The 72,089-nt window shown below is 38.0% G+C and overlaps 1 protein-coding gene across 1 annotated transcript; it reads right to left on the bottom strand.

Annotated features, from left to right (window-relative positions):
- Positions 1-43,303: 43,303 nt before the first annotated feature.
- Positions 43,304-71,146, bottom strand: LOC149188300 (putative LRR receptor-like serine/threonine-protein kinase At5g48740). The gene is made up of 16 exons (XM_089409917.1): positions 70,625-71,146; positions 48,308-48,361; positions 47,594-48,168; positions 46,940-47,400; positions 46,710-46,836; positions 46,560-46,631; positions 46,280-46,348; positions 46,023-46,094; positions 45,736-45,807; positions 45,427-45,617; positions 45,113-45,321; positions 44,873-44,999; positions 44,712-44,780; positions 44,332-44,521; positions 44,080-44,212; positions 43,304-43,900 (listed from the first exon to the last, which is right to left on the bottom strand). Exons 1-16 carry the CDS (start codon positions 71,144-71,146, stop codon positions 43,565-43,567), a joined length of 3,279 nt encoding a protein of 1,092 aa, XP_089266043.1. The 3' UTR covers positions 43,304-43,564.
- Positions 71,147-72,089: the final 943 nt, after the last annotated feature.

Raw genomic sequence — 72,089 nt, 5'->3', positions numbered from 1 at the left:
TATCATGCATGTATTCTTAACTAGTTTTTCTGTGCAAAGGTGGATCAAAGAGGAGAAAGGCTTGAAAAAGGTTGGGAAAGTGCAGAGAGGGTCTAAGGGGTCCCTAACATCCTTCCAGAGAGTTTCACAAAGTTTGGCTACCAAGAGGCCGCGTTTATGAGCTTCTACAAGAAGTCTGCAGGGGTTCTACAGGATGTTTCAGAACTTCTACAGGATGTTCAGTAATTCCTACAGGATGTTCTACAATCGGATTTTAGGTGGTGGGTGAGTGGAAGAGGCTGCATGGATGGATAGGGAGGTAGGAGGGGAGTTTGTAATGACTCAGCGACAGAGAGATGAGATGAAGAGGGGGTGTACAAAGCTAGGTTGTCTTAAAGAGGGCCGAGGGAATGGAAGGCAGAAGAAGGTAGAATAACGAGGGTAATAGAATAGTTGAGAGACAAGGGGTCTAATTGGGAGATGAGTAGTTGGCCTGGGCATGACTTAGAAGGAAAAGAGAGTGAGGGAGTAGCGCTGCACAGTGTAAACAAAACAAATCATCCACATCCTGCACATAACCGAAATATTATTAACCTATTCTAACTGTTTAATAGAACCAATGAACAGCAACGTTATTTCTAAGGAGAATCATGCATGGTACTAAAACAAAGAAACATTCCAAGAGATCTGAACGCATGGACACTTCTACAAACGAAAATATTACACCACAGATTGCATGAACGTGTAAACCAATGGTTTTGGTGGGCAACACTGTCTGCAATTCCAGCCCCTAGAAAGAGGTGAAAATGAGTGTGCAAGCAACCCTTTTCTGGAACCTTTATCAACTCTAATCTCTTCAATTTATTCTAAACAGCTAGAGCAATTTTGTCTTATGAAAATGACCTACTTAACCACACCAAGAAATCTAACTCAGCAAACTGTGTTTCAATTGCATGTAAAGGAAAAAAACATAATGCTGAAAGAAAGATAACAATACAAAGGAAGGAGGCCTTAGGCTCTCAGGTTGGGCCCAACCCCGAGAGCTATGGCTCCTTTAAGAACTCAGAACTGAACTCAAATCTGCCTGCTTTCCATTAAAAGATAATAATCATAAGTCAAATAACATGCCAATAATGGCTACAAAAGAGCAAAACAGAGCTAGCAGCTCGTAGTCCAGAATGTGCAACAAGGTTTCAAAAGTCCTTTTCGAAGGCTAAAGCCTTAGCATTTATACATCACGAGGCCCCAAGCTGGCCTCCTAAATTAGTGGGACTCGACTGACCAAACTAGAAGTGAACTGTTGCTTCCTCAAAATCCGTTTGGCTGTCTTTAAATCCGGTTGTGGTGGCTGCTGGAGCTCGGAGTTGGGGGTGAAGATCCCGAGGAAGGCCTTTTAATGCTGGACAACCCTCCTACGAATCCTCAACCCCATCTTGGCTGTCTCCTTGTCCTTATCTGCTCAGTTTTGTTCCAATCATGTGTCAAAAAACCTGAAATGAGCACGTGTTAGCCACCTAGGAATAGTGACTGCCCTTATTCGTACAAATGACATAAACATACTAAAAAATGATGCATAAGTTATGAAAAATGAAGGATTGAGCAAAGGTAGTTATTCCAAATGAGCCCAAAATGTTACCAAATTTGGGGTTCATCATCACCCCCCAGCTAAAATGATTGCTCATCCCTGAGCAACTAATCCAGCTCCTCGTCCTTCATTGCTTTCACCGCCACCCTCACATCCCAGGCTTCTGAAGTGGTCTCTTCCTCACTGGCATGGAACCCAGCCTTCCTTTCCACCTCTTCCCACTGCTTATGCTCTTCTTTCTCTGTGCTGCCTTCCATCAATCCTAACAGCAGAGGTGGGCTTAGTTTGAGGCCAATCCAGCTGGCTTGCAGGTTCTGTATGGACTTTTTGTAGAGGGGCACCCGTGCTAGAGCTTCCCTCATTCGAGTTGGAGTATGGTATTCTCTAATTTTAAGGCCGTGGGACAATGTGTTCCATCAGCGGGTGCAAGCATGAACACAGTTGTCCCCTAACAGTTGCTCCATATCCTCGAAATGTGCTATGGCATGTGCCTGCTGATCCATGTATTTCAATAAAGTTTGAGGGTTGGTGGCTAAGTGTTGGTGGGCCGATATCAATGTAGTGGGATCCCCTGGCTCTGCTCTGATCAGCAGTGGCTCATGTAATTCTCGGTCCATGACCTCCTTGACTTCTGCTGTCCTCTTTTCTTCATGGTTCAACCATGAGGCAAATGCCATCAATTGCATATCCCCTACAACTGTGTTGGGATCCCATGTAGTCACGTTAGGAAGGGCCAAATTATGGAGATAGAACTCCGAGAGTTTAGCCTTATCCTCTGATGAGCTGCTATTACATAACGTTGTGAACTGCTGGGGGTCTTGGAGTTGGGAGATACCCCTCTGTGCCAATGCATTTATCTGAAATTGCAGCCACTGGTCTCGTAGGTATAGGCCATAGGATTTGGCCGGTTGTTTGCATTATAGAGCATCCGTGGCCCAGCTGGCCATGCAAGCTAGTTGTGCCTCTTTTTGCTACAACTGCTGTTTGAGAGCTTGTATCTCGATTTGTGCTTGCAATTCCCCTTCCTGTAGATGCGAGGTTGGCTCCCCAAGACCAACTTGCAGTCCTTCTCTGCCTTGATGTTCTGTTGTAGTATCCCCTGGGGATGTGCCCTTTTCCTTCTTCAGCTCCTGTAGCTGCAGTCTAAGTTTTTCGTTCTCTTCCTGTGGGAACACCCGATGGCAATTTGCCACGTGTTTAGCCATAGCTAATTCCTTTCTTGCCTCCTTGAGTTGTTGCTCCAAGGGGCCTATATCAGCCACTCCTTTTGATTTAGCTATTTTCATCCACGTGTGAGTTCTCACCCTTTCTTCCTCCAACGCGAAGAAAAGTGGCACAGTGAATTTCTGTGGTATAATTTTTCCAGCTTCTAAGAAGTTATAATATGAGCTCAAACTTGGCTAGGGACTTGGTTCCGGAATATGCTCCTTCTCTTCTTCCCTCGGTGGCTCTACTTCGTCTCCCCTAAGTGGTGATGAGGGTGCCTCTCCCTCCATCCTCTCTGTCTCCTTAAGTCGGGCCAACGTTTCCTGTAGAGTGGCCTCAGCATCCTGTAGCCGGGCTTTTGAAGCCAACCGGTCCATCCTCTCCTACCAAGTAGTTGTCTTCGGGCTCCCCCGCTCATAAGTGACCGATATTTTTGAGGGGGACCTCTCCCTTGGTGAGGTAGGGGTATCTTCTATAGTAATTGAGCTGCTGGATGGAGGTTGGGGCTTGCCCGTTTTGATTCTCACACTTCTCCTGGCTTTGAAGTACAGAGGGATATCCCTCTTTCGTTTTTCCTTTGGCTTAGGAGGTGTACTAAGGGTGGCCAGCATGGCTGCTGCCTCCCTTGCAAGAATGTCGGCTCTCTTTTCCTTTGGTTTTCCTTTCTCAGGGCTTCCTGTAGAAGGCCCTGTATCAGCTAATTTCTGGCTTCCTGTAGAAGCCATTTTTGGTTTTCCTGTAGAAACAGGTGGCACCGTTTTAGCTTGTTTGACTACGGGGGCTTTGCTTTTTGACTTGGTTGGGGTTGTTGTCGAGGTGCCTTTACTGACGTGGACCTACTCAGTCTTGTCCACCCTACTTTGTAACCTTTTCTCCCTGGGTGTCAATGTGGATTTGTCATCCTTCTCTTCGGCAACCTTTTTCTCTTGTTTCCCTTTTTGCTCTTTCTTCGGTGCTTTGGCTGTGGGTTCTTGGCCTTTCCCTTTCTTCTCTGTGTGTACTGACTCCTTTTCCTCGCTGCTGGAGGAGGTGAGCTCCTCGGTCAACATTCTGATATCGCCATCCTTAGTCAGATTCCGGAAGGCTTCCCACGAGAGAGGGACTTTGTATGTGTGGAGTGCATCCTCCACGAGGAGCTTAATGAGCCCATGATGAGCTACCTGGTCTGGCGTGCCCTCTCGTAATTTGGTGGTACATTCAGTCATAGACTGTAGGAGAAAGTAGGGAATACTTAGTTTTCTTTCTGCAGGTAGGTCCATCTGATGCCTCAATTCTGTGAGTAGCCGGAAATGGTACCCATAGACAATGCTGAACTGTCCTTCGCATGTAATGTATTTCATAATTTGGAGGTTGACCTTGCTCCAAAGTGGCTGTAAGCTAGCTCTGCGAACCCCGTTCTTATCCTCTGAGAATTTCTCCTCTGGTGGGAAGAACTTCTTTTTATCCTTTTGGCCTAATTTCCTCTCCTCCTTGTCCCACGGTACCCCCATTGGGAGCTCAGTGACTCTACTGATGAACTGTGGGGTGAGTCTGAGACTCAAACCCCTGAAATTGACAGTGGCCAGCGTTTTTGATTTTGGCTTCAGAGCTCGCAAGAACTCCTCTGCCACCTCATCATCATAACCTTGAAGTTTGTCGCAGAACGACATCCATCGCGCACGAGTGAACAGTTCCACCACCTCAGGGTTCTCCCTTAGTTTCTTTGAGTCTGTCGGTTCCTTTCTGATGAATCCACCCGGCATGGTGAAAACCTGCTATGTTAACCGGAGGTGGCGGGTGCGTATCAAAAGATGGCCTTTCAGATTTCTTTGGGACAGAGCGTAGAATTACGCCTCTGTCACGCACACAATTCGTGAAGATTATCTACAGATGATCCTCGACAGGGGCTCGATTACACACCACATCCTGTAGAAAACCCCACATATACTTTGACGACAATTCATGCAAAAGGAAGACGACGCTTGCAATTTTATGCTCAGACTGTAGTTTTACATTTTTGAAGACGTCGAGTTCGCCACCCTTTTAACCAATTGCATGGGAGGAACAGGTTCAGGCTTACCTTTTCCAATTCGCCACCTTTGATGTGAAGGGACCAATTTTCCTCATGGCAGTGAGCTTCCTGTAGCGTAGCTTTCCTGTAGAAGTAGCGCACGGGTTCTGGAGAGCACGGCAGTGGTTCTGCGTCTTCTGTGCTGCTACCAGACGTTTGAACAAGCTGAAGACTTGGAGTAACGAGCTTCAGAGAAATTCAGACGCTCACTCGACTTCAAAACGGCTGATGATAAATGAGTGGAGTGGCGATCTAGCCGTGGATTTGAATCCCTGCAGAATTCGTGGCACGGGGGTGAGCTGTCCCTACTAGACCTTTGGACGACGTCACCTACTCATTTCACTGCAAGTCTCCCTGACTGCCGCATCATTCCCTGCAGCTCTGCCGCCGCCATTTCCGTTAAATCGTCGCTTCTCCCCGACTGGACATTCTCCACGTGTCTATTACCCGTTTTGCTTGCCACGACCACCACTTTCCAAATCCGACTAGACCATCTGACTGGTCTTCGTGGCCAGTTGAATGGCCATTCGACTGCTCAACCCGTTCATTTCATACTTGCAAACATTCTAGAGTAGTATTCATGTAATTTGACGAAAGAAAGGGCGAGGCACTTACCTGTGCGGCCGCGACGTTGTTTCCAGGTTTCGGGACGAGGGTGATTGGATTTTCTTGCTGTTTCTTATTTGCACAGGCCCGGGGGTCTTTCCTTGCAGACTGCCACTGATGACGAAGCTTGTGACTCAGCTGCATGTGCCCGCTCTATGTGTTGCAGGCGATTTGATGGTGTACACTCTAGCTGGATGAACTGCTACGGGATTCCTGTAGGATGTCCTGTAGCAGTTTTTCCTCCTCGGGTGCATGCTGAGACAGTGGAGACGGTGGCATCACAGCCATGATCGCAGGGCCCTCAGATGGCTTTGATAAGTATTGCATGGTATCTCTGCATATTTTTTCCCATTTGAGAAGCGCTTCCTCTGATAATTCAATGTTCTGTTTTGAATGTGCAGGTATTTTCATTGCATGGCAACTGGGGTGGTAGAAGGAGGTGATAGCAGTGCGTGATGGAGAAAATATTAACTTGCATGCCTCCGTGTTGGACCTCGGGCATTAGATCTCCCCACACAATTAGTTCTGGGTTGTCCAAAACTTCTACAGGAAGTTTCCTATAGAAATACAGAACTTCCTGTAGAAAGTCCTGTAGCTTCCTGTAGGAGGCTAAACTGCGATCAAATCATGCCCAGATCTTGGAAGAGATGAGTGTTTCTGGAGGGAGTGCTGGTGAGGTCACCTGGTAACATAGTAGGGACCCTTGTCTTTGGGTTGAGGGCCTCTTTTCCTGCATAGAATACCTGCAACCTGCATGCATTGCCACATTGTGAACTTGCTTTCCCTATTTTTTGTTTTTTTTTTTCTCTTTTTTTTTTTTTTTGAAAGACAGCAGGGGTGCCTCCATGAGGTTTTCACCCTTACCATCTGCCTTGAGCGCCTCAAAGAGGTTTTCACTCAAGGGTCTTTTTCAAACATTTTCAGAAAGAGAGTAGGGACGCCTCAATGAGGTTTTCATCCCTACCATTTGCCTTGGGAGCCTCATAAAGGTTTTCACCCAAGGATCTTTATTTTTTTATTTTGATTTTTATTTATTTTGTTTTTTTTTTTTTTTTTTGAACTTCAAGGTATGCCCAAAACAGAGGCAGAGCCCTAATCTATGACCAGCACTGATTTTTCCACGGTTTTGATGAATTCTTGTCTTGAGAGAGGTTTCCTGTAGATCTTTAGTCGATGCCCATTGACAAGCATAGGGATGGCCTCCTCATCAATGGTCCGAATAAGAACAGATCCATTGTCATTACATTTTTCCACTGCATATGGTCCCAGCCATCTGGTTCTCAGCTTCCCCTTGAAATCTTTATGCCTAGAATCATACAACAGTGCCCAATCTCCCAGCTGAAATTGCTTGTCATTGAGGTGTTGTTCATGCCACACCTTCCTGTGAAGTTGAACCACTTCTGAGTGAAGAAGGGCATGCATTTGGTGCTCGTCCAATCCATTCAGCTGCAATAGCCTTTCTTGTTGGGCATGGCTGAGATCCAGGTCCAGCTGAGCTGCCATCCTCAAGGTGTTGTATTCAAACTCAATTGACAGCAAATCTTTCTTCCCATAGACCAGCTCATAAGGTGTGAAGCCGGTTGTGGTCTTCCAGGTGGTGTTGTAAGCCCATGTGGCCTCAACCAGACGATCTGCCCAATCTTTTCTACTGCTGCTCACCACCTTAGTCAAGATCCCTTCCAATGCTCTATTGGTGACTTCCACCTGCCCATTTTCTTGAGGATGATAGGGGGTGGAAGTCCTATGCTTAATTTTGTGATGAGCTAGTAGGTCTTTAATTAAGTTGGAGGTGAACTGGCTTCCTTGATCGGTGACTAGCTCTCTTGGGTAGCCAAATTTGTAGAAGATGTTTTCTCTTAAGAACTCGGCCACCTTTTCTTCTGTCGCTGCCTTGATTGCCTTGGTTTCTGCCCACTTTGTCAGGTAGTCCGTGCACACAATGATGTAAGACCTTTGCCTCGAAGGAGGATTGATCGGACCGACAAAATCCATACCCCACTTCTCAAATGGCTCGAGAGTCACTTGAGGTTGGAGAGGCATTTCATCCCTTGGAGTCGGTTTCCCCATCCTTTGGCATCGGACACATTGGTTGATATACCTTCTGACATCTTGATGAAGCGTGGGCCAATAGTAGCCTGCCTGTAGGATTTTGAAGGCAATCCTTTTGGCTGCAAAATGTCCTCCACAAGGCCCGTCATGACAGGTTATGAGGATATCAAAGACTTCCTCCTCCCTTAAACAACGCCTTAAGATCTGATCAAGGCCAAGCTTGAACAGGTTGCCCCCGATCCAAGTGAATGAGGCACTCTTCCGTATGATCCTGCTCTTCTCTCTTGAGGATAGGTGCGGAGGAAACTGTGCTGAGACAAGGTAGTTTGCTATATCAGCAAACCATGGAGAGAGTATTGAGATAGCAAACAGATGTTCATCGGGCATCTGGTCATCCACTGTTCCATCCTCCCCTGCAGGTAAATCCAATCTAGACAAAAAGTCAGCAACAACATTTTCTTTACCTGGCTTGTCAACAATAGTCAAATCAAAATGCTGCAACAAAAGTAACCATCTAATAATACGAGCATTCACATCCAGTTTATTCATTAAATATCTAATTGCAGCATGATCAGTGTGTACAAATGTTTGATATCCAGTGATATAATGTTGAAATTTGTTCAGTGCATGGACCATGGCCAAGAATTCCTTCTCAGTCACAGTGTAATTCAGTTCTGCCTTGGAGAAGTTTTTGCTGACAAAGTAAATGGCATATGGAAGTTTTTGTTCAACTTGTCCTAAGGCTGCCCCTATGGCTTTGTTCGAGGCATCAGTGTGGATGTGGAAAGGTAGGGCCCAGTTTGGACCTCTCAAGATTAGGCCAGACACCAACTTGTCCTTTAATTCATTTGGAGCCTTCTAACAATCGTCAGTCCATTTAAACTCAACATCTTTTGCCAAGAGGCCAAACAATGGCGAGGCTAGCTTGCTGAAGTCTTTAATGAATCTCCTATAATACCCTGCTAATCCTAAGAAACTCCGAACATATCTTACCTTCTGAGAAGGTGGAACCTTCTTGATGAGAGCAATTTTGTTGGGATCCACCTGTAATCCTTGACAAGAAATGGTATGGCCTAGCACGGTCCCTTCAGTCATCAAGAATTCACACTTTTCAGGACTAAGGGACAGGTTCATCTCAATGCACTTGGTTAGGACTTTTCCTAGATTGGACAATGCTTCCTGGAAGTTGGACCCATGAGGTGTGAAGTCGTCCATATAGATTTCCACCGAATCATGGACCAGCTCAGAAAAGATGCTCAAGAAGGCTCTCTGGAAGGTGGCAGGAGCATTGCATAGTCCAAAGGGAAGAACTGGGTAAGCAAGGGTACCCCAAGGACAAGTGAAGGTGGTCTTATCTTGGTCTCCCGGGCTGATTTGGATCTGGTTATACCCGCTAAACCCATCCAGGAAAGAGAAAAACTTCTTTCCTGCCAGTCCATCCAACACATGGTCTATGAAGGGTAGAGGAAAATGGTCTTTCTTGGTGGCCTTGTTCAGTTCTCGGTAGTCCACACAGATTCTCCACTTCCCGTTTTTCTTGGGAACCAACACCAAAGGGGACACCAATTCGCTATCCGAGATGGGGTAAATGAATCCGGCATCCAACAGTTTTTGTAATTCCTCCTTGATGATGTCCTTAAGGGCTGGATTCATTCTCCTTTGGGGTTGCCTAACCGGTTTACAGTCTTCTTTGATGTAGATGTGATGGGTACAGACCGAAGGATGAACTCCCTTCATCTCCTTATAGTTCCAAGCAAAAGCATCTAGATGACTGGCCAACAGACTACATAGCTCCTTTTCCTAGGAAGGAGATAGGGAGGAGCTGATCTTTAATGTTCTCTCAGGACCGAACTCCACATTTTTTACTATGGGAGTGACAGGGTCGGTCACAAAAAGGTCCACTAAGGTGCTGGCTTGGGCATCCCCCACCAGTTCCTCTAAGGACAATGCACTGGGAGGTGGAGTCTGGATCAAGGTTTCAATCAAATCGTCCTCTATTGGGAGGCCTCCCCTAGTGGTGTCTTGGGTGCACAAAGGTGCTGAGTACACCTCATCTTCTTCTCCTTCCTCCAACCAAAGTGGTAAGTCATGCTCTAATAAGGGTTGGGCAGGAGGGTACAGGACTAGCTGCTTGGACATAGGACCATTTTTGATGGTCATGTTTCCTGCACGGCAGCTTATGTAAGCATCTGCAGTGGCTAACCAAGGCCTTTCCAAATTGAGAGGGTATCCAGTAAGCTTTGCCTTTGGTTGCAGAACCAAGAAGTCTGCAGGGTACTCCCAAGAGTCAACCGAGACCAAGACATCCTCTACGATCCTTTTGGGAGTCACAGTGGAGCGATCTGCTAGTTGTAGGACTGTCGAGGCCTTTCTCAGGTAACCCTGAAGGTTGAGTTTGAGCATGGTGTCCCTGGTCATCACATTAATGGCAGTCCCCGGATCAATCAATGTGTGAGGTATGATGGTGCCATTGATGTGGACATCCACTACAGGACTCCCAGTATCTAGATACTTTGGGCAGATGGCCTACCCTAACATAAGATCAGACAGTTGTCCTATGACATTGATGGTTGAAGCATCTCTTTTTCGCCTGCCTGGGTGTCTGAAACACTTTTCCTTAACCAATTTGTTGTATATCGGTACATTTTTTATGGCTTGGAGAAGTGGTATTCTCACACACAACTATTTGAGTTCCCCCAGAAGCTCATCCTCCTCTGGGTTGGGTTGTGTGGTGGTCGTAAGTCTCTCAGGAAAGGGTGGAATAGCCTTTGGTTCACTTTCCTGTTTATCTTCCTCGTCCTCTGGGGGAGGAGGTTGGCGATCCGGAAGAGTCTTTCTGGATCGCAGATTGATCTCCTGGATCTCCACAACATAGGTAGGGCATGATGTTTCCCCAGTATATACCTGTTGGGCCTGTCTGTTGTTGGGGTTCGGGTTCAGTTGAGCCGGCATTTGGGCCTGCCTTGGAGGAGCAGGAGGTAATGGTTGTGGTTGAGCTGGTGGTGGAGGCAAAATGGCAGGAGGAGTATTGTACTGGGGCCTCCACCCCGGTTGAGGTGCATTCCACTGAGGTTGTGGCTGGGCATGTGAGTGAAACGAAGGAGTAGTGGGCTGAGTATGGCACTGAGGTGGGTAAGACCATGGAGGAGGTATAGACCAGGAAGGATGAACAGGGGGTCCCCAGGAAGGCATAGGAGCAGATTGGTTGGGGCTGTAATAGGTTTGGGGTGTCCCTTGCATCCCCTGCTGGTAAGGTCTAGGTCCATGTTGCCTTCTTTGGTTGAGGAAATAGAGAGGTTCAGTGGGCGCTTCTGTCCCTTGATACATGGCTTTAAGCCTAGGTAAGGTTGGACATTGGTTTGTGGGGTGGTCCTCCTCACAGACAAAACATACCTCAACCGAATGTAATGGGCACTCATTCTTAGGGTGTTTCCTTGTACACCTAGGGCAGAAAATAGCCAAAACCCTCTCAGCTTCCTCTTTCTTCTGCTGGATTTGGAATGTATCAAGTTGCATGGTGATGGTCTGTCTCATTTCACTCTTGAGATCCTCTAATTGATTTGCAAACTCATGTTTGGAGAAAGGAATACCAGCTAAGAGGGGGTTTCCTCTACCTCTTTTCCGGGCTACCCTAGAGTAGTTTCTAAACACAGTCTTTATGTCCTCATAAGGCAGTTGGTAAATATCTCCTCCGGCTAGCATGTGAAGGGTATCTAAGAGGTCTTCAGGGACTCCTCAGAGCAGGACCAGCTTGAGGGATTCAGGGTCAAGTGTACACCTGGCCCGTTTATAGCTGAGTTGGAACCTTTCCTCGTAATCTTCTAAAGACTCATCATTCCCCATGGTCATCCGAAAGATTTCTCCCTTGGTTTCCCTGGACCTACAGTAGTCCATGTACTTGGTATTGAAAGCTTGCTGCATCTGAGCCCAAGTGGTGATACTGTTCCCAGGTAAGCCCATGAACCAGCGTAATGCTGCATCCTTAAGGGTTGAGGGGAAGAGTTTCAGTTTCTGCTCATCTTCAGTATAGTCATAGGTTCGACAAAGGACAACAAACTCAAATAGGAAGGTATCAGGGTCTTTAGTAGTTAGTCCATGGAAGTGAGGTAAAGCGGAGGGACTGATGTTCTTCATTTTCCTGTCTCCATTGGTCTCTCGGATGGGGAAGGCACCTTCAATTCTCTCATCTTCTCCCCTATTGTCAGCCACAGCTTCAGATGGAGTGGTCTCTAACTCTTCTTCTGCTATAGGATCTTCGTATATCTCAGGAGGTTCACCTATAGGTTCTTCTGGATCACTGCCACCAAAGAAGAGAGAAGGGTGACTCAGTGATGTGGTGGGGGTGTTGGGTAAGAATTTGCCTATTTTATCTCGATTTCTACGAGGCATGAAATGAAAATACTTCTGATTGCTTTTGTTTTTTTCTGGTACCTGCAAAACTAAAATAGATTGAACTGCAACTAACTATCTTGCTGAAATGGAAATGCGGAATTGAAATGAAAGCATGAAAGAACTAATCTACTTTGCTCAAACGAAATTGCAGAAATGAAACGATAAGCTATGCTTGCAGAATTGAAATGCTAATCTACGCTTGCAGGAATGAAATTGCGGAATTGAAATGTTAACCTATGAAAGCAGGAAATGTCTATGCTACTTTTGCAGAATGGAAATGAAATACTACTTAGCAGAAGGCGAGAGGAGGAAAGTAGAAGAAAAGCAACAATCACCAATACTCTGACGCTTCCCCGGCAACGACGCCAAAAAGATGGTGGGCTCTAGTATTGTAGCAATAATGCTACAACTCCTGGAGCTTCCTTCTTTAGTTTTATCAACCCAGTAATTCGTAACAAACTTGGAAGCGACGGTGTTGTATGCACAAGTACTAGCTCTTGTCGCAGCTGTCACTTGGTCAGCTGGCACAAGTCCACTAGGGGCTCAAGCCAACTTCTATGAGCTCTTAGAAGAAGCTTTTGAACTGATGGGCGAAAGCTAATATCAAAAGAAGCTAATCTAATTGCAAAAAGGAACGGAGAGCCAACAAGAAACGCGAACCCTAGCAAACCCTAAGTCTACCAGCTAGTCTTAATGATGCAGAGATGGGGGTGCAAACTACTGAAAGCGATGGCATTACTTCTATGAAGGTGAAATGCATGTGTTTAGACTACCTCTATCTGAAGAAAAACGCTTGTTGTATTTTTGTTTCAATTATTAGAATTATCATGCATGTATTCTTAACTAGTTTTTCTGTGCAGAGGTGGATCAAAGAGGAGAAAGGCTTGAAAAAGGTTGGGAAAGTGCAGAGAGGGTCTAAGGGGTCCCTAACACCCTTCCAGAGAGTTTCACAAAGTTTGGCTACCAAGAGGCCGCGTTTATGAGCTTCTATAGGAAGTCTACAGGGGTTCTACAAGATGTTTCAGAACTTCTACAGGATGTTCAGTAATTCCTACAGGATGTTCTACAATCGGATTTTAGGTGGTGGGTGAGTGGAAGAGGCTGCATGGATGGATAGGGAGGTAGGAGGGGAGTTTTTAATGACTCAGCGACAGAGAGATGAGATGAAGAGGGGGTGTACAAAGCTAGGTTGTCTTAAAGAGGGCCGAGGGAATGGAAGGCAGAAGAAGGTAGAATAACAAGGGTAATAGAATAGTTGAGAGACAAGGGGTCTAATTGGGAGATGAGTAGTTGGCCTGGGCACGACTTAGAAGGACAAGAGAGTGAGGGAGTAGCGCTGCACAGTGTAAACGAAACAAATCATCCACATCCTGCACATAACCGAAATATTATTAACCTATTCTAACTGTTTAATAGAACCAATGAATAGAAACGTTATTTCTAAGGAGAATCATGCATGGTACTGAGACAAAGAAACATTCCAAGAGATCTGAACGCATGGACACTTCTACAAACGAAAATATTACACCACAGATTGCATGAATGTGTAAACCAATGGTTTTGGTGGGCAACACTATCTGCAATTCCAGCCCCTAGAAAGAGGTGAAAGTGAGTGTGCAAGCAACCCTTTTCTAGAACCTTTATCAACTCTAATATCTTCAATTCATTCTAAATAGCTAGAGCAATTTTGTCTTATGAAAACGACCTACTTAACCATACCAAGAAATCTAACTCAGCAAACTGTGTTTCAATTGCATGTAAAGGAAAAAAACATAATGCTGAAAGAAAGATAACAATACAAAGGAAGGAGGCCTTAGGCTCTCAGGTTGGGCCCAACCCCGAGAGCTATGGCTCCTTTAAGAACTCAGAACTGAACTCAAATCTTCCTGCTTTCCATTAAAAGATAATAATCATAAGTCAAATAACATGCCAATAATGGCTACAAAAGAGCAAAATAGAGCTAGAAGCTCGTAGTCCAAAATGTGCAACAAGGTTTCAAAAGTCCTTTTCGAAGGCTAAAGCCTTAGCATTTATACATCACGAGGTCCCAAGCTGGCCTCCTAAATTAGTGGGACTCGGCTGACCAAACTAGAAGTGAACTGTTGCTTCATCAAAATCCGTTTGGCTGTCTTTAAATCCGGTTGTGGTGGCTGTTGGAGCTCGGAGTCGGGGGTGAAGATCCCGAGGAAGGCCTTTTAATGCTGGACAACCCTCCTACGAATCCTCAACCCCATCTTGGCTGTCTCCTTGTCCTTATCTGCTCAGTTTTGTTCCATTCAGGTGTCAAAAAACCTGAAATGAGCACATGTTAGCCACCTAGGAATAGTGACTGCCCTTATTCGTACAAATGACATAAACATACTAAAAAATGAAGCATAAGTTATGAAAAATGAAGGATTGAGCAAAGGTAGTTAGGCCAAATGAGCCCAAAATGTTACCAAATTTGGGGCTCATCAGCACTCCTCCCCTACTTCCACAAATATTATTTCTTTTTAGGCTTGTCTAGTTGGGTATTCATCCTAAGAATTTGTTTTCTTGTTGGTTTTAGTTATTTTTCATAAATGTGCTTCCAATCTCTTCAAAATGTCTCCATTCTCCCAGCTCAATAATAACATATGAGAGGATATCCAAACCCCCTAACTCTAACAGCCATGGGCAAGACAAGGCACTGATATGCAGTATCACTATCAAAATCATCATTGAATTTGAAAGGGTCAATGCAATCATGAATGATATCCATAAGGAAGTGATCAGAGAGCTAAGGGGACCCAACTATAAGATCATATCCCTTACCAAAAACTCCCAGCCACATGATAGATCGCCACTAAATAGGATATTAATTCCCATCCCTCGAGAGACCATTTTACCATAACCCCAACAAAGAAGGTCTCCCACAAAGGCATAGAATTATATACCTGCAAACACTACGCAAAATAATAAAATGCATCCAATAGAATATACATGCATGGATTAACATAAATTCATGGCAACTAAATGCCCATGACTAGATTTAAACATAATCTCTCTCTCACACACACATATTTCCATATCCATAAACAACATTCAATTGCAAATTCATAAACAGAGAGACAGAACACTTGTCTTTAATGAAAAATAATCCAACAAACTGGTTGTATACAAGAAATTTTAAACCCAATTATATGCATCTCGGCTAGATGCCACTCCTAGGCCATACTATGAAAACACCAAGGTGAGGGAACCAAGCTATGGGCTTCTCTTTCACTCATCCCAGAGAAATTGCTCTCATGGCTTAGTTAATCTACTCACTCCAAAGCACTGCAGGCATCTCGTTAACCTTTAAGCAGCCATGGCACTCTCTTCGTTGTCTTACACAAGGAAGATCTTCCTTTTCTCTGCTCAACTATTGCTTAGGGATATTCTTCCCTTCCAGTGATTTTCAACATAGGGGGGGAAATCCAATCTACTAAATGCCTTATAAGAATAAACTAGAAGAATATTTCTTGGCTATCAAGCACCAATGAGCAGCAATAACCAATGGGTGAAGGCTTCATGACTTACCTGACAACCATTTCTCATCCGAGGTCTACAAAATCCCCTTTACAAAGTTAAGTTGGACAATTTCCAAATTGGTTGATTGGTTATCCAAGGAAAACACAGCATGAGAAATGTTTAATGTCAGCACGAGAGAAAATAACATAATGAACTACAATGAGAGAGTTGAGGTTATGACAGTTGAGTCTTGACTTTGCTTCTGATGGTTGAATGAAGTACTATTTCACTTCCCTATGATTATTATACTCAACCCATGTTCAAATAGCTACATAAGAAAACTTCCCCACCAACCTATGCATGCATTCAACGATTAGCTTTAGAAGACAAGGAGGTAGTTGGGTTCACTTTAAAACATATGATGGGAAAAAGACGATTTCATAGGCTTAAACTTGGAAATAGTAGGATACTTTCCCATAGAGCCCCTTCTCTCTTCCCCTCTAGTAGAATCATATCCCCTCTTGTGCTCTCCTTGCCATATTGGATCATAATATATTATATTTCAACATCAATATTGACATAACTTGAGTTCACCATGGCAAGCCTACCACACAATTTGTAGATATATATTTACATCATCTACATACTTAGCCAATCATTAATCAAGCCTTGCCCTTGAGCTCCACATTAGGAATCCATACAAAAATATCACATCATTTATACATTAGATCATTTATTGAAGTTTTTATGGCTTGACTCCCATCATTATAACCACATACAAATTATATATAATCTGATCAAATACATTCCAGTTGTCAAAACCATGGTATTATGAGGTTCAATAACAAAAGATACCTTATTCTACTACAAAAATCGGTCTCCTTACATATATGTTGAAATAAAGATCTGTCAATAGTTGATAGACACGAAAGAAAAAATTGTCAATAGATCAAATTCAGCTATAGCATGACATTAAGGGGTGACTCCAATTTGAGATGGGAAGGAACTTATGCCACTTATTGTCTCAAAGTTTTGGAACAACAAATAGAAAAAAAAAAGGCACATGCTTTCTTTATGTATTCATGAAATTGAACCAGCTTGCACAACTTACTGCAATTATGTTGGTTGTAAGAGACAAGATGGTAAAGCAATTAATTTCAAAGCTGACAGAAACAATCATAATTTGGCTAGCAAAAAAATCTTTGGGAAAGTTAGGACTGTGGTAAATTATCTTGGGTATAAGCCGAAAGCTAAATTTTGGATATCACTTCACTAATAACCTCTGTTATTAGTACATTGGCTACAAGAGGAATGAATATTGATTCTATCCATTTTGTGGTTTCTTACATGTTAACCATACCAAGAAACCATGTATGTTCTGATGGAGGAAGGACGCCAACAAATCTGCTTAGAAGCTTTTTTTATTAAGGATGATAAGGGAAACATAAATAAAACTTTTAGGTGGGTAGAAAAGATAATGAAACAGGAAAGTTAGGGTTTAAACTTTCAATAGGCATGGATCCTTGGAATCTGGATACAGATACAATAGAGATTTGAATATTTTGTGACAACAATCCAATAAATGTACCAAACTGCCAATGTACCACTACCAGAAACTTGTAGAAATTTGGAAATGCCTTGACAACTTCTTGGAAACCCCCAACTGACCATGAGGGGCAAAAAACTTAATCCATGGAAGGGGCAAGGAGGGCAGTCGCATTTGTAGGTGGTTACATTTCCAAAACTAGTACATGTTTTTTCATTTCATGCAGTTTAGATACAAATCAATGGTGACGATACCATTGCAAGAAATCACTAGAGTTGATCCTTCAAAATAGCCTTTGCATTTTCAATGACTGCAACTTGTTTGGTTTCAACAAATTCAATGTGCAACAGACTAAAAAGGCAACATTTCCAGCATCAACAATATCCACAACCACAAAAGCATATCTTGCATCATGTTCAGAATGTGTAGCAACTGCAATCACAGATTCATCTTCTCCCATATATTCTCTTTGTTACAAAAGAAAGTGAGAAAAAATATCTTTTCATTTGGTTGTTGTAGTTTCTTACATTATGACAAACTGCATTTTACTGTAAATGCTACTATGCTTTAGTGTCATGTGGAGGCCATAAACTGAACCTCTTTTATGTTTAATGGTTTCCTTAAATAATTCTATGCAAGTACTATGACTTTGAGTTTTTATATTTATTATAAAGCCGCTGACTAGAATGTGTAGAAGCTACAACCACATATTCATCTTCTCCCATATATTCTCTTTGTTAAAAAAGAAAGTGAGAAAAAATATTTTTTCATTTAGTTGTTGTAGTTTCTTACATTATGGAAAATTGCATTTTACTATCAATGCTACTATGCTTTAGTGTCATGTGGAGGCCATAAACTGAACCTCTTTTATGTTTAATGGTTTCCTTAAATAATTCTATGCAAGTACTGTGACTTTGAGTTTTTATATTTATTAGAAAGTTGTTGACTTTATCTAGAAGCAGATCATGTATGAATTTTTAATCTCTTACTGTACATTGTCTTTAAAACTGAAGAGATTTTTGAATTAAAAGTGTTGGCTTCATGGTAAGTTCCTAATAGTATCCTTACTCCCTCCTTCCTCACCCTAAAACTAACGTTGCTGATTATTTGGTGTTATGCCTTGTGACCTTCATTCAACATTGAAGTGAAGCCAAATTTTTTGACCCTTCATCTTCCACTCTTATAACCGTGCCTTGAGAGATGTGCACTAACCACTTGTACTTTTTAATCTTCTACAAAAATTCAACAATTCCAACTTCATAATTCTATTGGCCTCCCATTGTACCTTTTGGGACAATTGCTAGTAAATAAATATGTTGATTTTATATAACTAGCATAGTGTGGTTGATATATTTCCATAAGTGGCATATACAAAAATATTACAATGTCTTTACGCACAATGATGATGAGAGCCACCTAATCAAATCTATTTTATTGTAAATGATGAGAGCCACCTAATCAAGGCTATTTCATTGTAATCTAGCTAATGTAACACCTCAGGTTACTTTAGTTTTAATTTCCATCTTTTACAAACATTTTAATTGTTAAGAAAATACATCTCATTGAAGTTAACGGGTTATTTTGTTAGTTAAGAATCTAAGGAATTATAAATTACTTTTAATTCTTATTTAAAAGAAATGATTAATAATTTACGAGAATATGTGCTATTTGAGGAAAAGAAAGTTGAGGGGGACCACAAGAGTGCCTAATCCCCAATAAACAATTGGAGGAAACACTTACCCTATACTCCAAGGGACTTTCTTTAAAGAAAGGATCCAAGGAAGAGGAGGGGGTTGATGTTTTTCTTTTGTAGAAAGTTAAGAATTGAAAATTAGGTTGAGGCTGTGTGCTACCCAAGAGCTCAATTCCTGATCTGGTAAAGACCAATGGAAAAGCTCATCCTCTATAAGATTATTCAGGCTGAGTCCAGGAAGACTCTGAGTGCCTAGATTAAGATTGAAAGGAAGCTCTTGATTTTTTTGGGAGTAAGGAGAGCTCGGGGGAGAACGGTGAGCAGATCATTCTTGTTGGCAGGGAGGTGTGGCTGTAGCCTAGGAGCTTTCTTCAGTAAAATGTAGATAAGTACTCTAAGCACATATTACAATTTTTTTAATCGATAATTTTTAAAATAATGAAATCAGAGAAAAGGAAAAATTGCTACAGTAGAAAGAATTGAAACAAAGTTCTGAAGAGTTAAGAGATTAAGTAGTTTTTAGATTTACCAGTTTATGGTATAGGAAGATAACTGTGTCGGAACAAAGTATGAGAACTCCTCATAATAAATAGAACCTATCTTTCTATTACTTGTACAGTGTTGATTATTTTTTGTGTAGATCAATGATTATGCAATAACATTTCTCTGTTGTGATAATTTATTGATTATATGATAAGATTGTATTTATTTCCTTAAAGTCGTGACTAGTGCTAGAGACAAGTGAACTAAACCCTAACAGTTCTTTTTAGTAAACACTGTAATTCTGAAATTCTTTAAACAAGACTAATGGGTTTTAGGAAACACATTCTTTGTACCAATGAATAAAGAGTTAATGGTACCAACACAGATATTATACAATAGTATATTATGAATGTAATAATGATTTCTTACAAAAGGAAATATAATAGAACTTTAGTAATGGTAAAATGATAAGCAAAAGTGATAAACAGTAGGCATTGGCTACTCAAGGTAGCGATATTGTGTTAGAAAACATGAGAATGCATCCTCAGTGGAACGATTCAAATAAAATAGACATAGCAAACCTTAAGAGAGGAATATTAATATTAACGTTGTCATACATTGAATAATCAGTCTATAAAATGGAAACAAGGTCACCATAGGGTCATTTTGCAGAATTATGGATGTGCTGCTTCACTATTAAAAATACAGAAACAAGGAAATTACATTTAAACAAATTTTTCCATATCTCATGAGGAAAATAAAGCAAATGCCTACGAATTTAAAAATAAGTGTAGACAGAATGCAATCCATAATTAATAGGAATCCATAGTACATAGCTACATTTTAAATTACTACCCAATTTGGGAAAACTATAAATACGATGATTAAATCATCTAAATCCATCTTCGGCAAGACATTAAGGGTTGAGCAGCATAAACATAGTAATTGGTAAACAAGACCATCATTATCAAACCTTGGAGTGTAAACAACCGTCACCCTTTTATATATACATAGATACATAAATTAATTTAACAACGGTCTCTAAGTGACCAGAACGAGAAGCAACAGATAGAGTAATTAAACAATACAGTACCAAGACACATATATATCTAGCATCAACCCTGAGGGTCATCAAGACCATAAATCAAGTAGAAAACAACAATTTACGCAACGGCCCTGTCTAGGGAAAAATATCCTAATGGATAGGAGTAAACCCTTAAGGGTTTTTAGACAGAAAACTTATCAAACTTCCCAGAAATAAAAAGAGGTTCGGCCAACCTATGTAGTGGGGAATAGGCGAAGGGTGATACCTTGAAGGTTGTCCTCCAGATAGTTGCATGGGAACCCGACTCCTCCCCTACATCAAAACCATTTACTCTTAGTCATGTTCATATATATTTATAATAGACAAAATAAATATTAGCCAAGCTAAAAATACATTAGGAAGAACTTACCTGGGCCAACTACCTATGATGGAGGGTCCTTTCGCTGGGTAGAACTTCACCAAGGGAAGAACCTACAACAGGAGCAATGCTCAAACTCGGAGAACCATCCAAATGGCGGAACAGGTCACTGGTTGACGGTGTGAGCTGCCTTTGAGCAGAATAAAGAGAGGAAGTGGCGGTCATCATCATCTGCAGTAGCAAAACTAGGCTATCAAGGAGGAATGAAGCCATGCTACAAAGAGAATACCCTTCACCTATGAACTGGTGTAATCTATGATAGATGAAATACTCCATTTTACCTAAGCATGGTCGTAATAATGGTCTGGTAAGAATTGCAATGGAGGGATGAGCAAAGCTAGCCTCTCTGCAGAAGCAATGGAAAAAATGACAATAAAACTCGAATACTTGGTGGGTAGGTACACTTATCCAGAGAAAAAAAATCCAAGTAGTTGAGAGTTTCTTTCCCAAATCAATGGTAGCAGGAATTCCATGTGGATTGTTGAGATCATGGACAGTTGGAGGTTGGTATCTCGGGATCAAGAACCATCCAAAACCAGAGCGAGGGTTAGAGTTGTGGGTTGACAAAACTTTAACCAGTGCATTTATGAACCAAACCACCAAGTGGTAACCAAATTCCAGAAAGATCTATGTATAAAGATCATTAACGCTAAGTGAGACGAGAAGGTAAGGTCAGGTACTCACGTACCTTTAATAAATGATGACACATTAATTGAATAAACGATATTACATAATAAATAAATAAAAATTATTGTGTTAAGTGAGGGTTGATGTGTTACAAGTGGTATCAGAGCTCAAGTTTCAACTCTATGGCCTTAAGGAAAATACCATTAACAAGACATTTTTATTTCACAGAGGTGAGTAGAGCATGCACAGAGGAGTGTCATCTACACCATCATGAAGAGTGGCCACCGACATAGAATTTACATCACATATGGGAACAAATCCTAAGGTATGGGTGCAGTTAGGAGAAGGCACCCACAATAATACAGATGCAACGCTACTAGAAACTGTGAAACAACTACGAGATGAAATGGAAAATCTGAGGGAAGATAATGAAATATTAAGACTCAAACAAGAAAGAATATTGAAGAGCCTTTCTAACAAAAAAAACCAAAGGAATCCAACTCCTAGTCGGGAGGACGGGAATAGAAATGAAGAACACCAACAACGAGCAAAATATTTCGAGTTAGAGATTAAAGAAGGGTCAAAAAATGTATCAGGTGGTAAAGGTAATAAGACACAGAAGACCGAATTACTGGGAGAATTTAAAAAGATCAAACCCTTGATGTATGATGGAGAAAAATAAGAAATTGTTGAAGCCTGGCTAATTAACATGAACAAGTACTTTCAGATCTATGAATACGAAGATAATTTAAAATCCAGACTTGCTATTTTCCAACTGCAAGGAAAAGCTACCTTGTGGTGGGAGTAAGTTAAAATGGTATGGGGGGTGGATGAACAAGAAGTTACATGGGAGAAGTTTCAAAAGTATTTTAAGGACAAATATCTTACTGAACGATTTTATGACGAGAAATCCAAATAATTCCATGATATTATATTAGGGCAGCAAACTATGGATGCGTTTGTGACCAAATTTACATCGTTATTAAGATACGTACCTTATATATGTGAGGAAAAATCTAAAGTGCAGTGATTTGTTAGCAGTTTACGAGCTTTTATGAAGGAGAGAATAGAGTTTGATGGTCCAAAAACCATGGACGAAGCTATACTAAAGGCTAAAATATGCTATCAAAAAATGAAACAAAAAGGAGAAGGTAACAAAGGCTGGATGGAAAAAAAAGGACAAAAGAATGCATACAATCCTAAAATGCAAAACTTGGAAATCCCATAAATATGTTTAGAAAACCTCAGAATGGAATGCCGAGGAAAAATCAGGTGAAACCAAGATAGCCTATTGAGATTCAGGCTACAGAAGCCTCCAACAAACCTGAGGGCAGCCAATAGCAGAGGTCGTCGCTACAATGTTGGGGTTGTGGGGGACCCCATTATTACAAAAACTGCCCTCGCCGTATTAGAGCGGGACAAGTGGAAAATGTCCAGGTAGCTTCTACAGTTGGAGATTTGACCTGAAGCATCCCTCGAATAAATGTAGCCTTGGAGGATAACCAAGCCGAGTATCAGCCTTCTATGGTGGAGTTTGAAGGTAAAATTGCTAATCATCATGTATCCATTCTAATTGACCCAGGAGAAAGTTTGAGCTATGTTAGTCCTAAGATATTTGAATTATTTCACTTAAAATCTACCAAGTTTAAAACCCCTTGGTTGATCCAACTAGCCACTGGGGTCAAGCGTAGGGTTTCTTCTAAGGTAGAAAACTATCTGTTAGAAATAGCTGGGCAACTAGTAATGATAAATTTAAATATGTTACCCTTAGATTCCTATGATGTACTGATAGGAATGGATTGGTTAGTAAAACATTGGTCAGTTGTTAACTATAAGGATAAGTCGATAAACTACCTCTCAGAGGGAGTGGTTAGACAAGAAATTCATGGAATTCAAAAAACTGTTTAATTACATCCTATTACTGCCCACCAGTTAAGTAAATGTATTTGACAAGGCTATCAAGGGTATGCTATACAAGTTTGTTACACCAATTCCAAAGACAAAACAACCACCTTCAGATATATACTTGTTATTAAGGAATTTGTAGACATTTTCCTGAGGAGATACCAGGATTACCACCAAAAAGAGATATCGACTTTACCATAGAATTGATACCAGGAACTACTCTAGTATCGAAAGATCCTTATCAAATGAGCATACCTGAGTTAACTGAACTCAATATGCAATTGCAGGAACTGTTGGATAAAGGGTACATTCGCTCAAGTATGTCACCCTCGGGGGTGCCTGTGTTATTTGTAAGAAAAAAGGATGACACCCTACGATTGTGTATTAATTATAGACAACTTAATAAGTTGTCTATAAAAAATAACTACCCGCTTCCAAGAATAGATTATTTGTTTGACTAAGTGAAGGGAGCCACTATCTTCTCCAAAATAGACCTGCAGTCAGGTTATCATCAGATGAGAGTAAAAGAAGAAGATGTTTGCAAGACAACGTTTAGAACGCGTTATGGGCATTGCAAATTCATTGTATTGCCTTTCAGACTCACCAATGCACTAGAAACTTTTATGAGTCTGATGAATGGCATTTTTCATCCTTATTTGGAAAAATTTGTTCTAATATTCATTGATGATATATTGATTTACTCTAAAAACTTGAAAGAACACCAAGAACACCTCCGAATAGTACTTCAAGTCCTAAGGGAAAATAAATTGTACGATAAATAAAGTAAATGCGATTTTTATAAAAATCAAATTCAGTATTTAAGCGACATTATATCCTCAGAGGGTATAGTAGTAAATCCGAAGAAGATCAGAACCATCATGAATTGGACAGTTCCGAAAAATGTAACCGATATCAGATCTTTCATGGGCTTGGATAGTTATTACCGATGATTTATAAAAGGGTTTTCAAAAATTTCATACCCTATCACTTCTCTACAAAAAAAGGGAAAAGCCTTTTGTTGGACAGAGGAATGTCAGTGCAGCTTTGAACTGCTGAGACAATTATTAACCACGACCCCTATTTTAGGAATAGTGGACCTAAAGAAGCAATTCATGGTATGTACAGATGATTGTCAAGAAGGGGTTGGAGTTGTGTTGATTCAGGAAGGGAGAGTGATAGCTTATGAATCTCGAAAACTTAAATATCAAGAGCAAAGATATTCGGCTTATGACCTAGAATTAACAGTTGTGGTCTAGGCCTTGAAAATGTGGTAGCACTACCTATTGGGGAAGAAATTCCTTCTAATTAGATATCACAGTAGTTTTACCTATTTCTTCAAACAACCAAACTTAAATCCTCGGCAGACAAGATGGATAGCCTTCCTAAGCGAATTTGATTTTGATATTAAGCATTTGAAGGGGAAGGAGAACCATGTGGCGAGTGCTTTAAGTTAGAAGGTGCATCACATCTATGAGATATCATTCAGTAAGGTGGAAAGTAAGCTTTTAAGTCAAATTAAAGAAGCAACAATGAAGGATCCTAATTATGATTTTCTTTGGCGGCAAGCTAAGCAAACAATAAATTGGGGTAAGCAAAGTGACTATGGTATAAATTGTGATCAGATGTTGACTTCTAGAGGGAGAATCTTTTTTCCAAATCAAAAAGCTATCAAACAATACATGTTGGACGAATTTCACAGAAGCCTGTATATGGCACATCAAGGCTATCAAAAATTATTTTCAGAAATCAAAAAGAATTATTTTTGGCGTGGGATGCGAAAAGATATTGTAGACTATCTGGATAAATGTTTAGAGTGTCAGCAGGTTAAAGTAGAATGCCAACACCCGACTGGTCTACTACACCCACTCCCTATTCTTGAATGGAAATGGGACACAATTACATTGGATTTCATAATTGGACTGCCTAGAACTAGAAGACAAAACAATTCCATTATGGTGGTAGTGGAAAAATTAAGCAAAAAAACCCATTTTATTCTTGTTAAGTCTACTTATATTTATGAAGGAAAATATTAAATTACATGGGTTACCCAAAGTAGTAATATCTTATAGAGATGTTAAGTTCACCTCTGATTTCTAGAAAGCTTTATTTACAGGTATGGGAACTCAGATTCAGTTCAACACTATTTATCACCCGCAAATGGATGGGTAGACTAAACGAGTGAACCAAGTGTTAGAAGACATTCTTTGAATGTACGCAATGCAGTAACATGATAAATGGGAGGAATACCTCCACTTAGTAGAATTTTCTTATAATAACAACTACCATGAATCCCTCAAAATGATTCCCTTCGAAGTATTGTATGGGAACAAGTGCCAAACTCCGACAAACTCGAGTAATCCCGAAGATAAATTAATTTTAGGACCTGATATGCTGACAGAAATGGAACAGACAATAAAGAAGGTGCGCTAGAATTTAAAAGTTGCTTAAGATAAGAAGAAAGCGTACACTGATAAAAAAAGAACCTATAGGAAGTTTGGGGTGGGGGATCATGTATACATAAGAATAAAGCCTAGAAAAATCTCTTTAAAATGGGGGGGATGTACGAAGTTAGCTCCCCGATACTGTGGACCTTTTCAAATTTTGGAAAGAGTTGGGCTTGTAGCTTATCAGCTCGCTTCGCTAGGTCACCTACGAATTCATAATGTGTTCCACGTGTCATTACTTAAAAGATATATATATATATATATATATATATATATATATATATATATATATGACCCCAAGCATGTCATTAATTAGAAAGACATACAGGTAAAGGAAGAAATGATAGTATTTATTCTTCATTTTCCTCTCTTTTGTCTTATTGTTATTTTTTTTATTTTTTTTTTCTACTTCTCCAATCATTGCAGTTAAATGATTGATTTAGAAAAAAATTGTATGATGAATGCGGGTAGAACCAGACGGAGAAATCTTGGCCGAACCCTTGCATATTCTAGAACGGAGAGAAATGATGCTCGAAAGTGAGCTATCATCCAAGTTAAATTGAAATGGAAGCACTTTGGCCCAGATGAAGCTACTTGGGAAGATGACGGCTTTATGCGACAAGATTATCCGGCGTTTCTTTGATAGTGGGAGAACACTGAGGACGGTTTTGCACATAAGGGGGGGAGTTGTAACACCCCTGGTTACTTTAGGTTTAATTTCCATCTTTTACAAACATTTTAATTCTTAAGAAAATACCTCTTATGGAGGTTAACAGGTTATTTTGTAAGTTAAGAACCTAAGGAGTTAGAAATTACTTTTAATTCTTATTTAAAAGAAATGATTAAGAATTTACCAAAATATGTGCTATCTGAGGAAAATAAAGTTGAGGGGGGCCACAAGAGTGCCTAACTCCCAATAAATAGTTGGAGGTAACAATTACCCCATACTCCAAGGGACTTTCTCTAAAGAAAGGATCCAAGGAAGAGGAGGGTTTTGGTGTTTTTATTTTGCAGAAAGTTAAGAATGGAGAATTGGGTTGAGGTTGTGTGCTACCCAAGAGCTCAGTTCCTGATCTGGTAAAGACCAATGGAAAAGCTCATCCTCTATAAGATTATTTAGGCTGAGTCCAAGAAGACTCTAAGTGCCTAAATTAAGCTTGAAAGGAAGCTCTTGATTGTTTTTGGAGTTGGGAGATCTCGGGAGGAGAATGGTGAGCATACCATTCTCGATGGCAGGGAGGTGTGGTCGTAGCCCGAGAGATTTCTTTCGTAAAATGAAGATAAGTACTTTGAGCACATATTACAATTTTGTTAATTGATAATTTTTAGAATAATGAAATCAGAGAAAAGGAAAAACCGCTACTGTAGAAAGCATTGAAACGGAGTTCTAAATAGTTAATGGATTAAGTAGTTTTTAGATTTACCAATTTATGGTATAGGGAGATAATTGTCTGGGAACAGAGTATGAGAACTCCTCATAATAGAATATAACCTATCTTTATATTACTTGTACAATGTTGGTTCTTTTATGTGTAGATCGATGATTATGCCATAACATTTCTCTGTTGTGATAATTTATTGAATATAAGACAAGATTGAATTTATTTCCTTAAAGTCGTGACTAGTGCTAGAGACAAGTGAACTAAACCCTCATAGTTCATTTTAGTAAACATTGTAATTATGAAATTTTTTAAACAAGACTAATGGGTTTTAGGAAACACATTCTTTATACCAATAAATAAAGAGTTACTGGTACCAACATATATATTATACAACAGTATATTATGAACGGATAATGATTTCTTACAGAAGGAAATATAACAGAACTTTAGTAACGGTAAAACTCTAAGCAAAAGCAATAAACAATAGGCATTGGCCACTCAGGGTAGTGATATTGTGTTAGAAAAAATGATAATGCATCCTTGGTGGAACGATTCAAATAAAACAGACATAGCAAATCTTAAGAGAGAAATCTTAATATTAACACTATCATACATTGAATAATTAGTCTATAAAATGGAAACAGGGTATCCATAGGGCCATTCCACTAAATTATGAATGTGCTGCTTCACTATTAAAAATATTGAAATGAGGAAATGACATTGAAACAGATTGTTCCATATCTCATGAGGAAAATAAAGAAAATGCCTATGAATTTAAAAAGAAGTGTAGACAAAACGCAATCCCTAATTGACAGGAAGCCATAGTACAGGGCTACATTTTAAATTACTACCCAATTTGGGAAAACTATAAATTCGATGATTAAAACATCTAAATCCATCTTCGACAAGCCATTAAGGACTGAGAAACATAAACACGGTAGTTGGGAAGCAATACCATCATTATCAAACCTTGGAGTGTAAACAACCGTCACCCAGGTATATATACATAGATACATAAATTAATTTAACAACGGTCTCTGAGTGACCAGAACCAGAAGCGACAGATAGATTAATTAAACAATATAGTGCCGAGACACATATATATCTAGCATCAACCCTGAGGGTCATCAAGAGGAGCAATCAAGTAGAAAACAACAATTTATACAACAACCCTGTCTAGGGAAAAATATCCGAATGGGTAGGAGTAAACCCTCAAGGTTTTTTAGACAATAAACTTATCAAACTTCCCAAAAATAAAAAGAGGTTTGTCCAGGCTGTGTAGTGGCCCAGAAATGAAGGGTGATACCCTAAAGGTTGTCATCCAGAGAGCCGCATGGGAACTCGACTCCTCCCCTGCACCAAAACCATTTATTCTTAGTCATGTTCATATATATTTATAACAAACAAAATAAATATTAGCCAAGCTAAAAATACATTTGGAAGAACTTACCTGGGCCAGCTGTCTGCGATGGAGGGTCCTTTCTCTGGGTAGAACTTAGCAGGGGAAGAATCTAGAACAGGAACAATGGTTGGACTCAGAGAACCATCCAAAAGGCAGAAGAGGTAATCGGTTGATGGTGTGAGCTGCCTCTACGCAAAATAAAGAGAGGAAGTTGTGGCCATCATCGTTTGCAGTAGCAAAACCAAGCTATCAAGGAGGAATGAAGCCACACTGCAAAGAGAATACCCTTCACCTATGAATCGATGTAATCTATGATAGCTGAAATACTCCATTTTACCTGAGCATGGCCGTAATAATGGTTTGGTAAGAACTGCAACAGAGGGATGAGCAAAGCTAGCCTCTCTATAGAATAAATGGAACAAATGACAGTAAAAATCGAATACTCGGTGGGTAGGTACACTTATCCAGAGCAAACAAATCCAATTTGTTGAGGGTTTCTTTCCCAAATCGACGGTGACAGTACCTCCATGCAAACTGCTGAGATCATGGACAGCTGAAGGTTGGTATCTCGGGATCGAGAACCATTCGAAACTAGAGCGACGGTTAGAGCCACAAGTTAATAAAAGTTTAACCAGTGAATTTATGAACCAAACCACCAAGTGGTAACAGATTCCGAGGAAAGATCTGTGTATAAATATCATTAACGCTTTTTTGTAACATTTCAAAACGTTGGAGGTCATACCTTTATGACTGTAAGGGGTTGTTTTTCCTTCTCTGAAGGAGACCCCGGGTTTCACATGATACTTTGCTTTTTGGACATTAATCATCCTCCCGGGAGGAAGACTATTACAGGTTTACAAAACTGCAGAAAAGCTCCCTGATGGTTGAGCAGTGAATGAACATATGAGCCCAGCATGGCTTAAGAACAATATGTATGTAAACTTTTTATAAGATCATAATAAAAAGTTTTGTTTTTTCCCCCGGAAAAAAAATAAATATCATTAACGCTAAGTGAGACGAGAAGGTAAGGTTAGGTACTGACGTAGGTTTAATAAATGATGACACATTAATTGAATACACGATATTACATAATAATAATAATAATAATAATTACTGTGTTAAGTGCAGGTTGATGTGTTACATTTAATAATATCTTAATAATGTAAGTGATATGAAAAGATTTTAGTGTGGATAAAATTTTAAAATATAATTAAAAAATTAATCAGTGTATATTAAATTATATAACATAATTTAAATAGTTAGATCGTTATATACTTATTATTAAATATTTGTTATCTATTTTTTAAAGTGTGGTTCATTGTATTAATTGATATTAGCTACTTCAATGGAAAACTCACTTGTGTCTAAGTGAGCTGGTCATCTTTCACGTAGAAATTACTCCCAATGAGTGAGCATGTCAATGAATTGATGCTACATTTCACATTTAAAAAAAAAAATCATAAAAATTAATTAAATTATAACTTTGTTATAATCAACACGACCATACAAATTAAATCGTTGATAAACATTGATAGTAATCAAATTATTGATGTGGCATTACTTATAAAAATAAATAAATGTATTTACATTTTAAAAATAGGCAATAATGTTTTTAGCCATGTAGATTCACCTCTATTTTATCAATTTTATCAAGGATATTGTTAATCTGTAAATAGACTTTGTTAGAATACCATGGCCAACACCATGGCTTTACTAATACCAAACACCCAAAAAATCAATACTCATATTCATATGACAATTTTTGAAATTAATCCATTTAATTAAAATAACAAAAAAGAAGTAATTTTTTTTGGGATTGACCACTACTATTAAAAATATTTTAAAATTTTGGAAATCTATTCCAAAATAAACACCCTTGATTACACTTACATCACAGAGTATGGTTGGAAGCAATCGCCAAGCCAAACCTTCCACCCCTAAATTGAGATATTAAATGTTATGTTGAAAAACATTGATATTCCTATAAAAGTTAATTCATCAATTCTTTTAAATGACGTTTTTGAAAGGATCTTATTGTATTGGGTTCACATTTAATTTAATTTAATTTCCAATTAACAAGACTAGGCGTTGTTTTATAAATTTATTTTAAATGTTTGTTAAGGAAAAAATGAATATTAAATAAATTAGTTAATCTCGAAATGGAACATCCACATTTTTTTAATACATTTTATGACATTTTTTTTTATCATTTGTCTTGTTCCCATCTTTATTGCCAAGAATGAGGCATAATCATGTCCAATTTCTCAGAGTAGATTAGGACAATCATAGCACAAGATTTGAACCCAAGAAGCGATTAGGGGATAGCACAATATTTGAACCTAAGACTTTTGGTTCGGTGAGACTTTATTTCGAGGGCCATTGCCAATTGAGCTACCCCAAGTGAACAAAATATTAATAATTAAGAAAAGTTCAATATAGATTATAAATATTAATCACATGAAAAAAGTCATTTTCTTGTAGATGTGTAATGCATTCACTGCTCAATATGGAAGTGATACGTGATATTTAAAATCGTATTGATATTATACCTGAATATGGACATGTGCAATTCCTCACATACTCATGATAGAGTTCACATGTGGTATTTAGAAAAGAAATAAATTTTTATATCATTGAGAAATAAAATATTTCAAATTGCATATTAAGTAACATAATTTTGTATCAACTTTACATTTATAGAATAAAATAATCAAAATAAAAAGATTAATTTATCTTTTTACTTTCCAATAGAAGCGTGACATGTAATTCTTTTACTACCTCAAAACATTTCATTGATAACTCAATTTCATAGATATCTATATATATAGAGAGAAAGGTATAAAAATTTATTTTTATAGTAATATTATTCATAAAGAAAATATTTTAATATTTATGTAAAATAATTTAATGAGGTTAGTAATTACTTCTTTCCTTAACATGAAGTTTATATATATATATATATATATATATATATATATATATATAGATAATGTAATTGAGGTTTACACTCGAGATTTGATGATCCCTCCATAGGGTTGATAGATTAGAGGTTGAGATGGATTTATATTGGTACTTAGGTTTGAATAAGAAAATGAGGTGTAAGAAAACTTTACACTTTTATATTATGATTTTCCTATCTATAATTTAAAATAAAATTAATAAAAAATTTATATGGAACGATTGTTGAATAAAAAATAGATAGATAGGATGAAAATATTTAATGTAAAATGGAATATATATATATAAACCATGGATGTAAATGATGTTTACCACTCAAAAGATTATCTCAAGTCAAGATGGATTTATACTTATATTTAGGTGTAAATGAGAAAATGAGATGTATGAGAACTTTATTCTTTTATACCATGATTTTCTTATTTCTAATCTAAAATAAAATTAATTAGAACTTTTTGTCAAATTTTATATGGATTGTAAATGAATAAATAAGATAGATAACATGAAATCCCACAAGTGTAAAATAAATTGTGAAAGGGTATTTTGTTAAAGAACTCCTTGGTGGAAAGGTAACCAATTCAAATCTCACAGGAAAATATCTAACCATGTTGAGTGTTGGTGTAACACAGGCTGAGTGCATTCCCTTGATGATTTTGATGGCTTAGATTCCCATAGGTGGAAACTACTCAAACCACATGTTCCGCGCTAACAAACAAACAAAAAATGATATATAAAGATGAAAATATTTAATGCAAACTAGAATAAAAGAGTAGATTGTGGGAATCCAATCCAATTTTGGATGCCCCTTGGGATAGTTTAATGCCCTCAAAGGTGCTCCTCAAACATTTAGTATTGGTAATAACACTCGAATTTTTATTTCTATTTTAAGAGTAGAAAGTTGTGTTATATTTATGCAAACAAATATAGTATAATTTAAATGCTCTACATTTTTTTTGGCATATTTTCCAATGATTTTTGCTCAAAATCCGTTCAAAAGTTCTTCAAATGATAGACTTGAGTTGTATAGATTTAGTGCTTTGAGGACATTTATGCATTCAAAAGTGCATTTTAAATAATGGAAAATACCCAGATGACTTTGATTTGTATCTCCAAATTTCAACAAAAATAAAAATGTAAAATGTAAAATGATTAGACTTAGTGGACAAATATTTCCCCGTGTGAGTAATATAAATTTTTATTAAATATAATGTTGTTATAACTTTTTTTTAAAAAGGAGATACACAATTTAACACCATGTTAAATCATAAATATATGCCTTAATTCCAAAGCAATAAGAAATTAAATAATATCATTTTCAAATAAAATATCAATCTCTATCTCTAATAATATTTTAAAAAGATCTAAGTGAAACATGTTACATTACTTAATGATAAAGTAATTATGGTGGATAGAAAGGGGCTAAAAGTACGTAGGGTGGAGGGAAAATGATTGAAAGAGATTAGTGTGGTTACATTGAGTTGCTCCAAGATATAGAAAGTATTTGTTTTGGATGATTCATGAATAACTAAATAAAAGGGTCAATTAACCGATAAGCAATTATATATATGGTAAGAGGATATTCGTTTATTTCCAAATGAACTCTAGGTTTCATGAGAAGGCTCAACCACAAATTCAATTGTTGAATTTGTTGTTTCACCCACCAATGATCCAAATATACAATCGATAATCCAAATATACAATCGATACGAGTTTAGGTGACTTTGTGGTTGGATTCTTTGACAACCCAAATCCACAATTAGGATAAGCTCAAATTTTCCAAATAAAGTACCTTTAGACCCAAAATTTTGAACATGTAATAAATGTATATTTTTATATTGTTATTCTAGATGTGGTATCCTTTGATAGAGAGTTTTAAATATGCAAATGATGTTGGAATTCAATATTTTACAATTTTTTTAACAAACACTTTGGTGGATAAGCAATGCCTCTACACTACTTCAACAAGTTTTTTCATCATCACCATTGTAGATTCTTATGCCAGGTCACTCTAGACTTACAACTTAAATAACATAAAATTGATGGAAAACCATTTCACCATTCAAAAATCAAATTGATCGCAAACATGCAAATGTGAAAAAAGAATATATTGAAATCGTAGAAAAATTTTGACATATGATGTGCATCTTTTTGAAATGTTACTTATGCTCTTAAAAAAAAAAATTCACAAATAATGTCTATTTTTTTTCTCTTTTTGCCATATTACATTGAAGTAAAAAAATCACATTATTTTCCGTAAATTATGTTGTTAATATTGGGATTCATCTTGTTAAATTATTTTTAATAAATCAAATAAATTTAAAGTCACTTTTATAATATAAATACTATTTGGTTAATTGACCAAGGTTACAAGTCATATTTACTATGACAAAATGAAGGACCAACAAGTATAACCAATATGTAGAGCATAAAAAATATGTCAATTAATGGGGATTTGGGAAAGTGTATGTCAAGAATATTTTCAATTTTAAAAATACCTTGAAGGTCGGGACATATAGCTCAGCGGTTAGAGCCTTTATCGGGTCGCAGGGTTCGAGTCCCGCTATGTCCGGCATACCAACAAGGAAGTCACACCCAATATACCAGAATGATGATTCCTACAAGGCATGGTGTTCCTGGGTTTGACGCCATCTCAGGAATGAAATTGACCATACTCATATGCGGCTCACTCCGTGCAGGCAATATTGAGCTTGAAGCAACACTGAGCCGTAAGCCATTGGGTGCAAATAATAGTACGTCACACCTTTAAAAAGGGCATCAACACCCCTATGCCTTGTCCTGGAATCACTAAGGCACTGAGACTCATGTGGGGCTATCATTAATGATGGTTCTCTCTACCTAGCTCATCGTGTCTAAAAAAGACCTCTACTTACATCAAGATCAACTAATATCCTTGCAATTGACCTTTATCTTTCATAGGCAAAGTCATCATCCACAAGAATATTTTTTCCTAAGTTGTTTTCAATTATGCATGAATCTTGGGGTTCAATAGGGAGACTAAGAAGTTTTATCCATATTGGGTGTCTTATATGGTCTCATCCCTAGCATAAAAAAAGAGTGGCAAGGTTTTATAGACAAATAAGACCTATCCATAAACCAAACTTCATTTGATATAAAAACTACATCTTCTTTCTTGCAAAACACAAAACCAATGCATACATCTTGTTAGTATGTGAGTTATAAGTATATAGCCTAAACTTGAACCCCGACTCTACTTACTCTATACCAACTTGCCAATACAATTTTGTGCCAAGTGCATCCTGAAAAGTCAAGAATTTGGTTGACTGCAATATATCCCCCCACAACTAAGAACACATCCTTCCTTGACTTTCAATGACCTTACATCATTTTTTCTTCTAATGAACCCAAAACCTTCCATAGAGGCCAAGTAAACGACGTGTTCCTTCTACACTCCTTCAACATCACCTTCCTTCATCAAGTATAAAGAGTTCAAGCACACAAAAGGGTGTTTGTTTTTCTAAGCATTAACTTTCAAATTAGCATAATCAATTGGAGACAATACATCCATTACCATGGTCTATCTAGGAAGGCCCATATAATTATCCAAAACTTGACAATACTAAGCATTTGTACCACCAATCTTATCATTACTCATACCATTCAACCAACTCAAAAAACATTTATCTTCATATTGTCTAAACTATATAGAAATATGCTTAACTATCTAAAATATCATATTATTACATTATCCATACACCCTATTTCAATACTTATTCAAGAACCAATTAAAAAATTTCTTTTATCTTTAAAGAAGATATCATTATCATTCATTTCGGCGTTTCCTTTCCCCGCTTTGGGATATATTAGTTATTAGTTAACTACTTACATTTTGGGTAAGAGCTAGGAATGAAGATTGGTGAAACCGAGGTAGGTCAATGTGACAATGGATTCAAATCCAGAATCAATGGTGAAACCGAAAAACAAGGGATTAAAATCCAGAATCAATGGCGAAACCGAAAAACAAGGCATGATATATGTCACTAGCGATTACATGTGTTTGGTGAACCATATTTTATATGCAGCGCCAACGAGATAATTATACTTTCTCTCAACTACATTAAATTTGGTGATTTGCAGGCGGGCCCTGTATGTTGATGCGAGGATTCTCTAAAGATGCTACAACCCCAAACCTCATATCCATATAAGATAATCAGAGTGACTAAAGTTTTCAAAGAGGAACTTCTTTCTATCCCACATTACGAGGTTTGTCGTTTTACAATTATTTTCAAGACCAAAATAAGCTTTCCATCCCCCATTAATCCTTTTCTCAATGATATAGTTCTAGTTGAGCTTGTGATGAATATCAATTCCTAGGTACTTGTAGGAAGACACTTCCTCCAAGTTACTATTGTCATACATAAAATTAGCATAAGTGTCCTTCTTGGATTTGATAATCATAACTTTTGTTTTTTCTGTGTTAACAATCATACCCATGGTAGAGCAGAAATCCTTAAGGAGTATAAGTTTCTTATCAAGATCAGATGGGTACCTTGCAAGAAGAACAATATCGTCAGCGTAGAGAAGAAGGATGATGACTATCCCAGCTAAGATCGTGCCAACACATCCTTCTTCCTCTAAACAACCTTCTAGCTTGTCGATGTAAATGCCAAATAGGGTAGGGGAGAGGGGGCAACCTTGTTTAACTCCGATATTATAATTAATATCTTTGGACCACCCCTCATTGCTTTTTAACTTGGCAATTACATTCTCGTATAACCTTATAGCGGCAGCTCTCAACTCAAAAGGAACCTTTAGCTCTTCTAATCTGTTCCACAAAGCAACAAAAGAGATTGGATTTATTGTTGCGACATTCCTCCATAATGATCCTAAGCGTAACGAGGTGGTCTGTTGTTGAGTGCTGCTTTCTAAAACCCGCTTGGCCTTTAGCATGCTTACCTTCACTTTCAAGCCATATGCTCAACTTACTTTCCAAAATAATAGGTCATATAACTTGGCTAAGAGAGGGTTGATCATAATTGTCTGATAATTAGAGGGGTTATTTTTATCCCCTCTTTTAAAAATAGGGATAATGAGGCTTTGAGTCCATGGTTTGGGGAACCCTTGCTTGACCGTTTGATTGAAAAGCTTGTGAATGTGGGGGATGAGGACAGGACGTCCAATTTTTAATATTTCTGCCTGGTAACCTTCAATGTCCTTAGCTTTCCCATTATCCAAGCGATTAACCCCAAAATCAATGTCTTCTAATGAGAAAACTTCTTTCATTGTGAGCAGGGTTTCAAATTTATCCATGACATTTGGAGATTCATAAAGCTTTTTAAGATAGGAATTCCAGTTGTGTAAAGCAATTTTACTATTATATTTAGTTTTCCTAGTTAGAATCTGCCTCCAGAATTTCTTAGGAGCTACCTTAGAGAGGTGTAAGAGATTCTCTTGTTTTTTATGAATATACTGTCTTTTTCTCCTTTTAGTTAGGGCTTTGTATATTTTTATCTTACCAATTTTAAGAGATTCATCAACAACTTCCTTAATTTCTCTCCTCGCACTTTTACAATCTTTGTCATACCATGGGTTGGTTTTGCTATTTCTTTTATTACTTGAAACTTCAATTGAGAACTTGTTAACAGAATATGAGAGGGTTGTAGTAAAATTATGATAGAGATCTTCTATATTGTCTATACTAGATAAAGGAAGCAAATTAGTTTTTAATTCATTTAGAAAGAGATCCTTTTTATTTCTATCAAAAATTTAACTTTTTTTTACTATAAGGATCATCTTCTATGGGATCTCTATGCATGACAAAATTGAGAGTTATAAGTAAAGGCCTATGATCAAAGTAAGGCTCGTGGTCATTTAAGATGCCAAAATTTGTTATTTTGTTATATAGAGGGAGATCGGATAACATAGTCTACCACGCTACTACCAAGCCCATGGATGCAGGTCATCTGACTAGAATTGGGCCACTTCTTTGGACCGTTGCAAATTATGAGATCCTGAGCACTATAGAGCTTAACTAGCTCCGACCCAAACAAATTCTCCCCGAGGTCTTCAGAGCTCCTTTTGTACTGGCTAGCCAAAGGAAGGTCTTCATCTAACCAAAGAGGATTAAGGTTGGAATGATAGCTTAGAAGAATAGCCTGGTTGTTTGAAGTTTGAGCATTAGTCAGTCATTAAAAGGATATTGCCTTCATTCCTTCAGCTAGAAATATCATTCTCTAAACCATTGTACGGACTATTTTTATCTAGATTCTTTTTCTTATAGAAGTTAGAATTGATGTGAGGAAATAATAGATTACTATGTAGGTCTTTTTATCATAAATGTCAGTAATTTCTATCCAACTATATTGGCTGTAAGGGTCGGTTTTATAAATCCTAGCATGGGGAGAGATGTTCTTCTTAATGTAACAAGCTATACCCCCAATGCCTCTACGGGAGGATCACTTATTCCAAGTAGACCATAATGTAAATCCATCTATGTTAGGGATCTTAGATTCTTCATGCTCCCAAGTTTCAACAAGCAAAAAAATATCAACATCATTCGAGATCCAACTTAGCTTGGGCCCTTTGTTCCACGGAAAGCCCCAACAATTCCAAGAAAGAATTTGGGGCATGTTGAATTGCTATTTATTATTATCTTTTTGGTTTTTATTTCGAATAACGGCTTTTCTATTTCTGATTATTGCCCATTTTCTTTCCTTCCTAGATTCCTTTACATTTTGAACCTCCTTTCTCAATTCTGCTTGATCTTCTGGAATGTGATCTTCATTTATAAATATTCTCGTCCCTTTTAGACTTGAGGTTTTACTAAGTATGTCATAGTTATGGTCAATAGAGCTCACCTTTATTCGAATCAACCTTCTTTTATTCTCGGTTAATTTCCCCAACCTTGTTGCTTCTGTGAGACAGGTTGTTTCAATTTGTAATTTGTTATGTAATTATGTCTAGGCTATGGCTAAAATATCCTCATTTACCTCCTCTTTCAAACCGAAGATTATAAGGTTCAAGGCCCTTTTGTTATGCTCATGGTCTAATTCTATCAATTTTTTCATTTCATCTTTAATTGGTTTGATATCTAATTTACCTGCCACACTATTTAGGGTGAGGCGGCTATTAACTTTTTCTTCTAGCTCTTTAATCATGTCCTTGATTTTAAGACTCTCTAAAGTATCAACATCTACTTATTGGGATGTTTGGTTCATATTTTGGTTTTGTTTTTCTATAACCTGCAACCTAGTCTCAGTTGCCTCCAACTTATTCTCCAATATTTCTATTTTATTTTCTATTTTTTGGGATCTTGTCTTCAAGAAATGTGAATTTATTTTCCAGCATGGTTGCTAACTCTATTTGTAGCTTGACTTCTCTTTCTTCTCTACGTTTTTCTAAAGACTCTATATACTCATAGAGGCTCTGTAGAGTAACTCTGCTAGGTCTACCTTTGGTAATCTTGAGTAACTGTAGTGAATTATTCATTCTTGAAAATATATGAGCAGATATGTATTAAAAAAATATAAGGAATGTGTACACCTGATATCACGCAAACGCACGTGGCTCGGATTGTTTTTCTATTACCGCAGAGAGATCGTAAATTATTACTACAAAGAAATTGTAAATTATGATCACAGAGATCGTAAATTATTACTACAAAGAAATTGTAAATACATCACCCTAAATGATTAAATACATCACCCAAAATTTATTTCAATATATAAATTTGATAATTATAATTATAATTATTAATCTAAATAAAATTTAACCCAATTATTACGATTAAAAATATTTTTTTTTAGATATTTTAAACCAACCTTATAGTGAAACTTAGTATGTCATCCCTTTTACAAAACTTTTAGAAAGCCTCAAGAGACTTTTGATGTACAATAATCTTTGTACAATTTTTTTATAAAATTTTGAATTTCGGAAAGACATATTTACTCTAATTAAATTATAATTTAATGGTTCAAAACAATTTAATTATTAAATTTTATTCCATATAAATTGCTAATTTAGTTATTTATTTAAATTTTGCTTTACATAAATTTTAATTTAATTATTTATTTTTAATTATTAAATTTTAATTTATAAATCTTAATAGAATTATTTATAAATGTTAATTTAATTATTTATTATTAAAATTAAAATAAAGATAAGAAATTATATATATGGGATTTATTAGAAGAAAATTTAGGTAAATCAATTCGAAAGAATCCGTTGGGTAGTCAAATTAGCAGACCTCTTGACCTCTAGATTGATAAAGTAGTTACCAATAAAAATTCTACTAACTAAAATATCCTTAAAACTGACCAATTTTAAATAATAAAAACAAAAAAAATTCTCTAATAAAGTTTTAATATAAACGCTAGTTAAAATTATTCAAATATATTGATATAAATGTTTATGATAAGTCTGTGTGGTTAAGACAAATATTAGGTAAGGTGAGCCTCCTGGAATTTTCAATGATGAGACTTTTGTTCCAATCTCGTCCAATTTCATGCAATCTGACATCCTTGATTGTCAACGGATTTCTGCAATAAATTACCACATATATGAATTAAACTATAAATAAAATGTGCTGACTAAAATCTGATTTATGCTGATTTCATGAAAGGTGGTGGGCCTTGTATGAATACAGAAATCTGGATTGGAAAGCTCCGTGGTGAAGGTTTGTCAGTCCGGGTTTGTGTTAATAGAGAAATTTGGGTTGAAAACCTCCATTGTCATTAAGGCTGGTAATAGCTGAGATACAAATGAATTTGACGGCATGAAACCCCTGAAAAGGTTGCTTTAAGCCAGAAACATTGTAAACCGCGAGACTTCGTACAGAAACCGTGAGGTTTGTGCAAACCGGAGACTTTCTGAAAATTGATTCAGCCCTGGAAAGAAGAGGTACCCTCTCTTGGATGGCCATGAACGCGCTGTTATGTTTATTAGCTGTTAATGTTACTGCTCAACCAGGTATTATTCGAATATTTAAAACTAGCTCGGCACGGTTTTTAAGTGTCCAGAATCGTCATTGAAGCTTGTTTGGTTCATTTTCTTTGGTTGAAGCTTGTTTTGTTCATATTCTTTGGTTGGAAAAAATTCTTTCATTACTTAATTATATTTTGGGCACGAGGGTTTGTCAGCATCGATAAGTATATTTTGGGCACCAGGGTTTGTCAGCATCGATTAAAGACATCACACTAGCGAAAACATGGGTTACCGATGCAGATTACATAAGCGTGGGTGACACAGAAGTGACGGGACGCAACCTTACAAAAGGTCGTGGGATTAAACCCTTTTGAATCAAGGTTTCATTCAGAATCCTTGGTTTTTAGGAAAGCCAAGGACCTCTTCCAAACACTTAAAAAAGGGTATTTTTCAAGAACGTACGTATGAAAGGATACCATGTAGTACTATGGATGAGACTTACTCTTTTTTAACAAAAGAAAGACCAACGAACTTACTAATACTAAGCACCACTCCCTTATAACCTAGACTATCTATTAACATTAATGAATAAGGATGATGTATATTGAAAGACAAACCAATGGAAATCCTTTCCCAATCCTAATTCTTTATTCTTTAAAATTGAAATATGTGAAATTCCTTGTTAGTGGTAGATGTGCGTTAAATTTGCAAATTAGGTTAAAGTGGTTTAGTTTAAGTTTAACTCACCTATACCATGATTGGACAATCTAAAATAGGTGTGTGGGTTTTCACTATGGCCTTAGTGGCTGAGGCTTTATTCAACTTCAAAATAATCAAAACTATCTAGTTTAAACTGAAATGTCTAAAAATCTACTTGGTTAGGTGTAAGACATGACTTCGGAATAATGGTCCTGTCCCAAAATTGCATGGGGCATGGTAGTAGTGGAGCATAATGAATCCAAGATCAAGTCTGTTCACTATTAAATATATATTATCTGAAAAAAAATCCTTGGCATCCCTGAAAATGAAAGGGATCATCTTACTAAATTTGTTGTAGCTACACATCTACAACACTTGGTTGCTTATTTAGTTTCCACTTTGCAATAAGGTTAGCATTGTCTACTAGAGACATTTGTCATTCATTGAATCGACTTTAAATATGTACTATTTGGTTTCTTATTTAATTTCCACTTTGCAATAAGGTTAGCATTGTCTACTAGAGACATTTGTCATTCATTGGATCGACTTTAAATATAAAAGGAAAGGCATCATCTTACTAAATTTGTTGTCGCTACACATCTACAACACTTGTTGCTTATTTAGTTTCCACTTTGCAATAAGGTTAGCATTGTCTACTAAAAACATTTGTCATTCATTGAATCTACTTTATCACAGTACAATACATGCTACACCAAATATGCAATCATACATTTTATACATCTCATTTTTATTTCAAATAATATTTATATAGTATAGTTTCTAAATTTAGTGATTTAGTTTTCAGAATGTTCTTCCCAAATCTCTTTTGGTATATTTTGCTGTTATTAATGATATATTTCATAGCTTTTTGTATTCACTTGTGTGGTCTCTTTCATACTTTTGAATAAGAGTATTTGGTGTGAATCTATGTACTTATATTTTTAGTTTCCTAGCTTTCACGAAAACAACGATGAAAAAAAGGCGGCAGGAAAAGCTTAGTACAAAACCATGGTTTCAGATAGTGACTACACGGAGTTTAAGAATTTCTATAAATGGCTTTGGCGTGACTAGTAAAGCAAGTTGGTCCATAAGAAAATGACTTCTATCATTAGTTGAAATCAAGGCAGTCTTTGGGTTATGAGTGTTATGAGTAATTACACTGGTAATCTAAATTTTGTTTCTGAAAATTACACTAGAGTTGTCTTTGTGATTTTGTATTTTTATGGCCTAATTGTTTTTTCAATTTTAACATCCTATTTTGACCCTGAGGCAACCATTTTGAAGCATTAGGTCTTTGGTGTTTATGACTATTTATCATAAACAAAATGGAAAACGAGAAAAAATTTCAAAAAATCTTGTAGAACTAGTGCTTGAATCGTATTTTTTTATGGTAGAAATGGATTCAGCACCATCAAAAACATCTAAGACACCCAATATTTTAAAGTTTAACAACTATAATTTGGATTTACAAAAATCTTTGCCAGATTTTCTCTAAACATGACCGGAATTTCCATAACTTTCTGGGCAACTCCTCGGCCTCGTTAGACTACGCAGTTAACAACAGTTATCCAGCTATATCGTGTACTACAGCCGGACAGAACTGGCTATGACATCGGCCTCGGGCTCTGTAACCCTGGCGTTGGAGGTTGAGCTCACCCCATAAGAAATGCATAGTGTGACGAGGCATAGGAGTTGCCTGGAAAGTTATGGAAATTCCGGTTATATTTAGAGAAAATCCGGCAAGGATTTTCGTAAATCCAAGTTATAGTTGTTAAACTTCAAAATTTTAGGTGTCCTAAACGTTTTGATGGTGCTGAATCTATTTCCACCATCAAAAACACGATTCATCAAAAACACTATTCAAACACTGCCTCTACAAATTTTTTTGAAATTTTTTTGCCTGAATTCCAGTTTGACAGCCAATTCCTCCACCTCGTCCTAAGAAAGTGTAAATTTTAATCTAATATTAGAGATCGATAAAAAAAAAATTGAACAGGCCGAAAATAATATGTACGGCAGTGACTAATAGCACGGCATGGATACTCCATGTCACTGCGCAAGCAGTTACATAATAAAGACGTATCTCCTCTAAGTGGAAATTTTACGTTTTTATGAAATACGATGTAAATTAAGGAGATATGTCATGCAAATTTATGATATTTATGTAAATTTACGTTTTTATGAAATACTGTGTAAACTAACCAGACATCTCAGGGAAATTTAGGATTTTTATAAATTACATTGTAACATGGTTTCGGTGGATAGGCAGATAAATCAACGATGACTTTCCTCATTTAATGGAACACTGAATTATAATTAGTGGTATCGAGATCAGTTCAGTTGAACATTCGATAATTTATGAAAGGGGTGGGCGTTTTATTGAACAATAAATAAATACTAGATTATATACCCTTGACAGAAAAAAAAACGATGGTGTATTAATTTTCGACATGGCAATTGAATTTAAAAGAAAAAAAAACTATTGGACAGCTTTGCTTTCAGTGTAAAGCTTCCTGGCATACAACATAAGATCCACAATGCATGCCTGTGGGTTTCATGCAAGGTAAGATCCCAAATGCAAGCCAATTGGTGTCACGAATGTTAAATGGACAAGAGAGAAGCAAATTATCTTACGGACAATTATTATGGAAGGAGATGCGAATAAAGCTAACATTAACTTGGACTTCTCTCCACTGCAGATTCTTAATGTATGTTTGACGTTTCAATCATCTTCCTTCACTGGGGAGGTTGGAGCTGTTGTCTCCCCATGCCATGGCATCCACCTGTGAACAGCCCGGCATGCACTGCAAATCTCCACATTCTATACCAATTACCTCAGGATTTGGAAGAGGAGCATTATTCTCATTCTCATGTATGATGGCCTCTTTTATATCTGCTACTACTTCACTCACACTAGGCCTGGACGATGGTTTAGCCTCCACACATCTAAGTGCTACTTTGGCAATACCAGTGATTGATTTCAAATCGTAGTTACCACCCAACCTCCCGTCTATGACCTCCGCTATCTCCTCGGCACTTTCATTCTCCACATACGGTTTCACCTGTAAATAAGGCCCAAATATAATTATTGGGAGTCTCTCATAGAAAATGCACTTGAAACTCATAAATTATGTTCTTGAATCTGTGGCAGAAAGTGCACTTGAAAATAAAAAATCCTGTTGTTAATTCGTTAATAATTGTATATTCTGAATCCCTGATTAAATATAATCCTATTCCTTACCCATTCAATGAGATTTATTTCATCCTCAGGTAGATTTGGATTTATGGGTGGTCTGCCGCAAAGGATTTCTAACAGGACCACTCCAAAACTATAGACATCGCTCCTCTCTGTCAACTTTTGAGTGCGAAAATACCTGTGAAAACATTCCAAACAAAAATGGAATTGCACTATAGTTTGACGTATGCCTATCACATTTAATGTGGTTTTTCAGTATGAAGCATATTTAATATAGAGGGCAAGGTAAGTCATTACTCTGGATCAAGGTAACCCGCCGTTCCTTTCACCGTAGTGGTAACATGAGTCGCTTCCTCATCAATTGCCATCCTTGAAAGACCGAAATCTGCAAGTTTTGCTTTCAAATTGGAGTCTAAAAGTATGTTGGCTGTCTTAACATCCCTGTGAATTATCTGTGGGGTGCAACCTAAGTGCAGGTATTCCAATCCTTCAAATAGAAATAGCAATTGAATAACATGAGAAATATAGTTAAGCACGATTTATCCTTTGAAAGATTAATTATAGATCAGAATGAACCTACATCTCCATCACACAATTTTACTTTAATTAAAATTATTTAAAGAGCTACCTTGCGCTGCATCTAATGCTACTTTAATTAAAATTATTTAAAGAGCTACCTTGGGCTGCATCTAATGCTATTTTGAGCCGTGTTTTCCAATTTAGTTCGGAAATTCCGGCTTTAGGACCTGGAAAAGAAATTTGAAATTAATTAGAGATTTTTAACAATTGATATATAAGTTGCAGCAAATGATTCAAACAATATAGCTCAGTTATTTACCGTAAAGATGGTCTCTTAGAGACCCGCCAGACATGTGTTCGTAAATAAGCATAAGTTCTTTAGACTCATTACAGTAGCCAAGTAAGGATACCAAGTTCTTATGATGAACTCTAGAAAGAAGATCAACCTGTTATTCAAGTGAAACGAATCATTTTCAATTTTCATATGATTGAAAACCATGTGATTAGAAAAATGTAGAAATTAAATCACGTCGCTAAGTTTTAAGAATCTCTGAATTACCTCATTCTGGAACTCGTGAATTCCTTGTTTGGAGAAGAGGGAGAGCACTTTTACCGCTATCTCTTTCCCTCCCGGAAGTTTACCAAAGAACACTGATCCGAAACCCCCTTGCCCGATCTTGTGACTAAAGTTTTCTGTGGCTTTGGTCATCTCTTTCAGACTGAAGGCACTGGACATTGATGGATTTGGTGGCATAGTCATCGAGTAGTCTGCAATTGTTGAAATTTAAATGCAGTTATAAGTAGTTTCATCTGGATGACTAACTTGATTTTGCCTATTTGAATATTCCAACTGAAATTAAACTACTCCCTCACCTTTGTTGAGACAGTTCTTTTCCCTAAATTTCTTGCGATGTACAGCAATGCACACCATCACCAGTAAAACCATTATTGCAGCTCCGCTTATGGCTGTTCCGAGGACAATACTCGCTTTGTCTTTTCTTGAATCAGACACGATGCATTTCCCCCTTTGCATATGGATGCAGAGGTCATGGTTCCCAGAGTAGCTGCAGTAAGAAAGAAAGATAAAGATATTTTTAGTGAATTTGTGTGTATTGAAACTACTCAACATCAATATATAAGTACACGTATTTTGTGCGAATACAATAAATAAGATATTGTTACTTGACTTTCAGTGAAGGCTTTTTGAGAAGTCGCACAGGAATTACACCAGTAAAATTATTGTTCTCTATAAACCTGTGTCATCAATGATGAGAAAAGAATTGTTATAGAATATTAGTAATTAATTTGTTGTTTCGAACCAGTTAATATGATTCATCCTGAATTAATTTGTTTTTACTTGAGTGCTGAATCAGCTAGGATAAAAAGGGTATTGTTATAAGTTATTAGCAATTAATTATTTTTACTATTATTGTTCAGATGGTAGCAGAAAAAGCAGCAGAGAGACGTACAACTCTTTAAGGTTTTTGAGTTCAGATAGCCACTCAGGAAGACTGCCGCTCAAGTTGTTGTTTTGTAGATGTCTGCACAACAAGCCAACAAAATCACTGCAACCTTATTTGTAATAGAGATCTATCCGGTTCGTTTAAATCACATAATTGGCTCAGGTGAGCGTTAATGTTCATAAGAAATCACTGAGATCTATCCGGTTCGTTTAAATCACATAATTGGCTCAGGTGAGCGTTAATGTTCATAAGAAATCACTTACAGTCGCTCCAGCATAGTTAAACTAGAAAAGTTTGGCAAGGGTCCCGTCAGTTGATTATTGTCAAGTGACCTGCTAATTTCAACATGAATGGATAAATCGGTTTAGTGAATAAGACAAGTCATGTTTCGATCTGCATAATCCTAAGGGGATTCTTATGAACGGATACTTTTAACCAACAATTCTTAATGATTGTTCAAGATATGAGCATTTGTGTATTTATTTGGGGATTACATCGTAGATACAAATATAGGCGAGCATTACATTGTAGAATTCCACTTACACGTTAACCAATGCAGTCAATCGTCCAATACTCTGAGGTATTGATCCAGTAAGATTCATTCCCGACAAATTGCTGAAGACGAGATTGATTCGTAAGTTCCTGCAGTTTGAGCTAAAAATAGAAAAACGTAAAAATGAGCATTGAGCTTACATTTCTGAAATCCTTATAACGGAAGAGCTTTTATCACAGCCTATTCCGTCCCAGGGGATTACGTAACATGGATCAGAAATCCAGTTTTTTCTGTCGAAATTTGATTTGATACCGTCAAGAGCCTCAACTGCAGGGCAAACACTACTTGGTTCAGCAATTTCAAACACCAGTTAGTTAGGCTTATATCATCAATTTCAATATAAGTAGTGTTATAGGTAAAGGTCACCTACTATCTTCTAAATAGGTTGGGGGTTCCGTATCAATGATCCCGTAATACTCAAAAGAGTTGAGCATAGGACCAAGGGTCGAATTCATGGTCCGCACAATTGCCACATCCAAATTGCCAGGGGTGCTGATCGAGAATGCTAGCTCTATTGCCGAATAATTTTGCACCAGAGTAACGGATTCAGATCTTGATTGATTATTTATATAAACGGAAAAAAATCTTGTTTCAGTTAAATTCCGCGGCTCTATCTCTGCAAAATATAAGAGCAGTAATGATTTGGTCTCTTTTGCTTCACTCAGAGAGAATTCCATCGATGAACCGTTGTATACCCACGCCGTTTGCATCACTACAGATGGAGGAAAGTCTTGGGTGGTCTTTGTTGAAATGAACTCTTGCGTCGATACATTATCATATCTGGTTCTTCCATAACTGGCCCACAGGCGGTCGAACTCGTCTTGGGGATACCTGCTTAATTCACCATCCAAATATATTCAGTGTACCGTCAAAAAAATCATCACAGCCACACAACAGTAGTCCATCACAAGGTAAGTTTCATATAGGAAGCATCTTTTAGTTTAGCTAGCTGGTCTCTAAAAACTCTACTTCGTGTATGAGTTTTAGATTACCGGAGTGAAACATATGAACTGTAATTAATTACCTGATCAATGAATTGGCACCAAGCGCATATCTTGCTTGCACACTCAACATTGTTCCTGGCATAGCCTGTCGATACATGCCAGGGCGGAGGGTCCTCAATTCGATAGCAGAGATGAAGGGATCGTTATTCTCCGAGGTTCTGATCAAGCAAATATAAAGCACACTGCCGGAACTAACCAACACGTTTCCATAAACGAAGGGAACTCCATTTGTCAGGTTTCTGATTGGTATCTTTCGCACAGCCAACATACCCAAGGTCTCAATAGAGAAAGAGAAAGCGAAGGTTGAGGATTTTTGAAATCCTGTGTAATTTCCAACGGCAAACCATAACCTTAAGAGGTAAGGCACATGGGGAGCCACAGGCAAGTGATAACAAGATTTGTTGAGAGGCTGTGGGAAGTAGCGCAGGTACTGGATGTAAGAACCGTAAGCTTGCTGGGAGACATCCCCTGTGTATGCTGTTTCACCGACGTCTGTGTAATTAACATCAGTTACCCAAGTTATGTTGTTTTCTGTGGTATGATCTGTTTGGCCTCCACAATCGATATTGAGAAATCCTGCTGCATCAAAGAATATCTTGAAATTTTTTTTCAAAGCAATACATAAACATGAAACAATGCATGAGCACTAATAAATAAACAGAATTTCAATTACTCAACAATTCGCGGCCGTAAGAACTTTGGAGTGGATTGTTTACAAAGATAGAAATACTCACCTGGTTGAGCAATAACAACTTGTAAATGAAAAAACACGCTGACAGCGAGCAGACCTGCACATTTGCCGCAACCCAGTTTGACCATATTTGCATATGGCGAGTTGGAAGGCTGAGAGCACGAAGGAATCTAAAGTGTGCATTGTTGAATATGTAATTTAAACTGCGCAGCCGTACCAACGCCCAAAACCGCGCAACGAAACCACAAACCATTTTGATGGATGTCGGACCGCTTTTGCGTGAAAGTGGTTTTCGTATTTTTGAACCCGATGGAATATGGTGCAGACGTGTGGCTCTCCCCATACGTAATCAAACGTAATTTCTCGGGTACTATCAAATCGACGATTGCGTGGAGTATAAGGTTTTCTGTTGACCGCCGAAAGAAGTTAATGTATTAATTGTTGTTCGTAGAAGTAGAGAGCATAGAGTTGAGCCCGTGTGCAGAGTATTGTTCATGGAAATGTATTGAACGCACAACAGTGCTAGAAGTTAAATAGAACAGGGAATGTATTGTATTGTTGGCCCATCGCAAAACCAAGAAATAGCATGAAATTGTTTTGTAATATCCACAGCAGTGGAAAACAAGAAGTGAAAGAGCGCATGGTGTGAGTTTTTTTTATATAAGTGAATGTAATGAAATTTTTACTGTGTATGTAAAAATTTGTTTTACAGCAGTAATGTAAAAAGGGTTTTACAGCAGTAAACCCAGCTCAGTAAATTCTCAGGTGAAAACAGAGTTTTGGTTGAATGTTGTTTTTGGTAAATCCCTCTCAGTAAAAGAGGAAGAAATATGTTGTTTCAGGCATTTTTATTTTAAATGAATATCAATCATTTTATAGTGGTGAAATACTTTTAAATGAATATCAATCATTTTATAGTGCTGAAATACTTTGTTCCTCAGTAAAAAAAATTTAAGCTTCCCTGTGCACAAAAGATCCTGGAGTGAAGGAAACAGAGCATTGCCTCTGTGGTGTTTATTTTATTTGTTTTTGGGATTTTCTCAGAAAAATCCCCAACAATGGTATCAGAGCAGGTTTAGGCTCTTTGAAGGTGACAAAGAAGCTGAAAGGAGGAGTCTTTTGTTGCAGCAGTAAATCTTCTCCAGCAGAGTGAAGGTTCAGTCAAGAAAATACTCAGGTATTTCACAAAGTTTTTTTTGTGTTGCTGAAGAAACAGTCAGTGTTTTAAAATACACAGTCAAGAAATTGAAGCATAGTTGAGGCTGCAAGAATGGCTGGCACAAGCACCAGTAATAGCATGGGTATGCATCTCCCATTATTTGATGGTAAAAACTATGACTATTGGGCAATAACAATGAAAGCCTTGTTTGCTTCCCAAGACTTATGGGAAATAGTTGAGGAAGGTTTTGAACAACCAGCAGATGAAAATGAGTTTAATGCATTAACTCAAGGAGAGAAGGATCTATTAAAGAGCTGCAAGAAGAAGGATTCAAAAGCCCTTTTCTTCTTGTATCAAGCAGTGCATGGAAGAGTGTTTCCAAGGTTAGCAGCAGCTAAGACATCCAATGAAGCATGGCAAACCCTCAAGACAGCCTATCAAGGCATGGAGAGAGTGAAGACAACAAAACTACAATTGCTGAGGAAGGATTTTGAGAATCTGTGCATGAAGGAGTAGGACAAAATTGACTCATTCTTCACACATGTAATTGGTTTGGTCACACAGATAAGGACTCATGGAGAAACCCTTGAAGATAGGAGAATTGTGGAGAAAATATTGAGGGTCTTACCCTCAAAGTTTGATGCGATTGTCACCACCATTGAAGAGACAAAGGATCTCTCAAAATTTTCAGATGAGCTACATGCATCACTGATAACACATGAGCAGAGGTTGAGTAGGAATGAAAATTCATCTCTAGAGCAAGCCTTCAAGACCCAGATGTCCTTTGGAAGAGGAAGAGGTCAAGGCAGAGGAAACAAGAGAGGAAGAGGCAGAAGCCAGAACAGAGGTGGAAGGAACAGTCCAGCAAATGCACAAGGAAGAGGCAGCAATCCAAATCAGAACCAAGGCCAAGGCAGTAGCCAACAAAGAGGACAACATCATGCTCAAAGACAAAGGTATGAAAAATCCAATGTCCAATGCTATTATTGTAAAAAATATGGGCACTATGCCAGTGAATGTAGGAAGAAGGAGCATGATATAAATAATAGACCAAATGTAAATGTCACTAGAGAGAACATCAGCCAAAATAATGTGTTGTTAGCTTGTAACATGGCTGAAACAAACAGTGAAGACATATGGTTTTTAGACTCAGGTTGCAGCACCCATATGACAGGAAACATAGCCTTCTTTTCTGCCCTAGATAAAAATGTGAAATTAGAAGTTACACTTGGAACTGATAACAAAATCTCTGTTATGGGAAAAGGAGAGGTAAAAATATTTACAAAGCAAGGAGAAAAGAAAACCATATCTGATGTCTACTATGTCCCTGGAATGAGATGTAACCTCTTGAGTATTGGACAGCTTGTCCATAAGGGGTACAATGTTTTCTTTAAAAATGATGTATGCACCATCATGGATATAGCACCCAGCAAAAGATGCATTGCTGAAGTAAAGATGACGAGGAACAGGATGTTCCCTCTTAGAATCAGGGAAGATTTGAAAAACAAAAATGTAATTGCAGCAGTTACCCAAGAGGCCTTCCAAAGCGTGCCAAAGGATGAAAATTGGTTGTAGCACTTGAGATTTGGACATCTCAATTTTGGAGGTCTAAATTTGTTAAGCAGAAAAGGAATGGTAAGAGGATTACCATTGATAGAGAAACCGGACAGCCTATGCGAAGGTTAAATTTTGGGAAAACAACACAGAAAGTTTTCCATCAGGAAAGAGCATAAGGGCAAAGGCACCCTTAGAGATCATCCACTCAGATTTATGTGGACCGATGCAAGCTCCATCATTAGCAGGCAGCCAATATTTCCTAACATTCATTGATGACTTTACAAGAAAAACTTGGGTATATTTCCTTAAAAACAAAAGTGAAGTGTTTGAAAAATTCCGAAATTTCAAAGCACTTGTGGAGAACCAAAGTGGGCTGCATATTAAAGTTTTGAGAACTGATAGAGGAGGTGAGTATATCTCCAAGGAATTCCTAAGATTTTGTAGAGAAAATGGAATTCACAAACAGTTTACAGCAAGGTACACTCCGCAGCAAAATGGAGTTGCTAAAAGGAAGAACAGGACCACATAGATATGGCGAGGAGCATGTTGAAGGCAAAGCATTTGCCAAATGATTATTGGGCTGAAGCTGTAAATTGTGTAGTGTATATTTTGAACAGGTGTCCTACAAAAGCAGTGTTGAACAAAGTGCCGGAAGAAACATGGAGTGGGAGAAAGCAAGGAGTCACCCACATGAGAGTTTTTGGATGTGTGGCCTATGCACACATACCAGATCAGCTAAGGAGGAAGTTGGACAACAAAGGGGAGAAATTGTTAGGGTCCCACCCTAACCCCCTTATTTATGTCTCGGGATCACGTCAGAGTCAAGAGTCAATAAAGCCCATATTAATATTTGTAAGTGGTTAACCCGCAATTAATAACGGGACCACAGTTAGTTGCAAATGGGCGGAAGTATCAGATAGAAAATGGGCGGAAGTATCAGATAGATGGTAAATAGGCGTAAGTATTAGATAGATGGTATTAATAAAACCCACGATATTGGCTCGTGGTATTGCATGTATGAGTCATATATAAAGGATAGAGACTCCCTGCGAGGAGCATTGTGTCTTGTTTTGTAATCGAGCTCTGCTCTATTGGAGGTTGCCCCCTTGAAGAGGCCTGTGAACATTTCTCTTTGAATAATAAAATCATTGCTATTCTGTGTTCTGGGTATATTTTCTTCGCATATTTTGTGTTCTCGGTATATTTTCTTCGCTTGGGTATTGATTTGCAGGTTAAGAGCATAACAAGTGGTATCAGAGCACTTTCCAGGGCTCGGTGGGATCTCCAAATTTTAGCAAATTTTTTTTAGGCTAGAGACGTGTTCCGGCGTCTTTAAACCACGGGATCTATCGTTAAGCGCATAAACCTGCGAATTTGGGGAGGCATGCACGCAGGAAATACAAGAGGTGGTCACGTCTGTTGGACTCCTTTGTAACCCCTGTGGGTACCCCTTCGAGTAGTAGCGCATTAGACAGAACCGCGCACAGACTGTCTTCCACGTACCCTCTGGGTATATAGGAAGCCCCCTAGCTCCCTTGAAACCTCGCCTTAGATAAACCTTCGGCCGTCTTGTTGCTACAGTACACCGAGAACAGCACTCGGAGAGATTACTCGCCCGTACGATAGGGTAGTCGGGTTGTACGGCTAAGGGTACGGTCGATCCTCCTTAGTTAGAGCCCTGAAACATTGGGCCGAGTACTACTGTTAGACCCTTATGTATATTGCGATCTGTAGCACCTGACACTCCCCAAGACCATAGTTCCCTTTCTATCGGGGGATCACACATCATCTATTCCAGATCAGCAGCAGCAGTTGTTCCACCATTCAGATCTCTCAGATCCACCAGATCGGATATTCCAGATCAGCAGCAGCAGTTGTTCCACCATTCAGATCTCTCAGATCCACCAGATCGGATACTCCAGATCAGCAGCAGCAGTTGTTCTACCATTCAGATCTCTTAGATCCACCAGATCGGATATTCCAGATCAGCAGCAGCAGTTGTTCCACCATTCAGATCTCTCAGATCCACCAGATCAGATATTCCAGATTAGCAGTAGCAGTTGTTCCACCATTCAGATCTCTCAGATCCACCAGATCGGAGTAGTTGCGAAGGGTTCCTGTACCTGGATATGATTTTCGCAGGACTTTTGGCGGCATTGACAGTTTGAGGATTTAGCGACTGCAGTATTGATCAGGAAGGAGTAAAACTCCGTTAGGAGTTTTCCGAAAAAAAAAAAAAAAAGTCTGAGATCTTCCGTAGTGCTTATTTGTGACCTAGCCCATCAGCATCAGGACAACGAGCTGAGCACGGTGGTACCATTCAATTTCTTAGAAAAAAAATTTGGCGGTCCCAAATTTTCATCAAGTTGGTGTATGGTAGAAACTAGAGCTCAAGCAATGGCCAATGAAAGACTAGAGAAACTTGAAACAGATATGAATGAGCTCAAAGATTCGCTTAAAGACCTATCGAGCATGGTACGACAAGCACTCGCTAAGGGCAAGGAGCCAGCTCTTGAGGTACCATATAATGACCATATACACCTTGAGGGTGAGTCTAGCCACTCTCCTCACGTCTGGCACACCCATCCACCACCTCCTAAGTTGGATAGTCAGCGACCTCCCAAGTTGGATATACAGAAATTTGATGGTTCTAACCCGTCCGCATGGCTAGCACACATGGAACAGTATTTCAAATTGAATCATCTCCAAGATGATTGGACAAAGATTGGAGTGGGGACCATGTACTTGGACAATGAACGATGGCAATGGGCAGAATGGCATCAACATCGCAATGCACCTTTTTCGAGTTGGGCCCAATTTTCCAAAGCTCTTCGAGATCGCTTTGAACAGGGAGACTCCTTTTTGGGCCGTCTCACTAAGCTCCGACAGACAGGTAGAGTGGATGAATATATCACCGCTTTTGAAGCCTTGGCTTTCCGCACTGACCATCTCTCAGATGAGTTATACACGGAATGTTTTATCAGTGGTCTTAAAGAGGCCATCAAAGCTCAAGTTCTACTCCACCACCCTCCCACATTGACGGAGGCTTGCCAGGTAGCCCGTAAGGTGGAGCGTGCCATAACAGCCCAATACAGCCGCCCCAATTTCCCCACTAAAGGTCGTCCCCCACAAGCTCATACCACGACTCAGACACTTAAGGTCCAAAAGGTGTCCCCTCAGGAAATGGCCGAGAGAAGAAAGCAAGGACTATGTTTCTACTGTGATGAAAAGTATTCCCTTGGGCATAAATGCAAGGAGCCCAAGTTTTTTCAAATAGATGCCACTGACTACAGCTCCACCGAGGAAGATCCACCTCTTGAGGAACCGGAGGCGATCGAAGAAGACAACCAAAAGGAGATTGTATCTGATGACCCAGTTATTTCGCTCAATGCGTTGGTAGGAATCTCTTCCCCTCAAACTCTCAAAATCAGGGGTTTTCTTAAACATTGCCCAGTAATAGTCTTGATTGATAGTGGAAGTACCCATAATTTCATCCATCAAAAAATCGCCGAAGCAGCGCATTGTTATGTACGAGCAGTCTCTAACTTCCAGGTCCAAATTGCAGATGGGGGCACAATGAAATGTGAAGGCCGCTGTGAAAATTTCAAACTTCAAATGGGGGATTATCAGTTGAAAACCCACATGTTTGCCATACACATGGGGGGATGCGACATTGTCCTAGGTGCTGAATGGCTCCGCACCCTTGGGCCAATCACAATGGATTTCCAGGAGTTATATATGAGTTTTAAGCAGAACAACTCCACACATACCCTCTGTGGACTTCAGGCAGGAGCCCCCTTTATCATCAGCTCGCATAGAATGGAAAAATTGTTAAAAAGGGGCCATCATGGAGTGGTAGCTCAATTTAATGCCATCCAGGTAGTAGACACCATAACTCCGCCAGTTCATCCTGAGATGCAACAGATTTTAAATAAACATCGGACGGTCTTTGACAAGCCTCATGAGCTTCCACCCTCGCGAGGGGAACATGATCATAGCATCACATTGGTTCCAGGGGCCCAACCCCCAAATGTGCGGCCATACAGATATCCGTTCATCCAAAAGAATGAAATAGAAAAAATCATCAAGGAATTGTTGGAAGCAGGTGTCATTCGTCCCAGCATTAGTCCTTATTCATCCCCAGTGGTCATGGTCCTCAAGAAATATGGGGAGTGGCGGATGTGTCCCGACTTCAGGGCCCTCAATAAGTTAACAGTCAAAGATAAATTTCCCATCCCAGTGGTTGACGATTTGCTGGACGAACTCAATGGGGCTCAATTCTTCACTAAGTTGGATCTTCGCTCAGGCTATCACCAAATTCGCATGAAGGAAGTCGACATTCCCAAGACAGCTTTCCGAACTCATGAAGGCCATTACGAGTTCCTCGTCATGCCATTTGGTCTCTGTAATGCCCCCTCTACTTTTCAGAGCCTTATGAATCACCTCCTCAAACCATATCTCAGAAAATTTGTCCTTTTATTCTTCGATGACATCCTCATCTATAGTGGCACTTGGGCGGCACATCTTCATCATGTAGATCTACTCTTGCAACTGCTCCGAACACATAAATTATTTGTCAAGATGTCTAAGTGTTCGATTGGCATGGAAGAAGTTGAGTATTTGGGCCACATTGTGGGGCGCGAAGGTGTCAAGGTGGACCCCAAAAAGATCCAGGCCATGCAAGAATGGCCTCAACCTAAGACCTTGAAAAACTTGAGAGGATTTTTGGGTCTCACAGGCTATTATCGTAAATTTGTCCGCAACTATGGCCGCATAGCGAAGCCCCTAACGCAACTCCTAAAGAAAAATTCATTCTTCTGGAATGAGGAAGCACAACAGGCATTTACCGCTCTAAAAACCGCCATGTGTTCCACTCCTGTCTTAGCACTACCGGACTTCACCAAATCATTTGTCATTGAATGTGATGCTTCGGGAAAAGGTATTGGAGCGGTCTTAATGCAGGAAGGGCGACCATTGGCCTTCACCAGCCAACAACTAAGTGGGAAGAATCTGGGCCAATCTACCTACGAGAAGGAAATGATGGCCATATTACATGCAGTCGAGACCTGGAGACCTTACTTGTTGGGGCGACGTTTCCAAATCCGCACAGATCATCATAGTCTTAAATATTTTTTGGAGCAACGCCTCTCTTCCCCTCAACAAAATAAATGGTTAGCCAAAATGTTGGGATATGATTATGAGATCATTTACAAGAAAGGGAAAGACAGCAGGGTAGCAGATGCATTGTCGCGCCAATTTGAGGAGCAAAGTACTCTGCTCGCAATTTCCCTCCCCATTCCAGACTGGATTGAAGAGGCTCGCAGGGAATGGTTTTCACATCCAGGGCTCTCCCAACTCATTTCTCAATTGCAGGCAAATCCTAATTCCAGCAAGGGCTACTCGTGGCAGAATGATATTCTTCGCTACAAGGACAGAGTCGTAATATCACCAACATCCACCCTCAAAAGTCGCATTTTGGCCGAATTGCACTCATCTCCCATTGCAGGACATTCGGGTTTTCAGAAGACGTATGCTCGCACCAGAAGATCATTTTTTTGGACCGGCATGAAACAGGACATCCTTACTTTCGTAGCAGAATGTGACGTCTGTCAACGCCACAAAGGGGAAACCGTCAACACACCAGGCACATTACAACCATTGCCCATTCCGACGTCAATTTGGACAGAGGTTTCCATGGATTTCATTACAGGTCTTCCAAAGTCTGGGAACAAGTCAGTCATCATGGTGGTTGTGGACCGACTATCGAAGTATGCTCATTTCTGTGCCCTACCCCACCCATTTACACCAACCTTGGTTGCTCAAACTTTCATGGATCAGATCTTCAAATTGCATGGCATGCCCACTTCTATTGTATCCGACCGTGACCCAATCTTCACTAGTAATTTTTGGCAGGAGCTCTTCAGAATACAAGGCACTCAACTCAAACTCAGTACTTCATATCATCCGCAAACAGATGGTCAAACCGAAGCCGTCAAAAAATGTCTAGAAACCTACCTTAGGTGTTTCACTTCAGAAAAGCAACACCTTTGGGTACAGTGGTTACCTCTGGCGGAGTGGTGGTATAACACCAACTATCATGCCACCACCAAAATGACTCCCTATGAAGCAGTCTATGGACAACTTCCGCCTTCCCCTACTTCTTATCTCACGGGGTGCTCCAAAGTACAAGCCGTGGATCAACTCCTACAACACCGCGCAACCATGCTTGCCCATCTGCGCGAGAATCTTCATCAAGCTCATAACCGTATGAAGCAACAGGCTCACCAACATCGCTCAGAGTGCCAATTTCAAGAAGGGGATCAGGTCTTTTTGAGGCTGCAACCATATAAGCAAACATCACTCAAAGACAAGGGTTTTCAAAAGCTCTCCCCAAAATTGTATGGACCATACCAAGTACTTCAGCGCATTGGAGAAGTGGCTTACAAGTTGGCTTTGCCACCTACAGTAAAAATCTACCCAGTTTTCCATGTATCGTGCCTCAAGAAAGTGATTGGGAACAATTGCCGAGTTCAAACCAGTCTACCTGAATTTGACGAAGAAGGGTCAATCTGGCTTCAACCTGAACAGGTTCTAGACACAAGAGACAAGCACCTGCGCGGCCGCATGATTAAGGAGGTCCTCGTCAAATGGAAAGACACCTCTCCGGAAGATGCAACTTGGGAACCAGCCACTATTCTTCAGCAGTTTCCGCAGCTTCAGCCTTGAGGACAAGGCTAGTCTTAAGAGGGAGGGCATGTTAGGGTCCCACCCTAACCCCCTTATTTATGTCTTGGGATCACGTCAGAGTCAAGAGTCAATAAAGCCCATATTAATATTTGTAAGTGGTTAACCCGCAATTAATAACGGGACCACAGTTAGTTGCAAATGGGCGAAAGTATTAGATAGATGGTAAATAGGCGGTAGTATTAGATAGATGGTATTAATAAAACCCACGATATTGGCTCGTGGTATTGCATGTATGAGTCATATATAAAGGATAGAGACTCCCTGCGAGGAGCATTGTGTCTTGTTTTGTAATCGAGCTCTGCTCTATTGGAGGTTGCCCCCTCAAAGAGGCCTATGAACATTTCTCTCTGAATAATAAAATCATTGCTATTCTGTGTTCTGGGTATATTTTCTTCGCATATTTTGTGTTCTCAGTATCTTTTCTTCGCTTGGGTATTGATTTGCAGGTTAAGAGCATAACAGAAATGTCTTTTCATTGGATACAGTGAGGAATCCAAAGCCTACAGGTTGTATATCCCATCTACCAAGAAGTTTTTTGTCAGCAGAGATGCTCAATTCATTGAAGAGGAAGCTTGGGATGGAAGCATAGAGAAAACAGTGAATGTCAAGAACTGTTTGTCTCATGATGAAGATGAAGAGAAGGTGGCTGAAATGCATCCCCAAACAGCAGCGCCAACACAAGGACAGCAAGGGACACCATTGAGGATAAATGAAAGTGCTTCTCCAAGCACACCACAAGGAGGAAATTCAAGTGCGTCTTCAAGCACTTGCACACCAAATGAAAGAGGTAAGAAGTTTAGAAATCTAAGTGACATTTATGATGAAGGAATGAATTCCTTATTTGCCTTGTATTGTCATGTTGATGATCCTATTCATTTCGAAGATGCAATTAAAGATAAGAAATGGATATAAGCTATGGATGAGGAGATGAATGCCATAGAGAGAAACAAAACATGGGATTTGGTTGAGCTACCAAAAGGTAAAGAAGTGATTGGAGTGAAATGGGTTTACAAGACCAAGAGCAATGCTAAAGGCAAGATAGAAAGGCACAAGGCAAGGCTGGTTGTCAAAGGGTACAAGCAACAATATGGGAGAGATTATGAGGAGACTTTCGCACCGGTTGCAAGAATGGAAACCGTGAGAGCAGTGTTGTCCATAGCAGCTCAAAACAAATGGAAAGTCTACCAAATGGATGTGAAGTCAGCATTCCTAAATGGAGTGTTAAAGGAAGAGGTTTATGTTGAACAGCCTCTAGGGTATGAGAAGAAAGGTGAAGAGCACAAAGTGTGCAAATTGAAGAAAGCTCTTTATGGGTTGAAGCAAGCGCCAAGCGCATGGTACAGCAGGATAGATTCATATCTATTGGATAATGAATTCGACAAGTGTGAAGGAGAACCCACCGTCTACATCAAAGAAAAAGATGGTAAAATTTTGATTGTTTTCTTATATGTTGATGATGTTATTTTCACAGGCAATGATGTTTATCTTATTGAGAATTTTAAATCAGTCATGAAGGAGGAATTTGAAATGACTGACATGGGTTTCTTAAGATACTTCTTAGACATAGAAGTATATCAAAATGAAAAAGGAATTTTTATCTCACAAGCAAGATATGTAAATCAAGTGTTGGGCAGATTTAACATGCAAGAATGCAAGGCAGCGATCACTCCCACAGTAATGAGATTAAAACTCAGCAGAGAGGACAGCAGCAAGGATTTTGATCCTAGTTTGTACAAGAGTATTGTTGGCAGCCTTATGTATTTAACAACAACTAGGCCTGATATTATGTATGTTGTTAGTTTAATTTCTAGATTCATGGAGAGGCCAAAGGAGGCACATTGGTAGGCATAAAAAAGCATTTTGAGGTATGTCAAAGGTACCAAAATGTTTGGAATTTTATATAATGTCTCAGAACATTCAGATTTGGTTGGATACACTGATAGTGATTGGGCTGGAAGTGTAGATGATCGGAAAAGCACTTCCGGTTATGTTTTTCATATGGGTTCAGGAGCCATTTCATGGGCTTCTAAGAAGCAGTCCATTGTAGCATTGTCTACAGCAGAGGCTGAATATGTGGCAGCTACAGCAGCAGCATGTCAAGCAGTTTGGATGAGAAGAATGTTGAGGAGCTTAGGCCAAGAGCAGGCAAAAGCGACAGTGATTTTTTGTGACAATAGCTCAGCTATTGCATTGTCAAAGAATTCAGTGTTTCATAAGAGAACGAAACACATTGATACAAGGTTTCACTACATCAGAGAATTGGTGAACAATGGAGAAATTGTCCTAGAACATTGCAGGACTCAAGAACAGGTAGCAGACATCTTGACAAAGCCATTGGATCAGAAAAGCTTTGAATTTTTGAGGAAGTGTCTGGGTATGACCGAATGCCCAGCAGTTGAAATTAAAGGGGAGTGTTGAATATGTAATTTAAATTGCGCAGCCGTACCAACGCTCAAAACCGCGCAACGAAACCACAAACCACCTTGAGGGATCTCAGACCGCTTTTGCGTAAAAGTGGTTTCCGTATTTTTGAACCCGATGGAATATGGTGCAGACGCGTGGCTCTCCCCATACGTAAGCAAACGTAATTTCTCGGGTGCTAATGTTCAGCATAATGAGGCCTCCCGATATCCATTCCAGCCGTCCGATCTGCTCCCGCGCTCTCCGCCGTCGATCGCCTGAAGCTGCATACGGGCCCGCATCAAATCAAGGATTGCGTGGAGTATAAGGTTTTCCGTTGACCGCCGAAGGAAGTTAATGTATTAACTGTTGTTCGTAGAAGTAGGTAGATAGTTTAATTTTGGTTACGGCACATAATGTTTCTTGTTTTCTTTACGTTTTTGAATATGTATGTTGTAATATAGAACATAGAGTTGAGCCCGTGTGCACAATTTTGTTCATGGAAATGTATTGAACGCACAACAGTGCGAGAAGTTAAACATAACAGGGAATGTATTGTATTGTTGGCCCATCGCAAAACAAAAAAATAGCATGAAACTGTTTTTGTAATATCCACACCAGTGGAAAACAAGAAGTGAAAAAGCACATGGTGTGAGTTTTTTTTTGTGAATGTAATGAAATTTTTACTGTGTATGTAAAAATTTGTTTTACAACAGTAATGTAAAAAGGGTTTTACAGCAGTAAACCCAGCTCAGTAAATTCTCAGGTGAAAACAGAGTTTTGGTTGAATGTTGTTTTTGGTAAATCTCTCAGTAAAAGAGGAAGAAATATGTTGTTTCAGGCATTTTTATTTTAAATGAATATCAATCATTTTATGGTGGTGAAATATTCTGTAAAAAAAATTTAAGCTTCCCTGTGCACAAAAGATCCTGGAGTGAAGGAAACAGAGCATTGCCTCTGTGGTGTTTATTTTATTTGTTTTTGGGATTTTCTCAGAAAAATCCCCAATATGCATATGTCAAGTTGGAAGTGTTTGAAATAGTCCCGTAGATGGATCGAAGCCGAATGGTCAGGAGGACGCTGGCCCGGCCACATCCACGTGAAGAGAATTTGAAATAAAGACACCGCGTACAACTCATATTTGAAAGTGTTGATTTGACCACATAAACTACAGATCGTTATGTGTTTTGGGACAAATCAAAAATTAATATGCAATTAGCTCGATCTCGACTTTCCCACGTGTTGACTGGTAAAGCAAGTAGCAAGTCAAGTCATCATTCGCCTTCATTCACAAGGTTTTTATACTTCTCTATGATGTACATCCCTCAATCTCGACTTCTCCTTACATGTTCACTGGTAATGCAATTCAAACCATCATTCGTCTTCGTCTCATAAGACTTTCGTATATTATAAACCACATGGAGAAAAAAGTGGTAAACAGGTCATGGCCTCTATTGATTTTCACACATCCAAAACTATATGAAAAATGGGAGGTGCTAAGGATACACAATTCGAACGAGTAAAATAAGTAAAGTCGATCCTGATATTTTCACTTCGAAAATGATGCCCACGCAAAATTCGCATCTTTTTAATTTCTTTACAATATTACTATGCTTTCTCGTAGAAAATTTAGCATGTTTTACATAACTTTGATAGCTCTATGATATCTTTTTATTGGGTTGGTATGTTTCCAGCTAAGGCTTTCGATATCATTCATTTTCTATGTTATTTAGAGAAGGTTGAAAATAAAATAAGTAAAGTCGATCGTGATATTTTCACTTCGAAAATGAGTTCCACGCAAAATTCGCATCTTATTAATTTCTTTACAATATTACCATGGTTTCAGGTAGAAAATTTATCATGCTTTACATAACTTTGATAGCTCTATGATATCTTTTTGTTGGGTTGATATGTTTCCGACTAAGGCATTCACCATAATTTATTTTGTATGTTATTTAAAGAAGGTTGAAAATGGATAAGTATAGATAATTTAATTTGGTAGTTCCATAAGAACTAAAATTTTGTAGAAATATATGGATGGAGCAAAATAAAAATTGGTGAGGAAAATGGGACATAAATTGATATGGATAAAGTAAAATAAAAATTGATAGGGAAAATGGGACATATATTGGTATGGACGAAGCAAAATAAAAACTGGTTGGGAAAATGAGACATAAATTGGCATGTCTGTCCTCACCGTAAGGAAGAAATAAAAAAAAATGGGTGTTGGAAAAAATGGGGTTTCCCTAGAAAATAGAGAGGAAAAATTTAACCGTCAAAGAATTTAACTGTGAAGCATAATGATAAAGTGTATTTGAGTTCTTCAATCAAGCTAAAAGCTAAAATTTTAATTGCACAACTCAGGACTAGCTCCCATAATCTAAGATGTCAAACCGCTACATGTGCAATTCCTAAAGAAGATTCGGAAGAACAAATTTGCATTTTTTTCCCATAGAGGACTAGTAGAAACATAATGAAATTTTATCAAAAATGCCCAAATTATGAATGTGTTTATCACTACTTTGATAAGAGGCTAAAGGTGAGACTCTAAAGGTGAACAGTCTCAAGAGACGCGACTTCACAATATAGAGAATTTCTTTCTCCAGCTCCATAACAGCAAAATCAACATGGAAAAGAATATGAATATGGTCTAAGTTGATAGTCCCTTAGACCATCAGGTAAGAAAATGAATATGGTCTAAGTTGATAGTTGATTGCCCTTAAACCGTCATTAAAAACCATTCAATTCAATTCAATTTACCTCTTTGCATTTTAAATTTTACACTGGTTTATGCCTAGATGATTACAAATAAGTTATTGTGTATTTCAATATTAATTAAATAATAATTTTTAAGCACATAGATATGTATATTTTGAAATAGGGCTACAAAAATTATTAAGTAAATAGTAGAGATTTAACTTTTATGAAATGTGCATGGAATATTTTTAATAGTGATGAGCAGATAGCTTTACAAATAAGTTTCTTTTTTTGTTGGTTTAATATTAATCAAATAATTTGTAATCACACAGCTGTGTCTATGTTGAAATAGTGCTTCCAAAATTATTAAGTGGATGGTAGAGATTTAACTTTTATGAAATATTTTTAGTAGTCCTCACAATAGAAAGAAAGTTGTGATTCACCATGAAACGAGATTTAACTTTTATGAAATATTTTTAGTAGTCCTCATAATAGAAAGAAAGCTGTGATTCACCATGAAACGTCTTATGAGATAATTATCTTTGATGCCTATCATGAATTTATACCTATCATTGTTTACTAACCATTTGATTTATATAGCTATGTTAGTTAAATTGAAAATTAAAAGGGCATAACTAGGTTAAATCCACACCATCCACTTATTAATTATTGATAATGAAATTGAAACTATAATATGGTTGTTTCTAAATAGACACTATAGTTGCGATTAAAAAGGACATCATATGTTTAATTTCCATTAAAATTTTATTTATAACATCAAACCTTTATTACTTACTTTATTGTTACATAACTTTTAAAATGTATATATATTTAATTCAGTTGTTGTCCGATAGACCAAAGTTTGGTCTCAGTGGACATTAACCACCACCACGACCACCATCATCATCATCAATTTAATTGAATTTTTTTCTAATAAGTTAAAATGTCTTATTCAATGTTTATTATATATTTATTTTAAATTGATATCTATTTACATTTAATAATCATTTAATTTATAAAATACACATTCCATAAAATTTCCATACATGCTAAATTATATAACATAAAAATGAAAATATCTAGGAAAAGCCAATATTCATTTCCTACACAAAAGTCCCTTCTAGTTTGTTTCTTTGCCATAAGACTTCTTGCAATCAAGATGATTATAAACATTTTTATCATGCCAAAATATTAACTTATATGACTATATTTGTCCTTTGGGGTTTCCATCTAGTCCCCTTAGAGCAAGAGGGACAAGGAATGATGTTCACAACAACAACTGAGCTAAATATTTAAATGGTTTATGATTTCTATGGTCCTTTTCATATAATCCATATAAAATATGACAAAAGTAACAAGGTGACAATAAGAATAGTAGAAGAAAATAGTTTGATATTAATCACAATGAAGACTATTTGTTATTAACTACATTCTTATTATTATATTTTTCTATCATTCAACACAATTACATTGTCACTTTGCATTTAAAATTTTTATTTCATCATTTTTATCATTAATGTTATTAACCAAAATGATTATATTAATATTAGATGTATTTACATATTATTGATAAAATTAATGATATATTCGATAGATTTTCCATGGCCACACATGACTAAAACTAGCATAGATTCATCTTAACTTTGAATATATCAAGCACCCAGAGAGATCAAATATCTCACGTGAAACATTTCCTCAAGTTTTGCACTAAAAAAAGAGGTTTTCACCTAGAGAGATTTGATCCCTCTCGACCCATTGATCTGGTGTTAAGATAAATCCGGAATTAAGATGGATCTAGGTTGATAACAATAATATATATAGTTAAGATGGATCTAGGTTGATAATAATAATATATATAGTTGTAACCGACGGTGATATATATATAATACATAATATATATAGTTATAAGAGAATACGTAACAAAATCATCTATTCATCTATAACTTTTGATAACTTCTTCATTTTAAATGTTGTTATTATTTGGAAATGATTGCTTATTTGAAAGTGGTAAGTATGATAAAAAAAAAAAGAAAAATCATTGTTTTACAAATTTTTATTCAATTTCAAAAATTCAAAATAAAAATGAGTATGTGCAATTTGATCCATTATCTAGGTTCTTTGGGTACTAACTTTACTAATATCTTTGTTTTAGAAATACAGTCTTATTGTTTTGAAAATATACATTATTATGTTAATTGATTTGTTTGAGAGCAATATAAAAATTGATATTACTAACTTTTATATAAAAAATGGTATTAATGATAATAATTTTCTTATTACCATTTTCTACTTAAAAACATTCCTAGAATTATTTTAAAAAATAAAAAATAATAATTCCAAATACAAAGCTCATGTTTAAAAAAAATAGAATGACTAAAAAAATTATCCATTATCTAGATTTGATTAAATGTTTTATGACTCTAAATGGATTCTTTTAGCCCATTCATCTTATATTTTGTTTATAATATTTTTAACTAAATTTTCAATAAATTGAATATTTCATTTTTATAACCTATTTACGTTTTATGTAAAAATTATATATTTTAAAATTTTAATTATTTCTTAAAAATAAGTTATATCAATCATATGGTTAGTTGCATTTGAACTATGATTCACCTCAATCTTCATGTTTTTCTTATGAGTACACTAAACAAAGCACTCTATTCATGAACAAGTCTGGATGGAAGTAGAACTTTGCAGGATGACATGGCATTTGCCCTTATAGAAAGGATTCCAATTCATGAACAAGTCTGGATGGAAGTAGAACTTTGCGAACTTTGCAGGATGACATGGCATTTGCCCTTATAGAAGGATTCCGATTCTCTCACCCTTTTCTTCTGCTGATAAAAAGATGCTCAGACAGGCACTTTCAAATCATAACTAATGTACCTCATAATTTTGAGTTACTAATGTTTGGAATGAATAGACATAAAGTAAATGCCCTTTACAACATGCTTTTTAAAAGAACGAATAATTCATAATATTGTAGTTTAAATGGACTCAAATCAAATTTCTAATTTTAGTAATTTTTTCTAATCCATCTTAATGTTGAATATGAGAATGAAAAATTTAAATTTATATGCCATAATATTTATTGTTAAATAAATAAATAAATAAATAAATAAATAAGAAATTATTTTAGGCTTTCACATTACTTCCAAGTAACAAGCAGTTCCAATTTACATAGTGGATCACATATCATGGAGTTGTTATAATACGATGGACTAATACTGTGACTTATCAATATTAGAGACTTATAAAATTACAACTCACTTCATATGACACTTGTTTATATGAATTATTTTAATTAATTAATTTAATTAAAAATGAAAAAAAATGCATAGTTATTTTAAAGATAAATCTCAACCTTTGTCTGGGTGGGGCCACTCAATTGGTTAATCCAAGAAATGTGAAATCATTGAAATTCGAAAAAACCACATTCAAGTCCTTCTTTAACCTGGGCTAAGGGGAGGATAAAGTATCGTACCTTTCATTTGTGTATACTATTATGATTATTCTAGACTATTCTATGGAGATTAAATCTCTACCATCCAGTTAATAATTGTAAATAATTTTGTATATGTTACTATGAATATTTTAGACTATTCTGTGGAAATTAAATCTCTACCATCTACCCACTTAATAATTATAGTTAATTAAAAACCAACCTAAAAAATATTAACTAATAATTGCACTATTCAACATATACCCACTAACATATTAGGTGAAAAGAAAAAACATCCAAAAATTTGAAAAGTGGAAAAAAAATAACCAATACAAAAATACTCTTCTCACTTCATATTTCTCTTCTCATTTGATATATAATACTTCCATGTGCACAACAAATACTTTATAAATGTTATTGAAATTCAATACAAACAAATTAAAATAAATCTCTACCTTGGTAAAAAGTATTTGTAAATGTTGTTGAAATTGAACACAGACAAAAACAGATAATAAATAATTCTCTAAGACCTTGCAACTCCTATAAAAATAGGACTAAGAGTAAATTATTTCAATTTCCTTTATCTTGAACGCTCATGCCAAACTGAACTGAAATAATTAAAATAGTACAAGTCTACGGAGGTAGAGGAATTGTGCGGATAACTATTTTTGGTTGGAATTCGGGCAAAAATATTTTCAAGTCTTGCAGCTGCAAAGTTTAAATCATGTTTTTGAAAGTGACAATGGATTCAATACCATAAAAAACTTTTGGGGCACCCAAAATATTGAAATTTAACAACTTTAACTAGGATTTACAAAAATCCTTACCATAATTTATCAAAATATTAACGAAATTTTCATGATTTCCAAGGCAAAAAAATAGCCTGGTTAGGCTACGACATTAAAATATGTACTCATATACAATTATATTATTTGAAAATTGAACACAACTAAAATACCTACGCGATCACAATTAAATTATATGAAATTTGTTCTTCTTGTATTACCGCTAAGCTACAGTGCACTCTAACCTTTCAAATAGGAAGACGAAAGGAAACTTCAAGTAGATGCTTTTTTCAATACGAAAAAAGCATAATTTTATATTGGTATCAGATATTGAAATATACATATTGTCCTCCAAATATTCCTAACGTATGCCCCATCGGAAATGTCTAGAAAATACATATATGTCATGAGATAATAATGCCTGCAATTCTAGGGAAATATTATAGTCCATAATCCATATACAATAAGATTACAGATTGAAAAAACAAGTATGTGCAAATTGCATTCCAGAAACAACAAAATGAAAGATGTCCTAGATACATGATCCCTACAACAAAAACAGTCTTGTATTGTAGATAAGTAGCAATATTTGGATGAAGATGTTTGTTGTCCAGACAATGCATGTACCGCATGAAGACAATATCAACAAACGCCCACATGAGTAACCTGTACCATTCAACAATTTAATCTATGGGACTATTCTTTGGTAGAGTTTTCCACCCCAGAGGAATATCGAGCCAGTTTGTGAACCATAAGAGGCCCCATAATGCCCATACCTCAGCTTTAGTGCATGTGCCTCTGCCACCATGCCAGTAAACTCTGAAAAATTGTTCCTTCAAGATGGCCAACCATAAACCACAACCGCACACTTGTTGTTGAGCAGCCCCATCAAAAAAAACCCATTGGGTATATCGGTTGAAACTCAGTCTTCTTTTGGCAAGGGACTATTTTTTTATGTCCTTAGTGGAATATAGAGTGTAACAAATGATGATATTTTCCATAACATTGTGGAAACTCCCAGTGCCATTTTGAAAGATGTAGTTGTTCCTCCACTTCTAGATTTCCCAGAAAAAAATAGGAGGTATGATTTTCCAGTCAGCCTTTTGAGTTGTCCACCATAATAGACAATCCTTTATGCATGCATGTTGGTAAAAAGGAAAACCTAAATGAGAAGAGAGTCCTTTCCAGATCTGTGAGGTGAGAGGACAATTGAGGAATATATGGTTGTTGTTTTCAGATTCCTTCTTACAAATAGGACAGATGCCTGGTCCATGCCATTGCCTCTTTTGCAAGTTTTCCCAAGTTAGATTTTTGTTATGAAAAACTAGCCATGTGAAGAGGATGATTTTGTTGGGGATTTTGGTTTTCCAATATGCAAATAGGGGATGTTTCTCAGTCAGGTTTGAGACCTCAGAAGAGAGTGAAAGGTATGTATCTGCCACACTAATGTTGTCATTCTGCATCTTCCCTGGCCAGATTAACTTGTCCTGATTTCCAGCTTGGCAGATTCCCAGTTGATTCATCCCAACAACAATGCGCTCCCATTCCAGGTCCCAATTGCTAGATAAACCCAATTCTTGTGAAGAATTTTAGATGGGATGAGGACCCCTCCAAGAAACTATGGCTTGACTCCAGAAAAAGATGCCCCTTCTATTGAGGGAGGCAATAAGTAGATCTGGGATATTGTCAACATCACCATAACCCAGGATACGATCAGATCCAATGAGAATATTGTGGCCCATGCCAATGTTCCAAACCAGATGTTGCAGGAAGATTTTGGTGACTTTTCGGAAACTAAGCCAGATGGCGGATCCATTCCTGGCTCCAATGGTTCCTTTACAGAACCAGAAAGTGAAGTCATGTTTCTTAAGGTATTTTTGTCTGATGACCGCACTCCAGGTTCCAGTACCAAAAATACCTCTCCAAAGGGACTTGATAAGTAAAGCCTGTCCAAAATGGCAGAGATCTAGAATTCCCCATCCCCCCATAACTTTCGGTAGAGAGATTTTAGATATTTTAGCAAGGTGAAATTTCTTTTGAATATGACTTCCCCCCCAGATAAAATTGGCCATGACCCAGTTAAGAGAGAGGATGATAGCAACAAGAATATGGTAAAGGTGGCCCCAATAAACTCCTAGTTGGTTTAGAATATCTTGGGAAAGGATAACCCGCCCTCCCAGGGAAAGATTTATATATTCCCATCCCGATTTTTATTTTTATTTTTATTTTTTAAATCTATCAACTAGCCATAGCCAGTCAGTGTTTCTATAGTTACATGGTTTTATATGGAAACCCAAATAATTGATACCCAGATCCATCAATTTGGCATCAATACCGAACAGGTTCTTTATGTAGACAATGATATCCAAGTCACAATTTCCATGATACAAAATAGATTTTTGTGCATTCAAATAAAGACCAGTAGCATTTGCAAATTTTCTAAAAATGTGAAAAAGACATAACCAAGAAAGACGATACAACATACCCATAATCAGCACGTCATCGACAAAAAAGCCATGTGAAATGTTGATGTTGTAGCCAATCTTGAGAGCCTGAAATTGATCTCGTTCCACTGCATGAGAGATGTGCAGGCTTAGGTCGTCCATAGCTAGAATGAATAACAGGGGCGATAGTGAGCAACCTTGTCTCAGACCCCGCCCAACCCGGAAGAATTTTGAAGGATACCCGTTTATGATCACAGAATAATCAACATTAATGACACATGCCATAATCCAATCCACGCATTTTGGTTGTAATCCAATTTTGTAAAGGACTAGCCTAAGATAGCCCCAATCTAGACTGTCAAAAGCTTTCTTCAGATCAACTTGTAGAATAGCAGCATTTAGGTTTTTTGTATGGATGGAATGCAAGCATTCATGGCATTAGCAACATCATCATGTATTTGATGGCCTTTTAGAAAACCATGTTGTTGGGGGATATATAGCAGGAGAGAGTATCCCTCAGTCAGCTTGCTATGGTTTTGGATATAATCTTGTAGATGAGGTTGCATAGTGAAATAGGCATGTAATCATCAAAAGAGATAGGAGGATTACGCTTCGGGATGAGGGCAATGTAGGTGGACTTGATACGATGGTGTATATGCCCAGAGAGTCTAGATTCCTCCACCATTTGAAGTAGATCATGTTTGAAAAGATCAAAGAAATGCGTGAATAGCTCCACGGTCCACCCATTCGGACCTAGAATTTTGTCAGATTTGAGGACGATGAGAAGTTCATCCTCTGAGATGAATCTGTATAGGGCTAAGTTTGAGTCCTGGTCAAACATAGTCAGGTAGTGTTCTATCCCCCAAATGAGGTCTTCAGCAACTATGTTGTCCTTTTGCTCATAAGCAGATTTGAAATGTGAGGTGGCGGCTTTGGAGATATCCTCTTGTGACTGAATATGGGATCCCTCAGCATCCTATATTTCCCAAATAGAGTTTGTAGTGTGCCGATGGTTTGCAAAGCGATGAATTTTTTTTGTATTTCTGTCTCCCCCCTTGATGCAAATAGCTCGACTCTTCAAATGCCAAGTTGCTTCTTCAATATCTAAAATATGATTTCTTTTTACCTCTAGTTCCCGAATGTGTGTTCGGGTGGTAGCAGGAAAATTATCTGTGGCCATCAGGGGGAGAAGGGTGTCCAATTCACATTGAATATCCCTGATTTCTCTTTCCATAGATTGTTTTTTATTTTTCTGCCAGGATTTTACGACGCCTTGGAGAGATTCCAGTTTTCCAAGAATATGTTCCATGGGGGATGAGTGAGTATCCCGCCCACAGTTCCAGGATTCTCGCACAAGTGTGTTGAAATCCAAGTCTTCTAACCAAGTTCTGTTGAATTTGAAAGGCATGCCAGGGTGCACCCATGGCCTCTTCCAGGCTAGAGTAACAGGCCTGTGGTCGGATAAGAAGTTACTGATGATATTTGTCTGCACCTCTCCGAGACGGTCAATCAACTGCTCATGTATTAGAAAGCGGTCCAGTCTCTTGGCAATATACGCCTCCCCTTCTCGCCCATTATCCCAAGTAGGTGCCATTTCATTCGGGAAAATGTCCACAAAATTGTATGTAAGAAGGGCATCTCGAAACATCCCAGCCAGAGGGTCTAGTCTCTTGGATCATCCCCAAATTTCTTCCAGAGAAAAAGTACAGTTTAAATCTCCCACAATGATAAGGGAGGCTAATTCCATTATACCAGAGGAGAAAAGACGATCCCAAAAGATGGCTCGGTCCCTATAAGGTGCATATGTATTTAGTATCTGAATTCTTCCACCCAGGCCGTGAATATGTCCCTCAAGTAGTATGCCCACAAAACACCTGTATGCTTTAAAGCTGACCCATTTAGGGTCCCAGATCGCCACTAAACCACCAGAGAGTCCCACTGCTTCGGTAGATGATATATGCCATTCCGGGAGCATTTTCCAGAAATATTGTATTGCCTGAGGTACAGAGTGCATAGATTCTTGTAGTAAAATGATAGTAGGACGTAGTGAAGCAAAAAGACTCCTGAGGGCCCAAAATTTCGGGGCAGCCCCCAATCCCTGGATGTTTAGAGAAAGGATGAATGTCATGGAGAAACCATCTTGGGTTGTCGTGCTCTAAGGGTGCATGAGGTAGGGATGTCGGCAATTGGCACATCAACCAAGAATCTGTCTAGGGGAGAGGAAAGGGGGATTTTTCTAGGTCATCCCCTGAAATGTCTGCTTCCACGGTTCTGTGTCCGCCTGACAGTGATGTTGTTGGCCGATGTAGGGCTGATGTGGGGGGTAGGTGATCCAGCAGGTTTGTGGATGGTAAGGGTGCGCAAATCTAGGGATTTCCTATTAAGCAGAAAATCCAGGTCACTGCCAATAGAGTTTGTAGGAGATTTTAGAGGCAAGTTAGGTGGAGTTACACTAGTCCTAGGCCCTTTACCCTGGTTTGCAAATAGAGAGGGTGACGAGGATGGAATGTACGAAAAATGGGAGGTGGAAGGAAGTTCATGTGTCGAGAAAGGAGCCAGTAAGGGTGGTAGGATGTCCAGGTTGGGATGGG

Source organism: Pinus tabuliformis, chromosome 3_1 (assembly GCF_031772625.1).
Source record: "Pinus tabuliformis cultivar Carrire ecotype Pingquan chromosome 3_1, CPIR1, whole genome shotgun sequence".
NCBI classification, from domain to species: Eukaryota; Viridiplantae; Streptophyta; class Pinopsida; order Pinales; family Pinaceae; genus Pinus; species Pinus tabuliformis.
The sequence above is the reverse complement of the archived record's forward strand: the minus strand, read 5'-3'. Positions and strand labels throughout refer to the sequence as shown.

What these genes read in the sequence shown, in the direction of transcription:
- LOC149188300 (XM_089409917.1), bottom strand. Translation starts at nt 71,146, where the DNA reads ATGTTTCGAGATGCCCTTCTTACATACAATTTTGTGGACATTTTCCCG. An exon ending in TCTAAGAGACCATCTTTACG is followed by an intron (nt 44,781 to 44,872) that starts GTAAATAACTGA and finishes TTTCTTTTCCAG; the next exon opens with GTCCTAAAGCCGGAATTTCC. An exon ending in GCGGGTTACCTTGATCCAGA is followed by an intron (nt 44,213 to 44,331) that starts GTAATGACTTAC and finishes ATGTTTTCACAG; the next exon opens with GTATTTTCGCACTCAAAAGT.